This window comes from Populus trichocarpa, chromosome 3 (assembly GCF_000002775.5).
Source record: "Populus trichocarpa isolate Nisqually-1 chromosome 3, P.trichocarpa_v4.1, whole genome shotgun sequence".
Taxonomy (NCBI): domain Eukaryota; kingdom Viridiplantae; phylum Streptophyta; class Magnoliopsida; order Malpighiales; family Salicaceae; genus Populus; species Populus trichocarpa.
Window position 1 is genome coordinate 17,040,402 of NC_037287.2, and position 60,948 is coordinate 17,101,349.

At 33.4% G+C, this 60,948-nt stretch overlaps 8 protein-coding genes and 1 non-coding gene across 9 annotated transcripts; 1 reads left to right on the forward strand and 8 right to left on the reverse strand.

The window, feature by feature from the left end:
• Positions 1 to 1,699: 1,699 nt before the first annotated feature.
• LOC7497573 (uncharacterized) lies at positions 1,700 to 2,832 on the reverse strand. The gene has a single exon (XM_002304590.4). It carries the CDS (start codon positions 2,689 to 2,691, stop codon positions 2,113 to 2,115), a length of 579 nt encoding a protein of 192 aa, XP_002304626.1. The 5' UTR covers positions 2,692 to 2,832; the 3' UTR covers positions 1,700 to 2,112.
• A 3,693-nt stretch (positions 2,833 to 6,525) lies between these two features.
• LOC7496515 (protein SRC2) lies at positions 6,526 to 7,494 on the reverse strand. The gene has a single exon (XM_002304591.3). It carries the CDS (start codon positions 7,492 to 7,494, stop codon positions 6,526 to 6,528), a length of 969 nt encoding a protein of 322 aa, XP_002304627.1.
• Positions 7,495 to 10,539: 3,045 nt separating this feature from the next.
• On the reverse strand, positions 10,540 to 12,760 carry LOC7496516 (probable 3-beta-hydroxysteroid-Delta(8),Delta(7)-isomerase). Its single transcript, XM_002304592.4, has 4 exons — positions 12,515 to 12,760; positions 11,395 to 11,541; positions 11,113 to 11,221; positions 10,540 to 10,986 (listed from the first exon to the last, which is right to left on the reverse strand). Exons 1-4 carry the CDS (start codon positions 12,654 to 12,656, stop codon positions 10,722 to 10,724), a joined length of 663 nt encoding a protein of 220 aa, XP_002304628.1. The 5' UTR covers positions 12,657 to 12,760; the 3' UTR covers positions 10,540 to 10,721.
• A 6,447-nt stretch (positions 12,761 to 19,207) lies between these two features.
• LOC7496517 (probable protein S-acyltransferase 7) lies at positions 19,208 to 24,141 on the forward strand. The gene is made up of 6 exons (XM_002303703.4): positions 19,208 to 19,425; positions 19,513 to 19,759; positions 20,728 to 20,910; positions 21,703 to 21,999; positions 23,045 to 23,278; positions 23,370 to 24,141. The coding sequence occupies exons 2-6, from the start codon at positions 19,598 to 19,600 to the stop codon at positions 23,808 to 23,810; spliced, it is 1,317 nt and encodes a 438-aa protein (XP_002303739.2). The 5' UTR covers positions 19,208 to 19,425; positions 19,513 to 19,597; the 3' UTR covers positions 23,811 to 24,141.
• Positions 24,142 to 25,436: 1,295 nt separating this feature from the next.
• Positions 25,437 to 26,893, reverse strand: LOC18097100 (uncharacterized). Its single transcript, XM_024596408.2, has 4 exons — positions 26,748 to 26,893; positions 26,502 to 26,620; positions 26,032 to 26,313; positions 25,437 to 25,773 (listed from the first exon to the last, which is right to left on the reverse strand). The coding sequence occupies exons 1-4, from the start codon at positions 26,763 to 26,765 to the stop codon at positions 25,719 to 25,721; spliced, it is 474 nt and encodes a 157-aa protein (XP_024452176.1). The 5' UTR covers positions 26,766 to 26,893; the 3' UTR covers positions 25,437 to 25,718.
• A 2,952-nt stretch (positions 26,894 to 29,845) lies between these two features.
• TRNAA-UGC (transfer RNA alanine (anticodon UGC)) lies at positions 29,846 to 29,918 on the reverse strand. The gene has a single exon. It is a non-coding gene; the product is annotated as a tRNA-Ala (tRNA).
• A 4,178-nt stretch (positions 29,919 to 34,096) lies between these two features.
• On the reverse strand, positions 34,097 to 35,343 carry LOC7496520 (ethylene-responsive transcription factor LEP). Its single transcript, XM_002304596.4, has one exon. It carries the CDS (start codon positions 35,180 to 35,182, stop codon positions 34,295 to 34,297), a length of 888 nt encoding a protein of 295 aa, XP_002304632.2. The 5' UTR covers positions 35,183 to 35,343; the 3' UTR covers positions 34,097 to 34,294.
• Positions 35,344 to 51,883: 16,540 nt separating this feature from the next.
• On the reverse strand, positions 51,884 to 54,984 carry LOC7496521 (nudix hydrolase 13, mitochondrial). The gene is made up of 5 exons (XM_002304597.3): positions 54,477 to 54,984; positions 53,427 to 53,541; positions 53,214 to 53,297; positions 52,301 to 52,450; positions 51,884 to 52,212 (listed from the first exon to the last, which is right to left on the reverse strand). Exons 1-5 carry the CDS (start codon positions 54,545 to 54,547, stop codon positions 51,967 to 51,969), a joined length of 666 nt encoding a protein of 221 aa, XP_002304633.1. The 5' UTR covers positions 54,548 to 54,984; the 3' UTR covers positions 51,884 to 51,966.
• Positions 54,985 to 59,391: 4,407 nt separating this feature from the next.
• LOC7496522 (40S ribosomal protein S27-2) lies at positions 59,392 to 60,538 on the reverse strand. The gene is made up of 4 exons (XM_002304598.4): positions 60,372 to 60,538; positions 60,180 to 60,281; positions 60,065 to 60,093; positions 59,392 to 59,864 (listed from the first exon to the last, which is right to left on the reverse strand). Exons 1-4 carry the CDS (start codon positions 60,372 to 60,374, stop codon positions 59,738 to 59,740), a joined length of 261 nt encoding a protein of 86 aa, XP_002304634.3. The 5' UTR covers positions 60,375 to 60,538; the 3' UTR covers positions 59,392 to 59,737.
• Positions 60,539 to 60,948: the final 410 nt, after the last annotated feature.

A 60,948-nucleotide genomic window follows, 5' to 3' on the forward strand; every position in this document is an offset into this window, starting at 1 on the left:
TTTACATGTGTGCAAGGGATGCAAAGCAAGAAAACACCCAAGGCCTCGAAACAGGGACAACGTTGTTGGCAGATGATGCTGCCAGCGGTCATATCCAGCAGCTCGCCAAGCTCCGTAATAAGGAAACAATCAAGTAACTAGCTGGATTATTTTGAACCAATAACAAAATGGACAGAGTGAATAATTGGTGCACATAGTAAGGGGTTTCCTACTAAAGGTGCTGACGAAGATTCTGGATTTTTTTGCTAAAGATGATAATGAAGACATCTGCTATTTGATCCACTGTTGTTGAGATATGTTGGACTTTAATATCATTGTTATATTCTTTCTCACGAATAAAATGATTGTCAATCTCTACATGTTTCATTCTTGCATGGAACACCGAATTTGAAGCGAGTGTAATTGTTCTAATGCTATCGCACCTCATAGTCGATATGTTTCTTGGAAGCTCCAAGAACCCAGGTTTTGTCCCAGAAAACCCCATAGCAGCTTGTAGACCTCATGTCATTTGGATTGCTTGACCAGTCCGAATCACAGTAGGTATGTAACTGAAGAGGAGATGGTGTGTAGAGCAAACCAGAAACCTTAGTGCCCTTTAAGTAGCAAAGGACTCGTTTCATAGCTTGCCAATGTGGAGTTTTTGGTTGGTGCATATATTGACATAGCCGGTTAACAGCATAAGAAATATCCGAGAGTGTTATTGTACAATATTGGAGTGCCCTAAAGATTTGGTGAAGTTTTAGTATCATCAATGAAGCCAACTAAATTATGTCCTCGAAGAAGACTAAGGAACTGCATTTTCCGTGCTAAATAGTTGTGGGAACCTTCTAGCGTAACAGAGATAGTGGTGGTAGATAGTGGAAGGATAGGATCAGGGATGGAGGTGTTGTTAGTGCTGGCCATTTGGATTATGTGAAAGCTTTAGAAAGGATGGTATGAAAAGCATTAGTTTATAGAATGTGTGACTCTGATACCATGTAAAACTTCAAAAAACAGAAACAACATAGAGATAAAGGCAAGAGATATCTTTGAATCGGTTGACTTACTTAGCCGTGTAGTTTTTCTTTGTATTTATAAATGTACAATTAAACTGTCAAGAGTATAATAAGGAAACAAACATGAGGAAAATAAGAAAACAATCAAGTAACTAGATGGATTATCTTGAACCAGTAACAAAATGGATGGAGTGAATAATTGGTGCATGTGCTACTGGATTTTCTGCTGAAAGTGTTGATGAAGATTCTGGATTTTCTGCTGAAGATGCTGATGAAGATTATGATATTCTAACAAAGTATATAATCAGCTATCTAATACTCCAAAACAATACCGAAGTTCCTCCAGCCCCTTATCTACATCCAAGATTAAATCTGTTTCAGTTTCAGAAAACATACATTATTCTAAATATAAATCAAGAACCATTCGAGAAAGAAATGAAATTGTTTCATGAAAAGGGGTCCTTCAAAATGCCCTTGAGATAGATATATGTCCCCATAAAAATACAGTACTGTCACCAGCTGTTGTCAGATTCACTTTGATAGACCCACAAACTGGACCCGGAAGAAAAAGAGAAGAAAAACAATGCGGTGAAAAGGAAGAAAAGACGAGATTTGTACCGTGATCAATGCAAATGGCATGCATCCACATATCAGAATTTTTTCTGTTGATAAAGAATATCAGAAAGTTAAGACATCAGATCTGGTTCATAGAAGTCTAATACATCTTTATTCAAAGAAGAGAGATTGTACACTGCCAGTGACCCTGGGTTCTCTTTCTCTCCTCAATTTACAATCTGAGGGCTCATAACACCAAGCCTATAATGTATATATCACATCATTATTCTTGGGAAATTGAGCATATTCTGTAGACAATCGGATTCTCCCAACAAAATACTTGAGAACCTAGCCCATTAAACATAGTTTCACTTCATTTTATAGTTTCTACTTGACATTTTTATTGAATTCCAGCTAACGTACATATCCTTTGTTTGTGCTGAAAGAGCAACTAATTGAGCAGCAATACGGGAAAAAAGAAGAAGAAGAAGAAGAGAAAATGGCTCTTAAAACATCAAGTTAAACATCAGTAGTACTTATGAATATGATCATTCATTTTCCATTAATCACGTCTCATAAGCATCTCTTGATTCCTCTTGAATGATTCCAGCTTCTGCAAACGCATCTGCTTGTGAAACCTCATAATGAACAAGTCTGCAACATGATCAATCTCATCTTCCAAGCTGAAATCTTCTCCATCTTCCTTGGAATTCTTCACCAAATCAATGATAGAACCACCTGGATCTTCAAAGTCATCTTCATCGAATAGCGAGTGCGTAAGATCCGGGTACTTATCATCATAGCAGTAGTAATGATTGTTAGCTTGATCATCACCAGTGCCTGCCATTTGTGAACAACTCGAAAGTGACTCATTGGCCATCGCATTGCAGTAGAGAACTATGGCCCTGCTTTGGTCCTCATTGTCGTCGTCTTCGCTGTCCTTTTCAGGCTGATTAAGAATCCTATGAATCTTGTTAGAGATTGAACCCACCAAAACCCTCTTGCTCCTCATCAAAGAGAGCATAATAGCGCGCGTTTTGAGTGCGCTTGTCTTGCTCTTAATAGCCAAGGACTTGGCCTTTGTAACAGAACTCAACAACGACATTATCTTTTTCAAGAAAACAGAAGCTTTGTTCTTCATTTTCTTGATTTCTTTCAAAGTCGTCTTAAAAAGTTTGGATCTAATGATAAGCGGAAAGGACGTAGAAAAACTCAGGTGGTGCTATATTAGAGAGGATTTTTAAAAGCAGTGCTTAGCATGAAGGAATGCAAAAGAAACATGAAGTGGTTTATATAGAACACAAAAGGGAGCTGCTTTTGGTTTGCACTTTTGGGAGTGGGGTGAAGGTGGGTGATAAAATGCAGAGAAAAAGAAAGCTTCATGGGGCAGCAATCTGCTCTCACACAACCAAGTGGCATAAGGCTATTGGCTGGAGGCGTGATAAAATCCTCTTGCTATACGTGAGGTTATAGTACGTAAACCAATTATTGGAATGTGGTAATTAACAAGTCCTACAAATCAAAAGGTAGTGGAATTCCTTTCCTGATCAATGCCAAACGACTGCGTTAAAGCCATGCAAGTTTTGCAGGAGCAATGGCCAAGGGCGTCATCTTTAACCACAAAAGGAGTGAAAGGGCCTTTCGTAGGTGAAAGTCGGGGTGCTCGTGAAAAGTTGCTGACAAAGCAAGTTGAAGCACAGCAGTTCTTGTATAATTATCTCCCATGACACCATTATTGATACTCCCTTTGAAGAAAGTAACATTTCCACAAGGGACCAGCAATTATGAGAAGTTGTTGATTGATGAAGAAATTAACTTTATTCGAAACTTCTGTGAAAAATATTTAGCCTGGTACTATGCAAATTGCATACCATAAACGATCACAGAGATACATATCAGTTGAAGCCTTGATAAAGGTTGCTTTTCGTATCGTTCAATGTGGCGTGGGCTATAGAAAACTAAATGGGCATTAGACATTTTTGAATGGAAACCTTTGCTACACGAACTGCCATTGTTTTTGCCTTTGTTACACGAGAAAAGGAATTCTTGCAACTTTGCCTCACAACAAAACCAGGGGACGAGCTTGGAACAAAAAGCAAAAAACTAGGGACTTACGGATGCCTGGAACCTTTCTTAATTTAGAGGAATCATGTAAATGACAGCCTAACAAGTAATAAATTAAAGTAATATTTCCCAATTGTATTAGGTGAAAAGCAAGATTGAGACTCGGACCACATTCTAATAATAGGATATAGATGGCTAGCTACAATAAGCATGTTTAGTTTAAGAATACACACAAAAAAAAAATTAGAACAAGAATTAACTAATATTCATTTTATAAATTCATTTTGAGGAAAGATACAAATATAAAAAGAAAAAGAAAATGATATCTAGACTCGTAAAGAAATAATAAGAACATTTTCACCTAATCTCAAAAATATTTTTTTTATTATCTCTCTTACTATTTCTTTTCTTTCTTTCTTGGTGTCTATATAAAATAAATATTTCTCTAATTTTCTCTATCAATACAGATATATATGGCATAACATTTTAATCTTAATAGAACTTAACATGTTAAGTGCAAGAAAGGAAGTTAATTTTTTTAATAATTAAAAGAGAGTTAAATTAAAATCATTTTCAAGTTTGGTAATTAATATCCTATCATTTATATTATAATAGGCTAATACTCATGCATTTTCAAAAAACATATTTCAAGCGAAAAGAATAAAAATATATTCAGATCCTCTAGCTAACACAACGAAATCTTCCATGAAAGTTCTCTCAACTCCCTAAAGATAAAAGGAAGCATCGAACTTCCCAAGCAACGTGACCCCCAATATCCCCCCTCCTTTTTTTTTCCTGGTGGGTGGTGGATGTACTGTAAACGCTGCATCTGAGCAGAAGGGACCTTTTCATGTTTAGCCTGTGGTTGCTTCGTAGAAGAATTTTGAACAGAAAATAAAACAGCGAGCTTTCTGATTACTTTATTGGTAAAGGAAAAGAACCCAGAACATGAAAACTTTTCGGTTGGCACTCGCAGAAAAAGCAAGTTGAGGTTATGCTTTAGTTACTTTGTTCTTTGAAAAGTTGAAGGTGGTGAAGTGTCTAGCAAATGAATACAAAAACAAGGGAATGCAGTTGCTTTAACTACTTTTAGATGCTTTAATTTAATTTCTTTCGATTGGAACTAGCTGTTTGACATGGTTTTGGCACCTCACAACCCCATGGAAAATATGCTACTCAGCTATTTCTTTTTTTAAAGCTATCAAATCGAAAGGGTTCGAACTTGTAACTTCTGAATAGTTTTATCATTTACACAGTGTCTCAGCAATAACTCACAAATGCCTCTGACTCGTAGCAAACCAGCCATTTTTCCTTTGATGCAAGCGTTAATCAATATCTATGAGAATCTAGCTCTAAGTATAATGTACAAAACAAGGAGGTTGTCGGTGAGAAACCTTCCGTCCAGAGCTGCTTTTGGGCTGGGACTTGATCGATTAACATAAATCCTTTGATGGGACTTTTGTTAAATAGATTCGGTGAGTCCAGAAGAGTGTTTTGAGCATGTAAGCCCTTTTGTACATGGGCCTTGTGCCATGTTGTTAATGAACGTCTCTTGACATAAAATTAAATATCTTATCTTACTATTTTGCCTCTCATTAAAAAATGAATTCACGGCAATGACTGGAGTGAGGATCAAGAGTGGAACGATAAAATTTATGTTGAGAAGTCAACTGATGAAGCTGTGTCAACCACTTTAAGAGCTGCGCTGCGACCCTAGCGCTCAGCCCTTGATTCAGCATGTGTGTAATGTGATTCTAGGATAGGTACAAGATAGAAATCCAATTTGTTTGGCGTGTATAGAGGAAACAAAATCTATTTATTTCTATATTCCTTGAACAAAAACAGGTCAAATTTCTATACCCATTGTTTTGAGGGAAACAAGGGAAACGATGAACACAGAGGAGATATGATAAGAGTAGTGGTTTTTTTCCTTTTATTTCATCAAGTTGTTCTCCATGGATTTTTATATTTCAAGATTGTGCTGACTTATGTTTCTTCACCGTTGCTCTGTCTCGTCAGTGGTCATATGATGAACAACTTGGTGAAAAAAATTAATCCAGTTTTTTCATCAAGTTGTTCTCCATAAACAAGGAAACGGCAGATAACTGAAAAAAATTAAATGGGGAAAATAGAATGGAACTGCCAAAGTCCTGTTTCTAATCATGTGTAAAAGGCAAGTTAAAGCTGTCCTCTTACAGAGATACAACGCTTATGGGCATTGAGTTTTGGTCCAACAAATTGCAGTGGTTCTGCCGTCAAGTCTCAAACTAAATGCAATGATGCTTGAGATTTCCTGTCGAGGATTCTGCCGTCATATTCCCGTTGGAACCAGTCCAAGTTCTTGCAATATACATTGTATACAAGCAGTCAACAATAAGAGAGAGAACATTACACTTGAGTTGACTTCTATCTCCAAATTTTCATGGTTGATGATTAGGGGACCCTCTGATAGCCAGTAGCACCTCGGGGTCTGGTCAAATCTGAGAGTCTGTATTCATGTTTAATTAATTCAAGTCTCAAGACTTGGGCAACTTGAGTTCTCTCAATCTTGCATCAGAAGATTTGAACTAACATTTTATTTTCACAAGCTTTTCAAGCCATGGTGAAGAATCAGCAAATAAGTAGCAATCCAGGATTGTTGTTTGTGACAAGGAAGCAAATTTTAGTGCTCTGCACAAAAAGGAAATGGAGAGAAAAGAGAGCTAGCATTTACTTTGATATCAAGTACGAACTGATCAACGAGACATGAGCAGTATGTAGGTAACGGGTCTAGCGTAGCAATAATTAGAACTCATGTCCCTAACTACCTGGCAGAGTGGAATGTTTCTTACATAAATGAAATTACATCAGGCACCAGCCTGCTATTGAAGAATATCGACATCAACATTCTCTCTAACACTAACCTAACTAGCTATACATTAACATCCCTAATTGCCCAACCTCCAGTATGCCCACGAAGACCGCAACCATGCTCGGTTGTCTTTGTTGTGTAGCAATATGAACCTGGAGACTGTGTCAATGGTGATGGATATTGAAGCTGATACACTCTGTGACCCACAGGAAGCTGTAAAGGAAAGGCTGGCGGAGGCATAGTATAACATGCCTTTACTGGATAACACAACTCCGTAGAAGGAAACCCGGTTCCTGGCGAAGGAGAGCTGAAGCTGATATCATCCAGGGAAGGATATAAGCATGCTTTCCTCGACTTAACATCGACTTCCAAGGATGGATAATGGACTTTTTTAGGTGATGAGAAACGAATTCCTGGAGGCAAATCAACCCTTGCACCATCAACTTCATTCCTCTTGACCTTCCCGTTCACCTCATAGGAAAAATTCAGGACACCATTAGGCCTCCCATCGCTATTTCGGACCTGATAGCTCACAAACCTGACACTGCCGTTGAACTCCTCATTCAAATCCTTGAATGGAACACAAACTTCCCCAATAGTTTTGTTACCAAAGATGGAACCTTTGCAGCGCAATTCAAATTTGAAAAAGAGATGATCACCGTAATCAGGAAGCGAAGTGGTATTGAGATTAAACTGCATCATATGGTTCCATTTAGGGTTGCTACCTCCTTCTCTGTCCACTGGTGTCTTTTGCCGCTGCAGAAGTTGTTGCTGTTCGTTCTTCTTTTCTTCATCGTTGAAAGTATTCGGAGGTGTCTTTTGCCGCTTCAGACGTTGTTGTTGCTTCTCGTTCCTCTTCAATACACCATAAAGAAAGTCCACTGCCGTCTTTTTTCGCCGTTGTTCATTCTTCTTTGGCTCATCAATAAAAATGGAGACGGCAACAAAGACTGAGAGCTTTTGGAAGAAATTGAAGGTTTTGAGATCTCTGCAGGAAATTTCTTTCAATTCTAGAGAGATCCCCTCCATAGTATGTTCTGCTTTCTTCTTTATTGAGCTCTTGTGAACCCTTTCAAGACAACATGAAAGGAAGCTTCCTTTTAACAATAAAATAAATTAGCTTCGGGAACAAGAAGCAAAATAATACAGGTGAAAATTTCAACCAAGTCTCCAAAGTCCAAAGTGTCTATAATACACGGTATTTGATGGGTCCACTTTGACTCAACGTACAGTCAAATATATATATATATAAAAGAAGAAAAATTACATGAGAGGTTTAAAAAATTATATTTTACATTTTATAAGTTATATAATATTTTATATTTATGCAGAAAAATCAATAAAAAAATTGAAATTATTTTAATTAATAACTAAAAAAACCTTTATTACGTTAAAATATCAATATTACCACTCCTTTTTTCTTTGCTTAATCATAAAACCCTAGCCACGAATCTTCACCGTACTTTCCAAAATCTAGCCACCCGAATCCAACAAAAAGATAGATCATCATCATCATCATCATCATCTATCTATCAATTTAAGATTTTGTTCCATTGCCTATAGAAACCATAGTAAGTGGTTGTTGTTCACTTTCAAAAGTCAAGAGTCTAAAGTTAAAGTGGCACATGAATCTTCAATCAAAATCTCACCCATCGTGGGGATGCGCTGCTAACCCTGCTTTCGAGCCAATTGCTAGCCTTTTCTTCTCCGCGGTACCTTAGTGAGTCGAAGACAATGAAATTCTTGCGGAGTCATTCGGAGTGAAAGAAGTGATGATGATAACCTCTAAAATAATAGAAAAGCAAAGAGAAGAGAAGTTGCTAACACCAGTTAAGCCTTTTCATATGATAGCAGCAAACTCAACAGATTCAATGGTCGCCCATCTTTTGTCTTCAATAGTGGAAATGAGGAAATTAGAAAACCTCAATCACAGCTTATAAAAAATAAAAATTAAAAAGCTAGAACTGTTGAGTGAACTTCCCCAATGGTTTGAACCGGGAATTCACTCTAGCATCTCTGTCTCCATTTGACTTTAATCATTAACACGAGAGCAATGCAGCGAAAAAGGCGATATTAGCAGCGAGAGAAGTGACTGGAACTGCTGAATACCATGATAATAATCTTAAAAAAAAACCTAATTTGGTTAAATCGATTTGGGGTTTTTTTTTTTTTTTAGTTTAACGTGGGTGTCCGGGTCAGCTTTCGTGTACCTCGACTAATCCCACGGGTCCTGAAGTTAACGACCATGTAAGCCTCCAGTGGCCATCATATGAGCAACCACAGGGCTCGAACCTGAGACCACAGAGGGAGCAAACCTCTTGGTCCCAAGCGGTTTTTTTATTTTTGTGAAGAGAGAATGTTGTGGAGAGAGAGGGGAGTGAAAGTGAGTGTTCGGTTATTTCCTTCAATATATAATATATTATGTATACAAGAATAGCAGCGTCATTTCATATAGTTTAATTAAAAAAATTGTAGTTTGATACATTCTACAAATCAACAATCATAAGTTAATAATCTCTTCTAAAAGATAACATTCATACTATTTAAATAATAACTAAAACTAACCTAGATAATGAAATCTAAATTAAATAAGATTCTGAAATCCAATTAAAAAATAGTCCAGAAATATCTAGAAAAATAAAGAATTAAAAATTGTTTTTGTTTTTATTAGAAAGTTCGTTTTTTTTACGAGTCCAATTTATTTTTATTTTTTTTAAAAAAAAAAAAAACACCACTAGACATTTCACATCAGTAGCAGCGCATACCGCGTAGCATTTGATGAAGTTTCAACCCGTCAGGACTCGGTTTGATAAAGACGGAGAGGCTTGACCATGGACCCATCCCAACAAGGAGCTTTAAAGTTTCTAATTCTATGATGCCCATCTTCGGCCTTTCCATTATCACCAGAAAACGGGGATGCACAATCTTGCCTCATCGGACAGAGGCCACAACTTTCCAAATGGCGACCCCGTTTTCCAGCGAGCACAAGCAATCCACGCAAACTATTCTATAGTCGTAACTTTAAAGGTTGCGTGTTTTACTTTTGAATTGGCCTTGTGGTAACGACGCCTTCTCTGATATGAAATCCTAGCAGTCAAGAAGTCACTCTGTCCACAGAGAAAGTGAAGCTTACAGATTTAGACATTGCGTTTCAATGGAGTCAGATAAGTTAAAACGAACCCAGACTAACATATACAGATGGAGAACTCCTGGAAAGCAAGTTTTTACCAAGTGTTGAAAGAGAGCTAATAATCGATACAACAACATTAATTTTCTACAGCCTAGAAGAATACAAGCCCCACCAGAAAAAATCGAGCGAAAGTTGATATAATAATATAAATTATAGTTTAAAATTTTATCAAAATAAAAATATATATATATATACACACACGCGCGCGAAGCTCCCACCACTCAAAGTGTGATGGTTTCCCTTAGTATTTTTATGATATTAGAATCTGTATGACCAAACGGTTATGGGTTTAAGATTATCATACTCATTTATTTGATAAAAATTAAACACAAGGTAATATGAATCTATACAAGTTTTAAATATAAAAAACTTTCATTTGAGAAGATGTGTTAAAAAATAGTATAAATCATATCTTAGAATCTCACCTTAAATTATTAAGTTAATATGATTATTTGACAGCAATTACATTAAAGCTTCCTACCGGGGAATCCCACCAGTGGCAGTACCAAAAACCATTCGAAGGAATTCATTAAGAACGTCCATTTCTCTTGAGACCAAGCGATGATGCTATCAACCCTCTTTTAATCAAAAAGGAAAGGAGCACTTGGCGTTTTGTATAGGAGCGCAGAAAAAAGATGATTGCTACAGTCAATTGTTTTCCTATTCAGCAGAGAAATATATACTTCTCCACTTTCAAACTCCTGAAGGCATTGCACGCTAACCATACTGGTAGTAAAGTAGCAAAATAAAAAAAAAAATTGGTGCCGCAAAGCAAATCAGATAAACCTATTAAAATGCTGCATTACCACCAGCCACAGACTACAACTGAAGCTCACATCCATAAGCATGGCATAGAATAGCAGGTGATTGTGTCGGTGCAGTCATTCTCTGTGCAAACAATTATTGTTGCTTGAAATTTGGAGGTCTATGTTGCTGATTTCCATAGTTTAACTGGTTTCAAGATTACACATTTGTGTGCATAAACTAACAACAATATGAAATAAATGCGCAATAAAATCTCATCTTTATCTAACCAGGTCTTGAAATGAGATGGTCTGTATCAACCTCAACGAGTTTTGGTCCTTTTCTGGCCATGAACTTGGACTGCTGAGCAAATCTTTTTCCAACAACGCATAGCGATGAGCGAGGGAATTACAACCCAGGAGGCATTTGCACCAATATAGTATACGTAATAGTGGTACGGACTGGTAGCAAAATGATCACCTTCCAAGTAGGCAGTTAAGAAATACACAGCTGTTCCATAGAGCTGTCCCAAACAAACAGCAAACTGAAGTATGTAGCTGTACGATTTTCCTGAAGCAATAGCATACCTGCCAAGTGTCAGCAAGCAACACTGTTAAGAATTAAGAGACTGAAGGTAGATAATATGGAGTCAACGGACACTTGAACAAAATAAATGAATCTTATTCAAGATGCTGAGGAAAGTGAAATCATACACTGCCAGGAGGCTAGCTGGTCCCTCGAGAACAGCAGTCAATCCTTCAACAGTAACTGTTGCAGCATCCCTTGCTGCATATCTTGAATCACCTTTGCTATATTCTTTCCCTGCTCGAAAGATAATGAGAACTGTTATCTACCAAAGATTAAGAATTCCATTTCTCTCTCTCATGTAAAACAATTAAAGAGTTATTACAATGACCTCTCAACTGCAAATACTGCTTAATACCAGAGATGAAAAGAAAGTATATGAATAAAAGAGAAAACAAAGAGGTACTTACAAACTTCAGCCAGATAATGAGCAGTCTTGTCCTTGTAAAATTCTGGAGAGAAAGCAAAATAACCCTCGAGAATCAAGTGTGTGAGACCAGTGAAAGCCCACCAGCACATGAGCAACCTATTCATTTTTGTTATCTTACGAGACCTTCCTGGAATCGGAGAAATAGCCTATAGTAATTAATAACTCACAGAATGTTCAATTCTCTAGATGTAACTTCATTAAATTAATAAAATAGAGAGTACAGGCTAGAACACTGTAATCACAAAGGAGCAGGGTTCAAAACAAATGTTGTAATAAAATCTAGTGTGGAAATATGCTAGCAACCAAAAACTAACACGGGTCAAAGAAAATGTTGCATTTGCGAAAATTTGAAGCCGACAATGAAGCTTCAAAAGAACATCTAAACAAGAAACAGTTCACTTCCTTTCTTTGCTTGACTTGACCATATAGACCAGAATCCATATAATGACAGTCAGTTATGATCACAAGCCAGGACAATTAAGAACACTGTCAGCGGATAACGTTTTAATCCATAAAGTTGTGAGAACCTGCTTTACACTTGCAGGTCTTATTAGAAGAGGCCGCATAGCTCTATCTTGAGGAGAGAAGAAAAACACAGAGTTCAAATCCTAATCTAATTCAAATGCAATTCCAAATCCAAAGTGAGAAATAAGTTCGCCTCCTTTTTTACCTTTTATTTTTCGTTGACCTTTTTTTTTTCTTTTTAGTGCAATGTCTCTGTCAGAAGGGTAGCCCGACTAGGCAACAGCCATTAATGACTGACTAGTGAGCTCTATGCATAAAATATTTAAGTGGGAAACTGACAGAGACTTCCCTGTAAGACCATCCACAGACAGAAACAGTTTAGCTTCTGTAGCCATTTAAGAATACTCTAAAAAGATCCAGTATCTAATCGAAGGTTGAAATTAAAGTGGGCCATACAAGATTGTTTGCGCTTCAAAATCTATATTTACTGCAACTGCTATATAAATCAAAACTCGAACCAGCAAGATTCAAGGGAATATATGAATTTTCAATTCATTATAGTTAATGAAAACCCACTATCAGTCTTGGAAAAAAGAAAGGCTTGATGAAATAAAAACAGTGGAAAGGGGGCAAACCAGAGAGGATCCAGATGAGAGAGACGACAAGAAGGGAGGTGAGTAAATAGACGCCGACAATGGTGGATTGAGTGAGGAAATTAGGTACATAGCCAGGCAGTTTCAGATCTCTTGGTGCGTATGGATGCGGCTGCCCCTCCATTTTCGCTTCTTTGCCTCAGCCTCTCTTACAGTTTAGTTTGGTGAAGCTGAAGTCTTCTTTGTCGCTCCTAAGTCTCCTGTGGTTTTGGAACTTCTACGAGTGGGTAACTTGTTTTTCGAATTTCTATTGGGTCGGATTGGATCGGATCCGAATCAGACGTCATGACGTGTCCAACATGGAATCTTAGGAGTGGGCGGGCAGGCTGTACTCCTGTTCCACTCTTTTTAACGTTTTCTCCATCCTGTATTCTCTGTTTTTCTTTTAAGCAAATGCTATGCTTGCACTTCTACTTTTAAAGAGTTTCTGTCTAACGTTATGTTATAAAACTTTTTTATGATACATATGTTGTAGAATCACTAATAATTTGAATAATAGAATCTAATATCAATTCATATTGTTTTTTCTAGTTTAATTATAAGAAAATTGTATGTAAAATACTATAATGATACGATCAAATTAAAAATCCAAGACACATCTAGTATGCTTGAATAACAACCGCATAAATCATATTTAAACTATATTATTAAGAATACTTAGAATTGAAACACTTAGAATCTGGTTAGATAAAGTTACGTTGTTGTTAAAAATTAATTTTTTATCCTTAAAGTTTTATTACTCATCTCTTAGTGTAAACAAAATAATTACAATCAGCATTATGAGATTTTAACACAACATTGATTAGATGTGTTACTAAAAAAGATCCACAAACTCTAAAAAATATGATTCAAAATATCCCTACAATATAATAGAATTTAAACTCTAGAGTAGAAGAAAAAACCAGAGCATGAATTTAAGAAAAGTAATCTAAAAAATTAAGGTGAAGAAGAGTCCATAAAATTTATGTATCACACTTTTCCTTCGCTCCTTTCTTATAATGGGTTTTGAAGTTAAAATTGATGTAGAAGTAATTGTGGTAATTACCACAATTAATTTCCACCATTTATTAGTCTTAATTATCTACCGTAAAGTAAAATTAACATAATAGTTTTTGGTTTTAAAATCTAACTTTCTTGCTTGAATTAAAAAAATTTATGTTGTTGTCTAGGTATTTATTCAAATCATACAATGACTTGATAAGTTTCCAAACTTTTTTTTTATTTTTTAATAACAAATCTCTCAGGATGTTTCATATATACCTCTACGTAATTTATTAGTCTTAATTATCTACCGTAAAGTAAAATTAACATGATAGTTTTTGGTTTTAAAATCTAACTTTCTTGCTTGAATAAAAAAAATTTATGTTGTTGTCTAGGTATTTATTCAAATCATACAATGACTTGATAAGTTTCCAAACTTTTTTTATTATTTTTTAATAACAAATCTCTCAGGATGTTTCATATATACCTCTTCGTAAAGGTCGCCATTTAAAAAAGTTTTTTTAAATTTTTTTTGATGTATTGCAATCTTGTTAATAGTTGTGGTAGCTATTAATGTTTGTATAAAATTTAATTTTCTTTTGCCAAAATTAATACATGCTCTTTTAAAAATAAATTTCTATATATAGTTCATACTAGATAGGAGGTCACGTCATGCTACAGGTTGGCTCAAATTTTTCCCAACGTTAAAAAAAAAAAAAGCCAAGGCAACACAGGTATTAAAAAAAAACAAAAAGAATCTAAGACTTTGATTATTATCTTAATTGGGTTTAATAACCTCGGCTATATATATATATATATATATATATATATATATATATATATATATATTAAAGAGTAGATGATGCGTTATTTGTATCTCAAGAATTTAGAGGCTAGAGCATTGCTGGAAAATCAGGGTATAGGTAATTTATGCTTAAAAAAATTCTTTTTCAACTTATTTTGACTAAAAAAACACATTGAAAATACTCTAGAGATCTTGATAAACACATTTATGGTCTCAAATAACCCTAAAATTGTTCCAAAATCACAAACCAAACCGAATTAAAAAAAAACTTCATGAACTCAGATATACCATGTCATGTTATAGAAAGTTCAAAGAACAGTACAATGAAACTTTTCTTATTGAATGAAACATTTTGATACCAAGATCGACCTATTTTGTAGCCAAAATTAGTGTCAACTAAGATTTGTTTTTCTTTTCAACTAGAATCTGGTGACCTATTCTTTCCTCTCTTAAATCAAATACTAAGAAATAAAGAAAGTAAAGTTTTTTTTTATATCAGAAATCAAAATTTCAAAATTACAGAGACCAAAAATTTATCAATTGGAAGGTAGGGGACCAAAGTGAACTTTTCACGCCAATTTCAAAACTGCCACAAATATTTTTTCCATTTCCATTTTGATCCTTTATCTTTGAATTTTGTTATTTCTTAACAAATTCACTTAAATCGCCCATCAATTTGGTCATATAAGGGAAAAGTAAAAAAAAAAAATTGAGAAAGAGAAGAAGCATTGTGGCAATCCATAATGCTATATGTTTTAATACACAGTGATACTAAAATAAATATCTAATGCTTTTTAGTTTTTTCTATAATTGATAAAACAAAACATATGTTAATATATAAACATAAAATAAATATCTAATGCCTTTTAGCTCACACACATACCTTTATTTTTCTTCAAAATAATTTTTATGTTTTTAAATTGTTTTAATGTACTGATATCAAAAATAATTTTTAAAATTTTTTAAAAGAATATTATTTTGATGCATTTTCGAGCGAAAAACACTTTAAAAAGTAACCACTCTCAAACACCCTCTAACAAGAACTCTAAATCATGTGAGAAAACCATTGTGCGTGTCCACTGTAGACCAATACATAGTTTACTATGGACTTGCACCATGGATTTTCTCATTTCTAAAGACTTGGTGTGAGGATATTTTTATCTTTTCACAAGAAAATAAAATTATCATTTTATCCTTTGATGTAGAGATATTTTGATCTTTTTATATGCTCATTGGTAATTAAAAGATTGAATGAGAATATATTAATTTTTTTTAGTTTAACTGTATAGTAAAAAAACTATTACACCTCTAAGATCAACAAAAATCAGACTTGTCGATCAGAATATTTTTTAAAAATTTCACAAATTCTTGAATATTAAAAATACAACTTTTATGCGGTCTCGTGCATATATCTTATTTTTTCGCTAATATCTCTCACAAATGTGAGATTTTTATTCATCAATATTTCTATCGATAACAATATTAAAATACTAGAATATCAATATTTTCACCGATAAGCTATAACACTATTTTCAATATGAGCTACGGTAAACAACATTTATAAATATCTTTATAACTAGATCAATTAGATGGACAAGTTCCCACATTTTGTTTATCAATTCTCTTACACATTGTTCCTCCCCTGCCTAACTAATTTAAGCATGGATCGTCTCCTAACCATGCAAGATGCTTGTTTTGCAGGAGAAGAATAACCCAAATTATCCCCGTCCAATCTTAAGCCCAAACTCCAGCCCCAAACCTCTTTTAGTGTAGCCCATGAAAAGCCCAGATTTCTCAACTTCATCAATGGGGATGTCTTGGATATATTTTTGTTAATGAATGGAAGCTTAAATAACATTAATGTTCTTTTTTTAAGAAGAGGCGCTGTAAAGTTTCTTATTTTATTTTAAAAGGTTTCGAGTTCGATTTTTTTTAAATAATCTTGAATATACTTAAAGTAATTAAAATATATGCTTATAACATATATATATATATATATATATATATATATATATATATCTAAGATATTTATAAATTTCATGAGGTCACAATCAGAGATAATGAAAAGAATAAATAAATATTTTTTATATACAAACTACTTTACATATTATAATATTAATTATGAAATGAAACATAAAAAAAAAGAATCAATGCTAAAATTCTTACAACCAATTAAAAATTCGAACTAGCTTTGCTATCAGTATTTACATATTTGAGGGGTAGAAGAAAGCGAAATCATTTTCAATCGGGCCCATGGGCCATGGCAGTTCAGCTTGATAAAGACAACACACACACACACACATATACTAGCTTTGATACCCGCACGATGCCGCGAGTTTTTTTTTGTATAAAAAATATTAAAAAAATAAAAATTTAAAAATATTGGGTTTTTCTGCAAAGTTATACCCAAAAATCTTGGGTTTGGCTGCAACGCCTGACCTAAGAGTAATATTTATAATATTAATAATAAAATTAAACTTGCATGACCCAAGTTTAAGTGAGTCTGGCTGTAACACCGGACCCAAGAATACTGGATATGGGTCTGACTATAAGGTCGTGTCATAAAAGTGTGATAATTAAATAGATTAATTAAAAAAACAAAGAAAAAAAATCAACAGGAAGGAAAAAACTAATGAAGAAAAAGAAAAAAAAACATTGAATTAATCTGGTCAACCTTTTAAACCAGGTTATCCCGTAAAACCTGGGATTTGCGTCATGAAAGTTTGATAACTAAATAGAAAAAGAAATGACGGGTTTACCTAGAATTAACCGGGTTAACCCATCAAACTAAGTTAACCCGTCAAGCTCAGGATACGTGTCATGAAAGCATGAAAGTCTGATAATTAAATAGAAAGAAAATTAACTTTAACAAACTAAACTAAATGAAAAAAATAACTCGTCAAATCAGGTTAATCCATCAAACCCGAGATTCGTATCATGAAAATCTGATAACTAAATAAAAAAAATTTAACATTAACAAACTAAATCAAACAAAAAAATTCATTAAAAAAATAAAAAGAAAAAACAAAAGAAAAAAACAGTTATATAATATAATACAATATAATAATTATAATTGTAATTATAATGAAAAAACGTGGGGAAAATTTAAAAAAATGTGGGGAAAGCTAAAGCTAAAGCTAAATTCTCAAACAACTCAATATTGAAAAAATAAATTTAACAAAGATAATTTTAAAGAAAAAACATGTGGGGGAAACACTGTAGCCAAACAAAAACTATGTAAGGGAAACACTGTAGTAATCCATAGTATTTTGTTTTTTAAAAAAGCTACAAAGCTAATCTCTCAACCAGCTCAATATATAAAAAAAAACCGACAAAGGCTATCTAAAAAAAAAAAAGTCAATTTTGGGTAAAAGAAATGAAAAAAAATGTACAAAAAAGAAAACAAAAGTGAAAAAAAAACACGTGGGGAAAGCTACAGTGTTTTAAAGAAAAAGACAAAAAAACTAAATTTTCAACCAGCTTAATAGTAAAAAAATAAAATCAACAAAAATAATTCTGAAAAAAAAAAAAAAATATGTAAAAAATAACAATTTTGGAAAAAAAGAAAAATTAAAAAAATTAAAAAAAACATATTGGGGAAAGCTAAAGCTAGATTATCAGCCAGCTCAATATTGAAAAAATAAATTCGATAAAGATAATTTTTTTAAAAAATATATGGGGAAACACTGCAGCAAAACAAAAACTATGTAGGGGAAACACTGTAGCAATCCATATTATTATTTTTTTAAAAAAAACTATAAAGCTAAATTCTCAACCAACTTAATATAAAAAAATAAAATCTACAAAGACCATTTTGAGAAAAAAAGAATAAAGAAATCATAAAAAAAAACAATGTATGAGAATATTATATCAATCCACAATGTTTTAAAGAAAAAAACTACATAGTTAAATTTTCAACCAGCTCAATATTTAAAAAAATTAGCAAAGATAATTCTGAAATAATTTTTTTTTTTAAAAAAAGAAACAAAAAAAAAGAAGAAATCAATTTTGGATAAAAAAAAACAAAAAAAAACATGAATAAAAAAAAACCTGTTACAGTGAAAATCCTACGTGTTTTAGAGTTCTTTAATATATATATATATATATATTTTTTTTGTGTGTCTGTGGAAAGGCAGGTGCCCTCCATAGAAAAAGAAACACAGCTGGTAATAAAAAAAATTTAACAGCGGCCAAAGACAGGGAAACGAAAGATGAAAAGAACGTGCTGCTTTTGGAGCCAAAGATTCTCCAAAGACACGTCGGGAGCTGCAATTGCATCGCTGTCGTGTAGTTTACCTTTTGACTCCCTTTTCCCAGAGCTGTTCCCATGCCCACGGCAGTCATAATCCCTCCTGTTATTCTTTTATTTCTGGGCTACGAAACAAAAATCCAAGGACTATAAAAATGATTTTTTTATTTAAATTTTCTAAAGAAACACGATTCCATTTTGCATAATTGTGGTTTTAGCAGAAGCAGTGGTAGCTGCAATGTGAAATTTATTTAGTTTGGCTAAATGTAGCATTGAAGAAAAAGAAAAGGAAAAAACCAAGATGAGCCTTATCTCATGATACAGCCACGTACTGTATTCGGAAAGAGATGAACAGGAGAGTGCATGGACAGAGTGGATGTCCTGTGATGCTGTTAAGTGGATCATGCAGATTGCATATTTTTAGCTGTAGATTACATAAGACGAAGCTTCTGCAGGGTAGAATGCAGCTTGGGGCACGTTATTAGCTATTTTTTTTTTGTTTTTCGGTTTGAAGATTTAAACCCAAGTTGAGGAAACAACCAGAGCTTAATTTGATAATTGTTGGGGTAACCACGAGTAGAGAGGTAGCAGTACCACAAAGGTAGAGCTGGATTATTATTATTATTATTATTATTGTTATTATTTTTATTATACTCCATCGTTAAAACCGTCGATCCAAAAAGTTGTTCCTATTTTTTCTTTAAAGAAAAAATAGGCAATAAGGAATTGCCACGGAAGCAAAGACACGGCTGTTCTTCTTCTCTCAGCTCTGTCTTTCCCTGTTTTTGCCTTTTCCTTCCCCTCCGTCGCCCTCTCTTTCACCTCCGATCGAGAGATTCTCTCCTCACCTCCTTCCAGGTAAAATAAGAGATTTCTTTTCCAACGTTTACCTTGCCTCCCTTCTTTTGCATTTTGTCCTTGACATTTCGGTTTTTTTTCCTGCAGGTTTGGGAAGTGGCGATAAATCCTTAGATCTCCTTGTCCTTTGTAAATGAGGAGATCCGAGGGTGAGTGAAAAAGAAATATTTAGATGGGGGGTGGTGAGAAAATGCGAGGAGGTGAAAAGATGTACAACACGTCAACTCCAATGCCTACGCACCAACTTTCCGATTCTAATCGCGGAATTATGGGTAACCATAACGATAATAATGCCCGTAACCTTCGAGTCTATCAAACCTGGAAAGGCAGCAATGTAATACTTTCTTTTCAACTTGTTTCCCTTTCCCTTAAATTTTCCTTTTTATTTTCTTCTCTGTGTGTGTCTTTATGTGTTTGTTATTATCAGGTTTTATGTTGTCCTCTTTTGTTTTTGTTTTTGGCTCTTACCCAGCTTCCTTTCTTAGCTTCTTTCAAACTAATTTTTACTTTTCTGCCAACAGAATCAGTGAAAATAATTGGCCCCAAGGTTTTTTTTTTTTCCCTTTTCACATTGTTGTCTTCACCCCCCACCCCCCCAATTTAGTCTTACTGCAGCCTGATGAATCTTTATGTAATCTAAACCCCATTCTAGTATTTAAATGTTGAGATTAATGTTTCATACTAGAGGTCAAAATTGGGTTATGATATCTTGTATTACTAATTATACTTCCTTTGAACTAATAGATTCATGGAAAACATCAATGCCAAGAATATTGGAAGTCATATAGCATGTAAAATTTACTAATGTTTGTCAGCAACTTCATAGGAAAGACTTAATATCCAACTATCCAAGTAAATTATCAATGCTCTAGTTATTAGGAGTGCTATGCTTGCTCTTTCTGTTTTGTTGTCCTTCGTCAATATTGCGCTTCCAAAAAGAAGAAATTTTAATTAATATATAATTGGTGTTGATCTACCGGCAAAAGCATTTTCCCGCAGCTTCTGTTATTTGTCGTTCTGTGGATTTGTAGGACAACAGAATTACTAGAATGATCATTGTATTTGTTACATTTTGCACATAACATCTTCTGTTTCATCAGTTGAATCTTTCACAGTATGTATAATTATGGATCCTTCAATTTGTACTCTCTTTTTTGCATGGAGCGGTGTGTCATTTAATTCATGACTAGTTATGCCTACAAAATGTGCTGCTTCATGTGTACGGCTATGGAGCGTGTGAAATGTATAGATCATGGAATAAGCTAACCAAGCAACTGACTCGATCATCTAATTCTTTTGCAGATATTCTGCTTTGGGGGTAGGCTTGTATTTGGTCCAGATGTCAGGTCGCTGTTCCTTACAATCTTTCTAATCATGATTCCAGTAATCTTATTCTGTGCTTTTGTTTCTCAAAGGCTCATTAACGACTTCCAACACCAGCTAGGCTATTATGTTGTAGTTATATGTGTCATCCTGACAGCAAATGTGAGTTCCTCTTTTACTGATCTTCAATCAGAGATTTTTCAAGATATATTACCATCACTTCCTAGCGTTGACAAATTTATTTTGAACAAAATGAACCTAAATTCACCAATAAATATATAAAGAAAAAAAACATCATTTTTGATGTCCTAATAGTTCCCTGTTTCTCCAAATGTATTCTGAAAGATTATGGTGAAAAGTGAAGCAGATTAGAGTAAAACTTACACTGAAAAGAACTGTGGAGCTTATCCGAATTAATTTTTTGGAATTAGTTATAGTTAAATTTGTTTATAGCTATTCTTGCCCCCCCCAGCCAAAATCTTTTGAGTCTCAAGTTCTGAGAAAATGGTGGAAAAGGAGTTTGGAACTGCATTGTGAAATCGAAGCCTTCTCAACTTGGCTAAATGGCTGTACGAATTTTAATTGATTTATGCTTCTCATTTCTCGGAGACTGATATACATGCTATACAACTGTCTCAATCATATGCTAACTTGGCTAAGGTCTGAATTTTGACGCTAGACAAGAAAAATGAAGTTATTTTGATTCAAAGGCAGAGAGAAGCTTGTCTTGCATTTCCTTCCTCCGAGTTTCGATATGGCAGAATAATGATTATCAACCAAACATGAAACATATGATATTTCTACTTCTTTTGCTGCTCATGCTGTGAGCATTTTGTGAGCTAAGAAAAATACAAAAATCATTGCTGACTGACCTTTTCACTTATAAGCTCTTGCATATTCCAGTGAATTTACTTGGCAATTTGGTTTTTGTCACTGGGTTGTCAACCTCTTCAGGTTATTATTCTTCTCTTCCTTACTTCCGCAAGAGATCCAGGCATTATTCCTCGTAATCTCCACCCTCCAGAAGATGAAGGCTCAAGCATATCTGTTGATTGGCCAGGAAGTCAGGTTGCTGGCCCAAGTTTACCTCCAACGAAAGATGTAATGGTGAATGGGATGGTAGTCAAGGTCAAATACTGCCAAACATGCTTGCTGTACCGACCACCACGATGCTCTCATTGCTCTATATGCAACAACTGCGTTGAGCGTTTTGATCATCATTGCCCGTGGGTGGGGCAATGTATTGGCAAGGTATGTTCCAGTTTAACAGTGTTTCTATCATGCATATTTTGATTTAATTATGGATTCGGTTCTTTTTTTTTGAATTATTTTCTAGTGGATTCACATTCTGGTTGAATGCATTGTTCCTACAATTTTAAACCTTTTGGCTTGGTTTGTGCCAATGTGATGGCCTTCAACTCTCTCATTTGTTAGTGCATCCTCCACCACATATATCGGATAAATGGTTTGAAATGCTTCTGTGGTATACACCCAAAGACAACAGAATATACTGTCATTAGGCATGTCATGTGGTAGTTCATGGTGAGTGCATTCATAGTTACGCTCTTATTAAGCGTGACAGATACAGAATCCCCTGGCTTTCCTTGGGTGTTTCATTTTTGAATGCTTGATTTTCTTTTTAAAAATGCAGATACTTGTTCTTGGATTTTGGCATAGATTTCCTTAGAATTTCCCAACCAGATTATTTGAGGGGGGGGGGGGGGGGGTGGTGTTGATTAGCAGTGATATGTCAAATCAATAACCTGTTAAATTATAATATTCACGTGAGTAGTTTGACCCTAGGTCATTTGGCATGAGCCTTTACATTCCAAACTGCAACATTTGGTAAGTATTCCAAGATTTGCTCATTTTCTTATTCTAGAATTTGTTTTATTTTGGAGAAGATTTTTTCATCATACAACTGCACAGGTATGTTTTACCAGCATAGCTAAATAAGCATTTTTGAGAGCTTTCCAAATCACAGATTTCCCGGTTGACTTTGTGGAGTGTTTGAGATACAAGGCATGGGTTAAAGAGGCGAAACATCCTGTAATTGGGATTGACTGACTAATGATGATGATTACACTCAAGATGATTCTTCAGTGTATTCAGTTATTTTTTGTGAAAACTTGGTTTCAAATTGCTCATAGTACTATTGATATCCTGATCGTCCTGTATGCAAATTATATATAGTTCTGACATCTTAAGATTTTTCTGATTATACTATACTGGTTTTTGATATTAAATTGCTGTCTTACCTTCATAGACCTAACCTGTTAGAGTGTTCTGTTGACAGAGGAATTACAGATTCTTTTTCATGTTTGTGTCTTCCACAACGATGTTATGCCTCTATGTTCTTGCATTCTGCTGGGTCAACATCAGGAAGATAATGGATACATATCATTGCAATATGTGGACGGCCTTTCTGAAGTCTCCTGTTTCAGGAATCCTGATACTGTACACATTCATATGTGCTTGGTTTGTAGGCGGCCTCACTGCATTTCATCTGTACTTGATTTTCACCAATCAGGTTGCGATTTTCTCCTCACCCTCATTTCTCTGTTGTTCTGAATCCTTTACCCCTCATTATGCAGCTTGCAAGTTATTTTATTTTTTTGCAGACAACATATGAGAACTTCCGGTATAGATATGATGGAAAGATGAATCCTTACAACCTTGGTTGCATTCGTAATGTTCTGGAAGTTTTCTTCTCAAAAATCCCAAAATCAAAGAACAAATTCCGGGCAAAGGTCAGGGTCAATTCATCTTCTAGCTATGCCAGTTCAATGCCATTGGGCGATTCCTTGAGCCCAGAGGTGCCCAAAAGGAGCTTTAATATAGAAGTGGGAAAACGACAAGCTGTTGCTGATGAGGATTTTGAAGATATACAAAGTCAGATTGACAGTGTTGGTGGATTGGAGAGGTGTGGAACCCAGCCAAGACACACAAATTGGGATCATAAAGCCAACTGGGAGATAACACCAGATATACATGTGTTAGCTGCTGAGTTTGGAATGGAATCTGGTTTAGCAAACAGGCAGAAAATTTCTAGAGATCATTGAAGTTTGTTTCATGAAGTATATTCTAGCGAGTCGAAAGTGCTCTCTGATCTCAAAGTCATCATGACATCTCTAACGGGGGCTGATTGAAAATGGTCACTGACATTGCATTCAACTCGAAGTGCCTGTCGAAAAGATGTTATATGCTTCACGTATGGAAGGAGAGAATGCTTTTGTTTGTTTAGGTATGAAATGGTACATGCTGTAAATTAACCTTCATTGATAGTTATTTGGATTGTTGTTGTGCAATTACTTGCTCATTTTTCTGGAAATTTGTTGAGTGTTGATATTTATCAATTGACTGGTAATATTAGAGAGAACCATTAGCCTCTTACACGAGCTCTGATTCAGTCATTGGTGGTAGAATACAAGGGATACTTTATAGGATTGGGGAAACCCCCCACTCCCTGTTTTCAGAAGGTGTAATTGAAAAGGACTTTTCTTTTCCATTCTTTCTTACATTGTTGTGCCAGGGAAATAATTTGCTCAAGTGCAATGTGTTTGTTTCCAGGGAAAATTGAAAATATTTGGTTTATCAGTGAACAAATCTGCCGACTGCCGAAAATTGCTTGTTGACAACGACTCAATAAGCCTTCGGTGTCCAAGTGAGGCTCCCAAGTTTCTCTCCTCTGCACACATGTGATATATTGACTCGTGACATTGACATCATTGAGAGAAGCTAGTTTGGGAATTTGGCCTTGAAAAATTTCTACTGTCACAACCCGAAAATCTCCTCCTTTTTCCCCCTTTCAAATAAATACATTTTGTAGGCAAATTAAATATTGTCAGTGTTCGCTATTTCTTTAACTTGAATCTCCCTTGTGGTCATAGTATCATGATTAATTATGATTTCTTTTAATTATTTAACATTAAAATCCGCGTAAATCAAGAAGACATGAGGCATTAAAGAAATATATTGGACATTAAACATCATAACAATTTCTATTTACATAATATAAAAGAGTGATGTGAACATAATATAAAATATATAATAAAAAAAATATGTATTTTGAAGTAAATTCTTTTTGTCGAAAAATGTGAAATAGCTTATCTACCTTTCTATTTTTTTTATATATAAAAAGGGAGCATATTCAATTACAAGCAAACAACTTTCTAAGATTAAGGTATTGTTTAATGGTAGAAATTTGTTTTCGAAAATTTTTATTTGTTTTTATATTTTTTAATTATTTTGATGTGTTGATGTTAAAAATAAATTTAAAAAATAAAAAAATTATTTTTATGTATTTTTAAATGAAAAGAATTTTGAAAATCAATCATTACTATAATTCTAAACATTATTTATATATTTGTTTTTGGGACAGAAACTATGTTTTTAAAAATACTGAATTTGTTTTTGCTTGAATTGTTTTTGGATAATAAACAACCAGCAAATATGAGATCTAAATCCACGCACAAAAAAACTAATATAATCTAAAACTATGAAGGAGGGGGGAGGGGATTTTTTTTTTCTTTTTTTCATTGTCACAGTTCAGACCATGCTTATCATTTTCTGGCCAACATATTTCCTCTTGTCACAATTCAACCATCACAAATCAAATAGTTTATTGCACATCCTCAGTGTGAGCTCCAAGCTGTTTCGTCGCTAATCGGATAAAAGAGTGGCCGGAATACCGCAAAGTTGGTCACGGAGGTGTCTTTATTATTAGCAGAACTAATCAACAGACATATTTAAAGATGGGAGCCTCTGTCCTGACCTGAGTAAGGAAGGGCTCGCATTACATTTTGAAAAGAAAAGAAAAAAAAAAGAATGGCCCACAATATAGCACGAAATTCTATTTACATTACGACACCATAGTAATTGGGACTAATAAACAGAAGGGGCAAGAGAACATTAGGAGGCATTTGATGGATAAGAATCAGCAGCGATGGTTGAGGCCTGTGATTGTTTAATCAGTGGTGGCGAGGAAGGACTCCGACAGTTTTTAGTGTCTCTGCATCATGAGGCCTGCAATGCACGTACCACTATTCATCAGCATTATTGAATAAAGGATTGTTGCAATCTGATATCAACTGTCATGTGTTTAGGAAAGAATTGATCATTTGAGTTTGTTTTGCCAGGCTCAATCATATATGTTACAATAGCACAACAGGTGAGATCATTTATTCCTGAATTCGGGATATGCAATGAGATGCACAATTAACAATTTATTCAAGTATTAAATTGACTGAGATGAATGAGATAAGGGGAAAAAAGTAAAGGTACTTGGTGATGGCATTAGCGCGGGTTGGATCAGGCAGGGTGGGATTATGTTCCTGGATGTGAGCAACCTTCCTGAGGAATGATTTTTTGAGAAATTTACTAGCATCAGCAACTACTGTATCAGGGTCGTCTACCTCAGCAATGGATTCTCTCCTTTTCTTGTTTATGCTAACTCCTGGGCTATGCACCAGCTGCTGCTTCATGGTGTGGAAGGCCATCGCAACTGCTACAGTCATCATTCCCGCCATCACATAGAATGGTGCATACTCCCCCGTCGCTGCGTGCCTGAAATTGTGAGTGTTCATCAATACCCACACGATCATACCGTGGCTCTCTTATTTTGTAATAATGCTAATATATATATATATATATATATATATATATATATATGTGTGTGTGTGTGTGTGTGTGTGTGTGTGTGTGTAGTAATGGGCTACGGCTAAGAACATGAATCGTTTCATTCTTAATAAAACCTGCTGTTAGGCACATGATGGGCAGCATTGTGAGACATTGTTGCAAACTTGGGAGCGGTGGAGGATGCAAAAGGTCGACTCTGTCCCAATCGAGACAGCAGTACTGCTCTCCACTGGCTCTGCCACCCATAGGACAAACGTAAATACCAGTATATGAATACAATTATCCTCCTGTATGAAACTAATCACCCCCCCATGTATCTCAATCCATAAAGAAAAAGAAACCGATAATAAACAGTAACTTACAGTTGCCCTGAAAGCCATTATTTCCGACCAAGAAAGAAAGAATGAAGAAGAAAGTTTATTGGCTCTTGCTGATGAATGCGGTTAATGGATATCGACTCTGTTTCCTTGCTTTAAATAACATTGTATGGAAGACTTTTGAAACCTCTGAATCTCTCGTGATTGAGAGGCGACACGTTGCCGGCATGCACTTTTTGTAGGAGAGGATATCTGAAAGTTGATTTCTTTGTGGTGACTGGTGAGGGTCCCATCTTCTTAAAACTTTAGAGGGCCATCGTCCATTCATAGCTCAAAGGGTAGTTACGAACTTCGAATACTTCCGCCTCACTAGCATGGCCGTCGTCCATTCATAGCAAGATTTGTATCGATATGATAATTAGGGTGTTTGCAATAAGCAAAGTCTTTTAAACCAAGCATTTCAAAATTTCTACGACGTCATCTTACCGTAAATGAATTTTTAAATAAAGTTTTTGAACTAACTTAATTATATTTCAATAAAATGAACATAAATTCTATATTCAAAAGAAAAAAATAAAATATATAAAAAAACATTGAAATAAGAAGAGAAAGAGTATATAAAATTTTGAAAACAATACCCCTCTTTTTATTGTGAATTTTAAAAGTTAAAAAATTAAAAAATTAATTTTGATAATAATTATAATTGACTCCCATCATCAATAATTAAACTTGAACATAGTGATCATAAATCTGATTTTTTAAGATGAAAAAAACAGTTTAGGTTTTGCAGAAAATATTCCTATAATAGATTGTTAACATTCATGGGTTGAAAAAAATAATTCTTCATGAACCAGATCTAAATCAAAATTTTATTTAACAAAAAATAATCTTTTGAAGTCTAAAATATTATTTTGCAATAAGCGCTTGAGCTTCCAAAATCCAAGTCCAGGGTGTGTGAGTTCAAGCGCAAAGCCCAAAACCTCTCTCATGGCGTTATTTGAACTAAATTTTAATTTTATAAATACTAAGAAAAATTTGTTTTTTTTCTATGTGGAATAAAGTTTGTGCAATGCTGCATCTGTGAGAATATTTTAATCTATTTATCAAATTTAGAGGAACTCCTTTTCAAAATATTTTAATTTTTTCTATTAATTTTTTGTGATATTTTATTTAATTTATTTGGTACTTGTATTTAATATTTAAGGTTGTTGGTTGATTGTTTTTTCTTGTTTTTTTTTTATTTTCTTATGCAATTTCATGAATCTTTACCTTTTGGCCACAACAAATTAATTAAAGCACTTAATTTAATAAATAAGGATATACGAGTTACTTCAAAATAGTTAATTTGAACACTCAACCTGATGCTCGATCAAAGCTATTCTCTTGTAATACATGGTTAACGTGTAATGTTCTTGATATCTAGAACATGATAATCGAAATAAAATTTGAAAAGATATATTTTCAGATTTTTATTTTTTACGCTTTGATTCTTTAAATGTAAATTCTTTTCACTAATTTGAACCCAAACTCTTTTAGTATTGCAATCTAATACTTGAATTCAGTTTTAATTTCCTTATACCTTGAATTCAACAGGAATACCATACCCTAAATTCCTAACCAGCATAAAAAAACCATGTCTTCTCATAGAGATACGAGAGTTCTCATGGATTACCCCATAAAAAACCAATGTATGAAAAAGAAGGGTCCGAGTCACAAGAGAATTAAATACCATAATCCATGCATGCAGATAGAAAGATGACAAAAGCTTCTTGGATCGATCATCCCTCGGAAGAAAGAGATCTTGATATATCCTTGTCCATCACAACAAGCAAAGAGCTGGGAAAGAAAGAAAGAAAACCCTGAAACTGCCATGTTTTTCCACAGCTTTCTTGAACTTCCTAGAGCCTAGAGGTGCTGCTAGCTATACATATAACTTAAGAAGTTCAAGAAAGCCGTGGAATAGCATGACCAGGTGTTGCAAGAAAATACCACCTCCAATTCTTCTCAGATCCGACGACTCTATGTTTCTTTTCTCATGAACTGAAAAAATAGTGATATAAAGAGATTTATATGGAGCATTATGTCCATACAAAACCTCATACATGGACCACTAGAACATATAATTTCGCTACGCACCAGCTTTATAGAGGACAGTAGGGTTCCTGGCTCACAAGAGTGCATTTTCCTCACCAAAGTCCCACTTTTCTAGTCAGTGCCAGCGCAGGGGGACATATGCAAACAATTACATGCGAAGTAATATTTTTAGAGATTTTTTTTTCCTTTTTTTCCTTAGAGCTTCGTGACATTTTAAATTCGAGGAATTATAAACTTGATTATCAACCCAATCAAATTAATTATTTTGAATTTGATGATGCACTAAAATCATCTAATTAATTAAGTAGTTTAAAAACAAAAATTATATATATATATATATATATATATATATATATATAATTGATTAATCTCTTAATTCAAATAATTTTTTCCTCTCTTTCTAGCCAAGGCACCCGGTAGGCCAAGATAGTTGTGATTGGTATCTCAGAATGATTATTTTTGATGAATTCAGGGATTCTCTGATGTTTAAGTAAGTATATTTTTAAAAAGAAAGTGCAATAATATTTTAAAGAGAAATGCTCTCAAAATATATATACAGTACAGAATAAAAATTATGAACTTGAATTTTTTAAAAGAATCATTTGACCTTTATAATCCATGAACGCTGTTCTTTTATGAAAAGAAGAAACTAGAATATTATTTTATTTTGATAGCATTTATTTAAAAATAAATAAAAACTCATTACTTATCATTAATTAACTTTTCAACAGATTTACCAAGGAATATATACAATATAAAATAAAAATTATGAATCTGAGCTTTTTAAAAGAATTATTTGATCATTATAATCTATGAATGTTGTTTTTTTATGAAAAAAAGAAACTGGAATATTATCTTATTTTGATAGCATTTATTTAAAAGAAATAAAACTTATCATCAATTAACTTTTCAACAGATTTACCAAGGAATTGGAGGATAGAATTTCAAAAGCGACACAAAAAATAATCATAGATTATTAGAACAGGAAATAAGAGGGTTTGTTTGTCTGGGAGTGAAAATATAAAATTATGAGGGAGAAATAAACGAAATGGAGATGCAGGGGATCGAACCCTGTACCTCTCGCATGCAAAGCGAGCGCTCTACCATTTGAGCTACATCCCCTTTCGATAAATGTACGCCAATGACTTAAATGTATTGAATGAGATTGGGACATGGCATGTCTGGTTCGCCAGTTTAGTGAGACCCCTGTAATGATAGAGACATTGTTTTGTTCAAGCATTCAGCAGTGGATGTGGAAATCATGGTAGTGTTTTTTTTTTTTTTTTAAGATATTAATATTGACACCGACGTCAAGCTTGTCTGTTGATTACTACCGGCATTACATCCCAATAGAGGATGTCTATTCCCTGTAATTTACTATATTCATAGACTCGTTCGTTCTCGATGGCACTGTTTCTTCAATAATGTTTTTTTTTTTTTTATTATTAATTTTTTTTTAATTTTATCATTTCAAATTATATTTTTTTATACATTCACTTACATATAGTATCTTTGAAAATCCCTAAACTGAATTTTATTTTTATATATATATATCGTGAAAACAAAATAAAAAAAAAGAGAAAAAAGTTAAATTACGTGAAAACAAAAAAATTCAGTTTAACCCCTAAAGTTTTAGCTTAAGCATTTATTTGGTCTTAGTAGTTTTTTAATTTTACATTTCAATCTTAATTTTTTTTTTCAAGTTTCAGTTCCCGGATGTTGTTAGAAGAGAGAGAAAATCACAAAAAAAAAAAAAAAAAAGAAGAGGAGAGAAAAAGGGGTGATTATCAAATGCTCGGATTGCCTCACATTCCTCTTCTGTGCAAATCACCTCACGGATGGCTTTTAATGCTTCTGATTTCTTCAGTAATTCATCAATAATGATATCATCCTTGGGAAGCTGGCTGATGATTGCAGCAGCAATGGACCTTTCTTCGATATCCAGTGAACAAGTGAGAATGTCTACAAAGGTGTTGATGGCAGTTTCTTTAGAAGGAGATGGCGGGAGCGGAGCTCCATCAGGATGATTATCAGAAATACAGCTTATGAGTTTCAATACCCATCTTTTCACCTCACGCTGATCACCAACCAGCGAATCGAATAGGTGGGCAACTGCATACCTATCCGATCGGATTAGATTTTGAGCTGTCTGAGATTTAGAGCTGAGTTCAACTAGCAGGTGCAAGAACTGAATCTTAGTTTCAGGATCAGAAATGTTGACAAACTGCAGAAAGAGACTTACGTTGTGCTCTGATTGCTGCTCCTTCCGGCCCTGATGTATCTCGAATTCAGGATGGTGGCAGGCTCCAACCAATTGAGCAAAAATCTCACCAGCTTCTTGTTTCAAGTGTGTATCAGATCGTACAAATGAGATGAGGCCTAGCAGAAGCTGTATCACCACAGAGTCTGATAGAAGCTGCTTTACAATCTGAGGGTATAACAGTACCTTCTTAATGAATTTGAGGCATGCTGATTTGTATGCTGGAGAATTTGAATTGAGCATCCGTTTCAGACTTTGTATAAATTGTCCATCCTCCAACTCCTTAATGTTATTTTCTTTATGTTATATCTTTATCAAATCAGCAGCCATCCATGCTCTGCTTTCTTGTGGTCCTCCATGGAAATGTTAGTTGATTGGCTCTTGGAAATATAATTTATATTTTAATTTTTCACTTAACAATTTAAGTTTTTGAGTTGATATGATTCTTTAATATGATATTAAAATCTTGTTAACTAAGTGATTATGAGTTTAAATTCCACCATCTTCATTCTAATTAATAAAAATTAAGCATTAGATAGTACAAACATGTATAAGTTTCAAGTCCAAAAAATTAAAAATGAAATATTAGATAGTGTGGACCATCCCTACTCTAATTAATAAAAATTAAGCACTAATTAGTATGGATATGTACAAGTTTCGAGTTTAAAGAACTAAAAATTAAACATTAAATAGTGTATACCACACTCATTCTAATTAATAAAAATTAAACACTACGTAGTGTGAGTATGTGCAAGTTTTAAGCCCAAAATACTTGAGGGATTGTGTTAGAGAATAATATAAATCAAATTATATCTCTTTTAGGTGCTTAGGGTGTGTGTTAGAGAATAATATAAATCATATTATAAGGCATCACCTAACAGCTTAAGTTTAAGAGTTTTTACTTGAGAGTGTATATTAGAGAATAATATAAATCAAATCATATCTCTTTTAGGATGAGATGATTCTTTGATATAGTATCCTAAAAGATTTTCACTTGAGAGAGGATATGTTAAAAAATAATATAAACCGTTTAAGCTTTTGGGTTGAAAATATCCTTTTATCAACATGTCTCTTTAAAAAAAAAGATAGCAAAAAGAAAAAAACTTGGATGAAACAAGCAACAAATGGTTGAAAATGTCTATCTTTAACCATTTTAATTACATGGATGTTTGAGAATATAATAGTGATTGCTTTTTAAATTGTTTTTCACTCGAAAATATATTAAAATAATTTTTTTAATTTATTTTTAATATTAGCACATTAAAACAATACAAAAAAAAAAAAATAATAATTTAAAGTTTTAATTTTTTTTTAATTTTGAAGGATGTGTTGGAAGAAAGATTCTTCAAATGCGTTGGGCTTTCTGCGAGACATCTGGGTTGTCATTATGGAGCAAAGAAACCAAAAGAGGAATGCAATCTTTGGTTTTCCCTATTTCCTCTCTAAGAGCTTCTGTTTTGGACAACCGCAACAAAACTGCCATAGCATCTGGTCCTTTTTCACCTCTGCAAATCAGCTTAACAATGCGCCGAACCGCACCTGCTTTTACTATAGCTTCCTTCAATTCCACATAACAAGAGTTTACAAAGATACTCAACAGGTCAAAGTTGAAACGAAAGATAGTCAGTGTTGAAGCTTTGCGTACCTTGTGATTATCACAGTGCTTAGCTAGGTAGTAAAGACATTTCAGAGTTGCCGAGGTGTTCAGTCTCTTTCACTTAAAATTCCACTAATTTTGGAATGTGTCCACCCTCTGCAAATTTGACACCATAATGGGGAATTTCCATCAGAAGTTTCATGTTCTCTAAGGTCATTCTTACTGATTCCTGAGACTGCAGCTTGAAATTTTAAGTCCATCTCTCTTTGCTTCCACTCATCTATAGACCTTCGAAGGTTAACATTTGGAATCAGCTCGAAAAATGGGAGCTCCTCTCCACAGGTTGGACATTTCCTCTCCCCTCCTTTGAAGCGGTCCTGAATTGCCTTTCTCTGCTGTGGCTGTAGAAAAAAAAAATATGAGAAAAAATTATTTTAATAAGTTTCGAGTAAAAATGTTTTTGAATTGCATTACAATACAAAGCATTTTTATTTTAGAAAATCAATACTTATATATCTACTCGTATATTATATATCATTTTGTCAATTCAAATAGGAAATAATTATGTGGTGTATGTGTCAATGTTAATTTTAATGAAATTAATGGATATAGAAAAAACATTATAATTGATTGATTCTTTGATTAAAAAAGAAGTTGTGATTGGTAAATGGTGTAAATATATAAGAATTTACCATTCAATTACTAACATTATTTATGGTATCCATGTCACCATAATAACACTTGTGCTCCATTTGGGTTTGCTAAGTTATGTTACGTTGAGATTTGGTACAATTTCCATTTTAGAACCTTAGTTTTTCTGTAGATTCAAGTGGGAAATGGATCGAGCTCGAGCTAATAGAATATGGAAAAAGCAACTGTTTATTAAGATTGGAGGAACAGTTTATCCTATACAGCCAAAGCTGTAGGATATCGGATTCTTGTAATTCACATAAAGATTCACATGTTTGGAATATAATGTAGCCACTACACCGCCTATAGTAGGAAAAATCCCTACGCTGCCTGTAGGGAGCTGTGACTTCGCTTTAATCCTTGTCCGTACTGTGTGACAGAGAGATTTGTACACATGCTTATGGAGCTTATAGGACCCTGAGCTACATAGATAGCCCAGATTGTAGAATAAAATACACAAAAGTTCGGGATGTTCAAAATCTTCTATTAATTAGTCTCCCTATCTCTTGTGTGCAGGTGGTTGACTTCATCTACTTCACAGACTCGTCTTGCATACAATGGCTGACCCTTGCTTCCCTTTTTCTCTTAAATTATCCAGTAATCGTTATCATTGATTCAAAACAAATTAGAAGAAGGTTATGTGGAGCAACAGAAGTGCAATGGACTTTATATGAAGCAAATTGTTGTACATTTACAATCCGGAAAAATGGCATACGCATTGATCAAAAGCAATGCTCAATGGATGCGACGGGCTTCAAAACAAACGGTTGCATCTCAATCTTTTCATGACATATCTAAAAACCATTGCATTTCCCACGCAAGATTACAGACAAGAAACCTTAAATAAATAATAATAATAAAAAACACCATCATCATCCCCCATAACAACCCAAAACATTGATTAATTTTATGATAGGTAGGTTTATAAATATGTGTGCGCTAGCGTAGTAGTTAAAAGTAGAGGGTGGATGATGATCCCAAATCAAGCTCGTCTGTGACCGTGTCCGATACCGATGGCATAATCTCAAATAACGAGCCATGCTGCCCAAAGTCATTTGAATCAAAACCCAAGCTTGATCCACTAATCTCAAGCCCATTACCGTTATTTTTCTGTTCCTCTTGAAACCCAAAAAACCCTGCATCGTTCCAGAATCCATGATCCATATCAGACCCATAGCAGCTGGAGTTGACATCAGGAGGCAAAGGTGGGAGCTCAATATTGTCCTTGTTAGAGAAATAGATGGGCTCAGTAGCGACACCAAAACTGCCAGCATTATTGGGCTCATAAGACCCTCCAGGGCCATCTGCAGCACCAGCTCCACATCCTTGAACCCAACCTTCTCCACCTGTTAACAAGTTGCTATTACTGTTACCATAAGCATAAGCATTGAAGGGGTACTGATCCTGAGAGAAGTAGAGCTTTTGGCAGTTGGTGTCATTTTGATGAGCATGGTTTTGTGGAGGAGGAGCAAAGAGGGCTGAGATGTCATGTTGGGATTCGTCTGGTGAGATAATGGAAGTGACGGAGGAGGCAGGAGGCATGTCCGAGTAGACAAAGTTGGTGCGGGCTTTGGAGCCTCGCATGGACCTGGCTGCACGGTCATAAGCCAGGGCAGCCTCCTCAGCGGTGTCAAAAGTACCAAGCCAATGCCTCTCTTTTGTTGAAGGGTCTCTTATCTCTGCAGCGTATCTGCCCCATGGCCTTCTCCTTACCCCCAAAAACCTTACCTCATGTTGTTCTTGTTGGTTCTGGTTTTTCTGCTGCTGCTGCTGCTGCTTTCTTTTGTTCTTCGAAGGAGAGGGTGTAGAGTTGGTTTTTGTTGACTGAGTAAAATCCATGATAAAAGAAAAAAGATATATAAGTTGGTTTTAGATAAGATTTTATGCTAAAATTAAAGAGAGATTCTGTGTCTAGAGAGAGAGAGAGAGAGAGTAGCGCTTCTCTTCTTGTGCAAGATTATATAGAAATGACGGGGAGAATAATGAATAAACTGCAGGGCTTGTTTATGGGGCGTTGCATGTTGGCAGTATAAATAAGGATTTAGGAGAGACTGTTCTTGTGCTTGGGATATGCTACTATCCTTTTTTTCTTTTTCTTTTTCTTTTTTAATGTAATTACCACAGATGCCCCTCGATACATACATACAAACATACATACATCATGTATACTAGTGGTATCAACAACATATCTTCTGTTACCAAATGATGATAATAATTGATGACTTCAATTCATGCTCGAGAGTGGGCCCGCTTATGCTTAATTGATGCATGGAATTCCTGTGATTTAATGAATCTCACCCTATCCTTGTCATCATTAATTAATTATTAATCACTTAGTAAGCTAATCGTTTTCGATTTATCACTGGCTGTTATCGCTCATAATCGACGGACGCTTGCCTTGTGAGCTAGTTATTTTGAAATTAAGATCAACAGAAGTTTCGTGTGGAAACCCAGATCGATTTTCTTTCCATTTAACATCTCGATTTTCAATTACCAAACTGTATTTATAGTGGTTAATTATTGTCTATTTGCTCTCATATTGTAATAATTAACATGATTTAATTTTTCTTTTGAAGTACTCAGCAGGGTTATTTGTGATCTATTTCATGAGATTAAATATAAACTCGACTAATTAATAATTGATTCAGGCATGGTCCATTTTATATACTTCTAACTCCTTAGTTAATGCAAAGCAAGCATGAAAATGGGTGTTAACTGGCTAGATTGCTGAGATGTGGCGCCCATTGATCAAGAAGGATGTTTTTTTTCCTTAAATCCGCTGTCGATCCCTACCCAGTGAAGCATGTAATAATGGGCATGGCTTCATGACAATCATTGGCTCTCACATTGAACAAGTACTTTTCTTGCAAGTTCATCTCCTCCTAAAGTTCCATCTGATTATTGGATTTGATTTATTTCCTTATATCATGAGTTATAATTAGCATATCTAAATAAAAGTTCGTCATACGAGGACTTCTGAGTGAGTGAGATTAAGGGTCTTGCTTAATTAAATCACTGGTTCAGGGACTAATCATGGATGGTAATCCCAAATGACTTGTATTATTATTATTATTAAGAGCATTCATGCCTTTGAAGATCGAAGTACTTTATTCAAAACCCAAAAAGGTTCCGATAAAGACCAAACCTGCACCATATGATTGCTCCATTCATGGAAGCAAATCAAACTATCATTCCCTTCATCATTCGATCGGTTGTGAGTGCTCATCATCCCAGCACAATTAGATTTTGTTTTTTTTTTTTCTCTCTTTCGTAATTTATTACCGACTATATATAATAATTTTTTCTGTTCTGAATGATTTCATGAAGTGTTAAAAAGGGATGATGGTGTTGTCTTCTTGAACCTCGTGACATTAATTCTCCACACATGAGCTAGTAAAAAAAAATATATATATACACCTATTAAGAAACTAGACTTCTAATTATTAGGGTTGGATAGTAATATAAATATTTCAAAGGTTTCGTCAGCTTAGATAATCACAAGTTGAATCTCACTATCAAAATTTTTAATTTTGAGTTAAATTAATAAAACGACTATATATATATATGTGTACCGAGATTTTAAACTTAAATTCTTTTTATTTAAGAGTATATATATGTTAGAAAGATATAAAATCATCTTAAAAGCCTCGTATTGAGATAATTCTTCTGACAATTAAGTATTTAAACACATGAATTCTACTGTAAGTATTGTGCAACAGGTTTAATACATGAATTCTACTGTAAGTATTGTGCAACAGGTTTAATTGCAGTGACAAGAACCTCCCACAGCTTCTCCTTCGGGTATGCCATGTTTATAATTTATACAAAGCTAGATAATGCACGCTGGGATAAAAGGTCATGTTACCCTATACTCTATAGTAATGCATATGGAGCCTTTTACGTGGAACACAAAGGGAATATGATTGTCTCAGCCATGTGCATCCAAATATAATGATACCGCGTTCCATAATCCTTCTCCCACGCAGCTTTTCAAAGCTAATGACTTTGCTTTAATATCTTTTTCATAATTTTATAATTTTGTGAAGGATATTGGAGGATTGGTAAATATGAACTCTCTCGGAGGCCTCCAAACGAGGGGAAGGCATGTTGGGTTGCATGTGATGAGAGGACATATAGATTGGCTTGCTTTTTCGACCAAAACAATCACTAGGAAGACCTACTTACTATATATTAATATAGTATAGAAGAACAAGAATTTAGCATGACTCGGCCTCATGGAATTCAAAGTTTGTATGATATTTGATTAAGAAACTCCTCGATATCAATTGTAATTGGTGCTCTTCTTGTTATAGGATTCAGTTTCTTGAAGTCAAATATTTGAGAGACCTATCTAGCTAGCACCAAAAACTAAAAAAGGACAAAAAAAAAAGAGACAGACCTAGTCATCCGAACATCTATTTTTATATTTAAAGCATATTTAATATTGTAATGATAGGTATTTTTTAAAATATTTTTACTTGAAAATAGAATGAAATAATATTTTTTTATTTTTTAAAATTATATCAATTCATTAAAACGATACGAAAACATAAAAAAATAATATAAAATGAAAAAAATAATTAAATTTTTCAAAAATACTATTAAAACATAAACACAAACACACAAATGAACGGTCTCGCATGCAGCAGCTATCAGTAGTTTTTCCCGTTTTTAAGGTAAGTCTTGGTCAAAACTGGAACATGAATGATCACTGAGGTGTATGGTCGTCAGATGGCATCTTTGAAAACTAGAGGCTCCGTTTCAAAGTTTTTCAAACAAAATAGAAACTTCAGCATCCCAAGTTTAAGAGATGTGATGAACTTTAAGTCTAATCGCCACACTAAAAAAAACTCATACAATACAACTGCTAGGTTGGCAAGATTTGTTTCCGACTTGTTATCGAGGTCACAATAGGTCAAAAATGGACAATGACTTTTGAGGATGGACGGAATACTTATATTGCAATCGGGCACAAAAATTTATATAAAGTTGTATCAAGTGACCGCTACTGCATGGGGATTTGGATTGGAAAGGATTCACACCCATTGCTATGTAAATAAGCATTTTTTTTTCTTTCTTTCTTTGCATTTTATTGTTACTATCTGATCTCTTTATAATTTAGTTACTGTCTCTTTATGATTTTGTTAACGTTACTCTAGGAAGTGATAACACTGACAAAAACCGAGGATAATTTATCTGGTCAAGAATATTAAGTCATAACTCAACTGTGAGATATCGAACAATAAACTATCCAGTTAATGTGATTGGGTCTAAACTCAACCCAATTTAGAATAAATCTTTAAAAGAAAATTAATTAAGAAAAATTATAGGGATATATGTACCTTATTTAAAATATACTAATCAATTGTAATTCATGATTTTAGTCCGAGAATTAATATATAGTATCCTAGAGATACTACCTTGTAATATATGTATTATCCTACTATATCAATGAATATGATTAAGGCTTCACATGATATTTTCTCATGGAGGAGTCTTAATTTGTTTCAAATTTGTTTCAAATTGAATAGTACTAATTATGAACATCACACTGTCTAAATTTGTTTCAAATTGAATAGTACTAATTATGTCCTATGATCCCAAACTATTGAGATGTATATTCATAGCAAAGACAAACTAAGATATGCAAATATTGAGGATTTTTCACAACCTAAATCAACAAAATAAAGGAATGAAAATTTCTTTGTAAAAGTATGGCTAATCAACTTAATAGAACCTAATTTGATTAGCAATTTTATTTGATTTCCTATAGTAAAAGCAGTATGTGATATAGTTGTCATAATATACATCGATGGAATTGACACTTCTTGGGTGTATAAATTGAAAAAATAAGTGAATCAATTGAGATATGATGGTGAATCCCTAAAATTACTATAATAGTTTGTAAAGGTAATAGAGGGAAATTGATTTTTGAAGACCTAATTCTAGGATAAGTAATCAAAATATTAAAAAAAATCAATTCAATTTAACAAGAGGACAAGGTTTATACCTTTTTAGATGGTTTGGATGATCGAATAGATAAAATCGAAGCTAATGTTCTCCAATTACAACCACTTTCCATGGTGGAAAAACCGTATACACTGGCTTAGAAAGAGGACTCTCGATAGTTGTGATGTTGAGAAGTTATAACTAAAGGAGAAAGATATAAAACCCAATCACAACAACCATGATGCTTATACAATGAATGACTATTACAATTCCTTATAATAAGTTTTTGGGTGATTTTTATTTAAATAAGAAGGAAAGAGATAAGTGGTTATATTTTTTTTTCTCAAATGGGTTATCTTCACATGAGCCCAAATATATATTTGACCTATATACTTTACTTAATCAAGATGGCTATATTTAAGTAGAAAAGAAGCACTCAAGATCTCTAATGATAAAAATATATATATTAGTTGTCTCCCTTAGCTTGTATAATAAAAAATAGGTGCACACACTGTGAAAATCCCAAACATACTCAGGAGATATGTTTCATATTACTTATGCATTTGGATTGGTAGGGGGTTTAAGAACATAAAACAAAATGTGAAAATTGATGGATTTGGTTGAGCTGTTTTTATGAATATAAAACCTAATCACTTAGGATAAAAACTATCTTTCATGCCTATAGAAAATTCTTTAACTTTATTAATTGAGGATCCCACTACTTTTAATGATTGTTGTAATTGTGGTTCAGTTCTCCTTGTTACTAATCACAAAGACGTGCAATGATTGGATAATTGATTCAGGAGCCATCAACCACATAAGTGATGCAGCAATGTTGATGCCAGACCTATCCCATTATTGAAGTTGAAACAATCATCATCTCTATCATTATTAAATACTTTATTTATTTCACCACTCTTAAACAAATTAATGTTTATTGGATATGTTATCAACGAGATACTATATTGTGTACTGATATATTTAAACTTTTGTATTTTTTAAGATATTCTCACTAAGAAGATCATCGTTCATGGTACTAAAAGAGAGGGATTGTGCTAAATAGATGACCTTTGTATCGATAAGAAACTAATATGCAAAACCCATCACATGTCAGGTAAAGACAAATCTGGTTATGGTATTTTTTTTTTTGTTAGAGCATCCATCATTTAGCTATTTAAAACATTTATCTCCTAGTTTGTTCTCAAATTTAAATAATTAGATTTTAAATGTGACACATGTTTCTTAGCAAAAAATCATCAAGTACCATATCTTATAAGCTTTCATAGAAGTAACATATTGTTTGCTTTGATTCACTTGGATGTCTGGGAACCATTACCAATCATAGTCTATCCAATATTCATTGGTTTGTCACCTTTATGGATGGTTGCACTTGCATGACTATGACTCTATTTAATGATAAACAAAAATGAGGTATTTAGTCTTAAAGATGTTTCATGTTAGGTCTCACATTAGTTTGTATTTAATATTTAAATTTTCAGCATTAATAATGGCAGAGAATATCATAATCATGAATTTTGCAAACACTTCTAAACATATAATCTTCTTCATGAAATATCATTTATTAAAAGACAAAGTTGAAAATAAAAATATTCAGTTAAAAAAAGGTTAAAAAAAACCATGAGTGAACCCAAGTCAACTTATTAAATTCGTAATCATGTAATGCATCCTATGCATCCCATTGGATTTAATAATTTCTTATCTTTTAGATTATTTTTTATTTGATCACACAACAACCAGGTGTGACATTCTTTTCATATCAAATTAAAAAATAAAAAGAACAAATATGACAAGCGCACAGAACTAAAAAAAAAGTCATGTTTTTTTTTAAGTTAGATAACAAAACAAGTTTTTTTTTAATTCAAATAACAAAAACAGACCATTAAATAACAAATGATGATTTTAAAAAAAAACTTTTAAAGGATGAAAATGCATGAAAAAGAAACATTTAAAACAAATTAACGTTCACACTAGGCATGTGGGCGGTGGGCCTATTTAGGTGCCTAACCCATAAAAAGATGAATATTCAATTAAAACAAGGTAAAAAAAAAAAACCTTGAGTGAACCCAAGTTAACTTATTAAACGTACGATCATGTCATGCATCCCATTGAATTTAATAATTTCTTATCTCTTAGATTATTTTTTATGTTATCACACAACAACCAGGTGTGACACTCTTTTTATATCAAATAAAAAAAATAAAAATAACAAATAGGACAGGCGCACAAGACTGAAAAAAAGTCCTATTTTTTTTTAAGTTAGATAACAAAACAAGTTTTTTTTAAAATTCAAATAACAAAAATAAACCATTAAATAACAAATGATGATTTTTTTAAATTTTTTTAAGAGGATGAAAATGCATGAAAAAGAAACATTTAAAACAAATCATTGTACAAACTAGGCATGTGGGCCTACTTAGGTGCCTAACCCATAAAAAGATGAATATTCAATTAAAATAAGATTAAAAAAAAAAGCATGGGTGAACCCAAGTCAACTTATTAAACCTACAATCATGTCATGCATCCCATTGGATTTAATAATTTCTTATCTCTTAGATTATTTTTCATTTGATCACACAACAACCAAGTGTGATACTCTTTTTATATCAAATAAAAAAATAAAAAGAACAAATAGGACATTTTTTTAAGTTAGATAACAAAACAAGTTTTTTTTTAATTCAAATAACAAAAATAGACCATTAAATAACAAATGATGATTTTTAAAAAATACTTTAAAAGGATGAAAATACATGAAAATGAAACATTTAAAACAAAAAAAACGTTCAAACAAGGCATATGGGCCTACTTAAGTACCTAAGCCATAAAAAGATGCTTGGTCCATGCACATTACCTTTTTTTTTCCTAAATATTAGTTGTTCATCCTCAATTATTTTTATTTAAATGATGTGGTCGACATCTTCTGAATCTAGTGACTAGAGAGTCGTTGGAAAAATCAAAGTAAAGATATTTTATGTCCTAAAATTCATTTTCAAGTCATTTTTCTAATTTAAAATACTTAGAAAATACCACAGAGACATTGATAAACTCGTTTATAGCCTCAAAAAAACCCAAAAACCTATCCAAAATCAATCTAAATTCAAAAAACTTCTTGAGTTCAGATTAAACCTCTCATGCGAGGGCAAAGGCCAAAGTATAAATCAATGAATCTCCTCTCTTCAAATGAAACTTATTGACATCAACCTTTTTCATGGTTAAAATCAATATTAACCAATATTTTCTCACTTTACCACTAGAATTTGATGACTTTCTCTCTTATCTCTCATACCAGGACTAAAAAAATAAAGAAAAGTGAAGTTTTGGATTAAAATTAGTTTTTTCAAAACTCTAAGGACTGAAAACTTATCATTTGAAAAGTATGACGACCAAAGTTATTTTTTTTTGTCAATTTTGAAATAACAACCTATATTCCCTACCTTTTTTTTTTATTTTTAAACTTTGGTTCATCTTTTAATCTTGCTCCTTGTTAACAACTATGAAGCAATTAGCCATCAATTTGGCTAGAAAAGGACCCAATCAAAGATAAAAAAAAGTTTGTGTATCAAAATAAATAAATAAATATTATTGCTACAATCCATTGTGTGAGAAGTTACTAGAATGGCACATAAAAGTATACATCGAGGTGATGGATGGATCCCCTGTAAATGCCCGGTGACTGGATTCATAGTAAAAAGAAATTGTCGAATGGAGAGACAGAGATCAATAAAGGGAGACCAAGAGTGGTCAAAGTCACTTCTAAGCGTGATAATTAATTGAGGTGATTGTAGAGGTTAAAACACGCAAGATCATGATGGTGTATGCCGGCCGGCTCTCCACTAGAGGATTTAAACCCCTTGCATTTAGCCATTTACCACCGTGTTTCCAGCAAAAAGCAGCTCCCTCTTTAACACAGATATGGAGAGTGGAAAATTCGACAGATGCATCTCACTCGCGACAAAACAAGACAGTTAAAAAAAGCTCAAATTTCTAATTATAGCCCAACTACTAATACAATACTCGTAGTGAAAAACCAAGGGTACGATATCAATTGTCCCTTCTCGATACCTAACCTAGCTCGAAAACTGGGAGGCTATGGAGATTGGCAGACAGAGCTTTCCTTGTAATTCTTGACAATATTTTTCTTATAAAGATTCTATTAACAATAATTAAAAGATGGGGCATGCACTTGAACGATATTCCCTTAAGCAAAGCTCTCTCTTTTTTTAACGAGGTTGCATTTGACTGGGGATTTTTATCCATTGACTCACTAGGATACTGTCTAGATTTTCTTTTTCCCTATGAGAGTGAGAGCAATCCATATGAAAGAGTTGGTAGTGCACTTGGAAACAATCCATGAAGTTGTTTAGTTAACAAAATCTCTTGATGGAACTCACCCCAATAATGGAGCAATCCATATGTTTCCTTGGGATTTTTTTTTTTTAAAAAAAAGCTAAAAAATTAAAAACCCTATATTACCAAATACTTTTCAACATCATCTTGTTTATTTTTCGGGGTTTTTTGCTTGCAATAGCTGCAGTGTAGAAACCAGCCGCAATACTCAGCACATCCTCGGTCTGTATTCTTCCCCTTCCCTTTAGATTTGAGTTTCAAGTTCTCCAGGGAATCCTATTTACCAAGAAGAAAAAGGGAAAGAGAAAGATAATCAAGGCCCTAATAAACTTCAAAGAAAGAAGGCACTTTTGTGTAATGAAACGAAAAGGTGATATAGCTCCATAATCATGATTCTATAGTCTCGCAATCACGAGCTGCACACTTCCACCATAGCTGGCCCACGAATGCCATAAAATGTAGGTGAGGAACCAGGCATGACTTGAAAGCGGCGTGTCACTCCCAAAGTTATCAAATATTTTAATTTAAACCTTGTTTAAAGACTTTTCCATAAAGTTCATTTGACCCATTAATATAATTGTTTTGTTTTAACTTATTTTCAGATTTTTTTTTATGCTTTTATATTGATAATATTAATTATGAAACTTAGTTTCTTCCCTATAAAAATTAAAAAAGAAAAAAAGAATTATTCTTAACATCGCAAATGATTCCTCATTTAATGTAAATATGGAAAGCAACATTCTTGTATAAAACAAGCATATGTTACATTGAATATTAGGATTCTTGACAAAAATTTCACCTCTTAAAAAATGGCTATTTTAGAGTCTTTCTAGTGCAATTTATTCTCAATCCTTTTTTCTTTAATTTGATCATTTCAAAATTACTTAAAACATGAAAAAGAAAAGAATAGATAATAAATGAAGTTATAGACATGTTTGTATAAGAAAATGAAAGTTTAAGAGTTTGTTTATTTTTACATTTCAAAAGTATTTTTAAAAAAAATAAAAAAATAATTATTTTGATGTATTTTCAAGTAAAAAATACTTTAAAAAACAACTATTATCACAATATCAAATCAGCTTAAAAAAGAAAAGGATTGTAGACTTTTCAATTTGTATCACATGATAATATAAAAGGAGATTAAAGAAACGTAAAGGGAACTATAAGAGATTGCAAAATAAAGTAAAAGAGCTGAAACGAAAAGCTTGATTTGAAAAGAGAGATATCAGTTGATGTTCCTTCCATTACTTGCTGGTTAGTCCCTGGTGTTATAATTCATCTTTAATTCTATAAAAGAATTCTTTACAATACTTGAAATCCGAGTCAGAAAATTGACGAAACCTTCCATTTTGTACAGCATGATATCGACAAATTACCAGATCATTTAAGGTTAAAATAACCTGGAACTGAAAAAATCATTTTAACATTTTTTAAGAAGACTAAATTTAGTTTTCATTAGAAAAAAAAAATCAAGCTCAAGCATTGCTAGCCTATAATACTTCTAGCCTATAATACAATCAAGAAAAGGTAACAAAAGGATGAACGAGCGTCTTCCATATGCCTTCATCCTTAGTTGCAACTAGATTGTCTCACTATCTCAAACATGAGTATTGGTTCATGCTAGTCATTTAAGTTGTATTTTATTGCAAGTCAAATAATTTTTTTTAAATAGATAGTATTTTCTATGTGCTTTTAACATAAAAAGATTTCAATTATAAATTAAAAAGTTCATGTATACGTACATTTAATTAAATAAATAAAAACTATTTATGTAACCAAAAGAAATTATAAAGCTCGATGTCTAACCAATCAAAGTTAATCAATCAAACTCGTGATTCAGGTCATGGATTCAATTGTGCTAAACAAATTTTTTTCAATTTTTTTTAATATAAAATAAACACCTATAAAATTAAAAACCAATCAAATATCGAAGCAATTGAAAAAATATCAAACCGAAACAAATTACGTTGTCAAATTAATAATCAATAAATTATTAAATGATGAAATTGGAAAACAAAAATGAAAAAAATCAATAAAGATCAATTCTAATGGGTAAATTTTTTTTGTGGGGGGAGAAAAAAAAAAGAAAAATGCCTTTATGTTCGGGCCTGGTTGGCCCGAAGTGCATGAACCTTAAGAAAAAGATGGACGACTTGTCATCCAGCGACCTGTGGCCATTGAAATTTCAAGTTGTAATGTTTCAGACAAAAAAACAACCATTTTCAACAATATTTCTAAAAAAGAAAACCCTAAACACCTTGTATAACATATACATTGCCTCAAACAACCAAAACAATGACCCAAAAACCAATAATTAACCCAAAACCAAAATTATTTCCAGGCTCCTATATAAGGCAAGTTCAAGGAAAATAAAACACCCAGGGTAAACTCTCTTCATTAAAAGAAACTCACTGACACCAAAAACATCTTTTTTATGGCTAGAATTGGTGTAAATGATAATTTTCTCTCTCTATCACGAGAATCCAACTATTTTCTTTCTCCTCTCTCAAACTAGGAACCAAAAAATAATGAAAATGAAGTTTGGGATCAAAATTAAAATTTTTCTTAAATTCTGAAAATTGAAGGGACCAATTACTTATAATTGAGAAAGTTTGGGGACTATAATGAATATTTCGCCCAAACTTTGTTAAACCCACCAATTTCCCCTGTTTTTTCCACTTTGATCAATTGTATTTTAACCTCACCATTCCTTAACAAATCAACCTAAATCAGCTTCTAATTTGGCAATTTAAGGGTGAAATTAAAAAAAATTATTTTGAAAGTCTACCATGAATTGTGAGAGGGTCTACAGTACGTAAGGGAATATTATTTCCCCCACGCCTTTTAAAGTATTTGTTAGTGCAGTAACCTTGACAAAAAAAGACACCAATTATTTTTCCTTTAATGCATCAGACTCCATTGTTTTGCTTAACATAATTGTTAAAGGTGAGACTCCATTGTTTTGCCTCACATAATTGTTAAAGGTGATTGTTGATTGGCATTGGAATATTGAATTGGACTAATAAACATAAGCTTAAAAAGTCAACCTTAAAGATAATGAGCAATTTATGTTTTAAAGTCCTTTTTATTTATTTGAGTATATGTTTTCAAACTCATAAGAAGTCAATGAAAAACTAATTCAATATTCGATAGCATCATACTACAAGAAACACTTTTGACATCACAATTAGCTTCCATGCATTTTTGTTAAACATGATATTATAAGAAACATTAAGTTGTTCAACTTCAAGATCAAAACTAACAGTTAAACAAGGCGCAATTTAAATTAAAAACATCTTAACCACATGTGAAAAGATTTCTTTAAAATCAACACCTTTCTTCTGACCAAAACATTTCGCAACCAATCTTGTCTTGTACCTTAGTTGTGAGTAATTTTCTTCAATTTTTAACTTGAACACCCATTTGTTTTTTAGTGCTCTCTTGTCTTTAGAAATCTCCATTAACTCAAAAGTGTGGTTCTCATTAAAGAATTTTATCTCTTCTTATATGGCTTCCAACCACTCATTTTTCTTCTCATATAGCATGGCTTTATCAAAGATTTTTTACTCTCCTCTTTTAGTAACCAACACATACTCGTGAGAAAAAATATTTCATGAAAGCCTTGTGAGGTCTAATAGACCTCCTTGATTGTGGCTCATCTAGAGCTTCTTGAATAATGTATTCAGATATAACAAAATCATCTTTAGCTTACTTAGAATCATCAATTAATGGCTCAAAAGGAAAACTATTATTATCATCATTTTAAAAATCTTCTTCATGATTAAAAGGCATTAAAGTTAACTATGGAGTCGGTCTTGGATCTGAATTAATGAGAATTAAAGAAGTAGACTCTATTATTTCTTTCTATTGAAAGACTTTAATGGTTTGATCTTCAAAGAAAATAACATCTCTACTTCTAATAACTTTTTTTTCTCTTTTATATCTTATAACCTATCACCAAACTCATCATTTTCATAACCTATGAAAACACATTGTTTTGTCTTGTTGTCAAACTTAGACTTTCATCTCTAAAAATATGAATAAAAGCCTTATAACCAAACACTTTTAAGCTTACATAAGAAACATGATTTCCTTTCTATACTCTCTCTAAATCATTAAAGTCAAGAGGAATTGGTGAGAAAAGGTTGATTATAAAAATAAACAAAATGCAAAGGGATGAAATAAATAGAAAAGATTCAAAACAAATAAAGAACAATAAAAAAAATAAGGGCTATAATTGAAATAAGAAGAAAATGGAGGACACCTTTTAATTTTGGCAGGAATGGCATGTTTTTTTAGTTGAAGAGAGAGAAAAGAACAAGGAGAAAAGCATCGTGAGACGCCTCATATATGCCACCCACGTGGATGTACCTCTATGTGCACCACTGGCAAAAACATCGGTAACATGTTTTTGGCTATAATAAGGCACCACACACACTGTTTAAAGGGTGTGGGCGCCTCTCACACGCTAGCCAACAACTTTTCTCTTTTTTTTTTTATTTAATTTATAAAAAGATCTAAGTGTCCCTAAACCCATATTATATTAACGAAAAAATCATAACAACAAGACCAAAAAGCCCTTTGACCTAAGCTATGTATTTTTTGCTTTTAAAGGTACCTTAGTAATTAGATTGTGCTAAGAAAGTAAAAAACTAAAAATGCCTAATGTAGCCAATGTAGCGTGGCTTGTAGAAATGAAAGGTTCGAAGTATTTAGGTGAGGATCTGACACTACTACATGGGGATCTATCCCAGATATACTATTGGATGGCATAATAGATGTTTTTATGAATTAATATGATAAATTTAGTCATAAGAAAAGATCTGGGATGACTAGGCATGGTTAACACCTTAAAACTATAATAACAAGAGATTTGACCGTTGAATCAGGCTTAATTTTTTCTAGGTGATTATAATGACATTGTAAACCTCTTTAGAAGACAACTTTGATCATATTATTGTTTAAGAAATAAAATAAGGTTTTTAGGTCTCATGTGTTTGAATATGAATTCAGCTTGTTTTCTATCTTTCTATGATTGTTGTTGTTTATTTATGGTTCCACCTGCATGAATACCTTTACCCAAATAGTTAAGAAAATTTAAATTTTAAATGTATTTTAGATGTTACACTGTACAAATAAAAAGTAAAAATATAATTACACCTCTATTCAATCTTATAATAACAAATGAGTTCGTTAAAAAAAATAATGTTGCTCTTAAAAACAAGTTATAATGATAATTATACATGAGTGTATGTATGTATAATATATTCGTCGTCTTTTTAGCTTTTGTTTTAATTAACAACTCATTAACGCCCACAGATCAGAAAACTAGAACTCGCTAGATCTATTACAAAAGAGACAATTTCAATCAAGAATCTAACCTAGGCTTCACCTAATCAACGTCCTTTTCCTTCACACCACCAAATGTCGCCTAGACTTGAAAGACCTCCGACAAACTTCTCCCTCCGCTACCACCATTCCTTCACAAATAACATGAACAAATCCTTCCCTACTCACCTAGCTAGTACCAGCTGAAATACCCTTACAATTGGTGTCTCCATTAATACCACAAGGAGGAGGTCATTAACCTAAAGAAAACCTCCATCTCCTGATTTATTTATTGGAATTGACATCTTTTACGATGTTAAACTATTAATAGATCTTTCTTTTTTGTTTGGATTAGCGTCCATTGTTTTTTTTTTCTTTTGATGTTAATACATGTTAGTTTATTTATAAAAGTTACTTTGATCTAAACACATCCAAAATTTTATACACACACACTCCACTCACAAACAAAAAAAAATTATTTCACGCTTTAATGCAACAAGACAATTTGTTCATGCATGTGACTTAACTGCAATGAATTTATGCGGATGGTGGGTATTACCAGCTAGAATACTGGAGTTCCTTTTCCGAGGATTTACAGCTTCGCGTAAAAAAGAAGACGTGCTTAGGATTTCGATGGCAAGCTTTCAAATTAATCTTGGAATACAGATAAAAGTAGCAACTAAGAGCCAAAACTGGAAAGGACCAAGGAACATGTTGGGTCCTTTTTAAATCCCATGAATCTTCACTTCCCATGTATAAATAAAACAGATCATTTGACAAAAGGTGTGTAGAAAGGAAAGAGTCAAAGGGAACCCCCTGGTTACATGGAACAAAAGGTAAAGAAGTTTGATAAAAAGTGGAAACCCATCTAGACAAAGCCGAGTTTTTTGCCCCGTTTGCCTTTGTTTTGCTCTTTTACATTTGGCTTCTCTAGAACCATATTGCAAAAAGATTGCTGTAGCTAGAAACACATTTTGGCAAAAAAGGGAGCCCAAAGTTGAAAGGTTCCACCCCTTCCCAACCTTCAAAGCCAAGCAATTATTAGTAAATGGTAGCATTTCTTTCCGGTTTAATGTCGTGCTATTAATAATTGAAGAAAGTCTTTCGAGGGAGCGTGGCAGTAATGAAGGTCGAAGATCATGCTCAGAATTTGAGGCTGGTTGCTCTGCTTTTCCTAAGTTTGTCATCATGGTGACAAATGGAGAGTGCGAACACTGTTGCTACACATGGTGCTAATGATAAATTAAGCGGTAGTCTTCCCTCTTAAATTCAAGTGATTTGACCTATTTCTTGGACCTAAATGGCGGTGAGAAAGGGACACCTGCCGCCATGAGTATAATTGTATAAGTCGTTAGATTTATTATTATTATTATTTGTAATTTGTCAAAATATTAATTACAAATACTTGGTTCTAGGGATGGCGACGTGCGGGACTGTGGGTGTATGGCCCATTAACCATTTACCTTCCTTTTTTGCTATGAAAAGCTTCGGTCCGCCAAGAAATTATTCTTCAAACATGTACCCAAGACAGACACGGCCCATACCCATTCATTCCCGCTTGAATATTGTTTTTCACCATTTTCTTTTTAGTCTTTCTTGGAAAAATTCATCTTGCTCCTTATATTTAGTGTTTTCTTGCATGTAAGTTCTCGTATTGAAAGTTTTTAATCTTCGTTTTTATTGGAAAAAATATTCTAGTCCCTATGTTTTAAGTTATTTCAATTAGATTCCTATATGTTCAATTTTTTTTTTAATTTAGCTATAAAGTGCATGTTTATACTCAAAATCATATTATATAATATTTCTTTCCTGCTAAAAAAATTATTTTAATGTATTTTAAATCAAAAATTATTTTGAAAAGTACAATGCATTATAATTTTAAACACCCATTTCATCTTAAATAACTTAAAAATATTTGTTTCATATTAACACAGTATATTTAGAAAAATAAATTCTTGTATTTGTTAGTCTCAACATTTGAATTTAAAAAATAAAACACTTTAAAAGCAATAGCAATCGTTTTCACAATGATAAAATGATTCTTAACCAAGTATCATCCAGTAAAATCTTGACAGATGAGCATATTATTTTTCTGTCACTCAGTGAACTTGGTTCGTTGGTGTTCTTGCAAAACAAGAGAGGTTAAGATTTAAGTTCCTCCTCTAACTTTGACAGTCCATAATCCAAGCAAAGAAAACATACATATTATATAGATCATTCTACTTCCTTTTGTCCCATTTTAATACACATAAAACCAACTCGAAAAACAATGCGGTCCTATAGAAATGTCACGTATTTTCACAAGTGCATTCCTAGCTTTGCAGCCATGCTGCTTTATCCAGACAGAATTGGTGGGAGCCATTATGTAAAAGAGATAGTTGTATGCTAAAAGTTCTTCCTTTCTAGTTTTTGAACAGCTGCTGTATGCATGTTATGCTGATCCAGAATAGACAAGGACCTTTCGTCGCAGATATAGCTCTTAAACTTTTACTTATGGCGCAGCCTTCTGTTTCTTTTCATCAATATTCAACAACAAAAAAAAGGTTCCTTCAAAATTCTAATTCTATGCATGGAAAAGTCTTTAATATGTATTCAGAAGTGGAAAGAACTGGTATTCCTTCCACTAAAGGACAGACAGGTTACTTTGTTTTGGATATGTTATAAATCACTTTCTCATATAGGACATCATCTCCTCAAGTAACCTGACCAAGAAGAGAGCATTTCAGTAACTTTGGAAATTCAGTTCACACAGGTCAGTAACGTGACTGGGTGTTTGAACTCGTATATGCCTGATTTCCATTGCGTCTGACAAGAGCTCTTGTGCCTTACTTTTCTTCCTTGTCTTTTTATATAGTTTGGCTGTTAACTTACGTATGCCTTTCGAAAACGAGAAGTGAATGGATGCATATCAGATGATTTATTCATTCAGTTTGAGCAATATGAAATCTGTACAATTGGAAACGGCAATCTTATAGGACTCGTTAAACCTGCACAACACAATTACTAGAGGACTCCTCAAGGTGCTGGACCCCAGATGGTCTTACCAAGTTGTTTGGTGACATCATTGCACTCTCCTCCTCGTTATCAGAAACTGGAATCATATGAATCTTTGCCAGATCTGCTCTTCTACCAAGGTCCTTGCTTCTCAGAAGAGAAGTCAGAAAATGTTTCAGAGCATCTCTCATCCAATCGTACCGGCAGTGTTCAAATGCTTCGTGTAGTGTCAGCTTTAGCAGATGAAAACAAATGTGCTTATAAATAAGATACCATGATAATTTCTCATATTTCCATTATAGGTAAACAAGAAGCACTAACCCATTTCCTGTTGTAACTAGCCTGTCCTGGCCAGTGGTCAAGCTCTTCAGTCACCTGCAGCGCAAACATATAGCCTCGACAACCTCCTGCAAGGCTGCAGCTATTCTGGCTGCTCTTGCTTCGAAACTCCCAGACTCCCAATGGATTTTCCTGTGATGAGCAGAAACACTTTCATTTTGATGCATACTTAAGAGTTATAACCTCCTGGATGCATATATACCAGTCAGGAGTGAGATTTCCATTTCAAACTTCTCTACTATCTAAATAAATAGATATCGATCATTTATTTCTACATGATTCCAGAAAACCATACGTGATCGATTATCTGGTCTAATCTTATCCAAAAAATAACAAAGTTTAGAACATAAAACAACCTCATTCAGGTCTTTTGAATTCAAGTTTTAAGCTGAAATCTAGTAGTTTAAGCAAGGAGTAATGCCTCTTTCAGGTTGATACACTTCTGCCTAGGTAATACAGTACGAAATTTATATGCAGCACTTGGGTCATTTCATGTACAAGATAATTTGATTTAAAAAAAGAGAAATCAAGGAAAATCTTCTCCCTGAAATTCATTTGTTTTGTCTTTAAATTAACAGCAAGTTGTTCTTTTTACCCAAATAAGCTCGTGTCTCAGATGAAACTGAATTGTTCAACGCCAGCTGGTGGGAAAGTAAGTTCTATTCTACCTGATCCCATCCATCCAAGATAAGGCTAAAGGCAACATGGAATTAGGACTTAATCTTAATGGTAATAAATCTCACGATTTAGTTCTCGTTGAAAATGCTAGAAGCAACTAGATAGAAATATGTTTAAACCACCCCATTTAGAAAATCAAGCGAATATTGTTCGTTATTGATAGCAAAGCATTTGAAACAGGAGTTTTGCCTCTCCCAAGTAAGGAAAAGAGACCTACATCAAGTATCCCTTTCACTCCAGCTTCCTCGATCGCTTCACGACATGCAGCTTCATCAAGGGTCTCATCATTCTCCCATCCACCCTGGTAATCAAAAGATGAGATCAGTATTGATGACTTTGAAGGTTATATTGACAATACTGTTCATGCCTATTACAAAAGTAAAAAATTTCTATCTCAGTTGTCGAACATGGAAAGGAAGAAGATAAATACTTTTGGGAACACAAGATCATCACGTTTTGGTGTTGAAATCATGAGAACAAGAACCCTATCCTCCACATTGCAGCCTTGATCCTCAACATTCTTTTCAAGTTTGAAGGGAATGCACCTGGTTTTCACATAGCAATCAGAATAGTGCAATTCAATAAAAATATCAGTAGAAACAAAAATTGAGAATTAACATTTGCGTAAAAAGCAGATTAACACAAGAATCACGCTCCATGTGTCAAGTAATCCACCAAGACAATTCTCAATATCATGTCAACAACATTACAGCAAAGTTACTATAGTTTCCAAATTGTTCAGGTCCCGTGAAGTTCATAATTGAAGGATGAATCTGTCACCATGCTTAAGAATGTCGCAAAAGCATATCGAAGCTGTCCCAGAAAGATAGTTTTCCCTTAAAAATGGCAATTAATTCAACTTGTTGAAAAAACAAAACTTTATTTTTCTATGTTGAAATTCATTCTTCGCAATCAAATTAGCAGCAGCATTCATATCAAGTAATATAGCTATTAAAATTTGTGTCGTATACAAAGACAAAAAAGCTATTGAACAATTTTCTCAGCATAGTAGAATGATATGGACGGCCATCTGAGCAATTTTCTCAGCATAGATCCTGTCTGTACTCTGTACACTGTACAAGAGTCACGCCATTTTGGATGAAGAAGATGGACACGTAATGACTATCCATATTCCATAATAATGAATGTTCCTTATCCATAAACTTGTATAACAGCAGAGTAAACAGAGAGTCAATGCTTGGGGTCCAGGTCTATAAATATGTTTATCACCAACAAATTTACGTAAAACGAAACATATCTGCTTAATTACACCTTAATAATAGCACTACATCGCTTCTAAGAAACGACAAAATTCAACACAGAGAAGCCCCAGAAGGGAACTTGCTGACATACGCAGTGAAGCTTTCATTAATTTCCCATTTGTGGACTTATTATGGATTATGCAATAAACCTTAAGAAAACAAAACGGGAATTAGGAAAATTAACACCGAACAGAATTTAAATCAAAAGTTTTGCGTACCCGGCCACAAGCCTAAATTGATCCACGTAACGTTGTCTGTGTCTTCCTGTTCTTGCTAACAAAGCAGACATGATGATGTATCCTTGGTTTACTAACAGTAGAAAATATAGAAACAAAGAAAATGACAAAAATCTAGCAGGAGTAACAAGTTCAAGCACTGCATAAAATGCTTGCCTTGCCCTTTCCCTTTAGTGATGGAAGAACTATCTGTGGGTAGCAAGCAAAAATAGATAAAAAAGATTGAGGTTGACACCAACGACGATGTATAAGAGAAGTAAGCTAAACGAAAGAGAGGTGTTTAAAAAGGGAAAGTGCGTAACCGTGCGGTCAATAATGGCAACTGAAGAACTGAATGACTCGAAGTATCAGACAAGTTGCAAAACATGGAATTCCTGGCTATGCTCCTTCAGGGAAATAGCGGTTTCTGAATTCTCATTAGACTTGAACTACAATAGGGATAGGAATCAGGGGAAGAAATCAACTCTGCCTGCTATCCCCTGTTCACTACTAGTAAATTGCTAGATGATGCTGTTGTTTGGTACCTATCTGACTAGGACTTGGAAAAGGACAGCAGCTTCTTTAATCATATGATTTTGACATTTCCTTTCATTTACCCGGTCATAGAAAACAAAAGGATTAAAATTATTTTATGGAATCATCTTTCTCGTTAAGGATTGTTGGCAAATTATGTTGTCTGCCGATACTGCAAATAAAAGAGAAGGTTTGTTATGTTAATTTTTTTTTTTTTTTGTGTTTTAGGTGTTTTTGTATTGTATTTTATTTTTTTTCTTATAAAAAAAATAAGAATCATAATATTTTATTTATAAGAAAACTTAAAAACCCTATTAATATCAAAATACTAATTTTCCCCTTAAATAATATCATATATATTATTTTAAAATAATTTTAGAAATTTTTTTAACCAAATCCTTACTTGATTTTTCTATGTCTAGAATTGTAATACATGTATTAATTACATTTAGGTCTTCAATTTCTAAAACTTATTTATAATCAAGTCACACTTTGATTAATCATTCCATTTTAATTTTTAACAAAAATTCTTATATGTATGGCCCATTAGATTCCCTAATAAGTTGTCCAGGATATAAATCATAATTCTAAATAAAATAAGATTAAATAAAGTAAACAATTTAATTTATTAACAATTCAAAAATTAATTGATTTGTATTTGAAGATCAAATACAATGTTTAGCAACTTGTCATGATCCTCAAAATATTAGAAAAGTCATAAGTGGTTTGACTTAACCTTTCAGTGACTAGTTTGTTTCTCAGTGTAATTGTTATCCCTTCATCAAGAATGTTTCGATTTAGATATTTTAACATAGAATATGTCTGCTTTGTTAAATCATTTTAGTTCTAAGCATTATAGCCCTTAATTCTTTGAATAAGATTTGAAACTCTTTTTAAATTTCATTATACTTTGGCTAAGGATTTTACAATCAATATTATTTGAGAACAAATAGAATATTTTTTCTAATCCACCTAGAGTGATGAATCCTCTATTGATTACTTAAATATCTTCATATAGTTTATGTTATAGCCAATATTTTCCTGTTTCTTTGAACATTACAACTAGAATCCTTAACATGTCCTCGCAAGATTGACTCACCATTAATAATGCCAATCTTGAATCTAAATGCTTTAAAATGAGATCGAGGGTGAGATTTTATCATTAAATTAGCCATTTGATCATGTGATGAAACATGATGAACATCCGGTAGCCCTTTTGCAACAAAATATAAGTCAATGGCAATAAGTTTCATCTGATAATAATGAAATGGATTGAGACTCAACTGATTTGCTCCAATGTTATCACATAAAATGAGAGGCAATTGTTCAATGGGAATATGAAGTTCCTTAAAAAAAAGATAACCACCCAATCTCAAAAGATGTGGTAGCTAAAGCATGATACTCTGCTTCAGTTGAAGAATGAGAAACAACATGTTGCTTTCTTGTGCTTCGGGATATTAGGTTAAACCTTAAAAAGACCATGTAAGCATTGTGGAGGTTCTGCCATCCATATTTCAAGCCCATTCAGCATTAAAATATGCAATAACAATCATTAATGAAACACATCAATGATGAAGCCACAATAAAGAGTCCCTTCGAGATAGTGAAGTAGTCTACTGATTTTAGGTCAATGAGTGTGAGAGGGCTTATGCATAAACTAAGGCAAATGTATGGTTGAGTTAGTAACAAATATTGTAAGACACCAAGAACACTTATATACAATGTGGGATCAGCAGCAGTAGTTCCATCATGTAAGCTAAGTGCCTATGTTATGGAAAGAGATGTGTGGACTGATTTAGCTCTTTCCAAGTTATATAGTGATAATATGTCGTGAATGTACTAATGATGACTTATAAAAAAAAATTATGACATAGTATGAACCACCTCAACTCCTAGAAAAATATGCAAACTCTCAAGATCCTTTAGATTAAATTGTTAGCTTAATAAAGAAATGAACCTGACAATAAAAGGATTAAAGTTTTCTATAATGATTAAATCATCTATATGAACCAAGTAGCATGCAATATGATTTGTATTATGATAAAGGAATAAAGAAGGATCTACTTAAGATTGTTGAAAGCCCAATGAAGTCAAACCATGACTAAGAGTTTGATACCAGGCACAACGAGTCTGTTTAAGACCATAAAGAGACTGTCTGAGTTAACAAATATGAGATGGATGATCTGTGTCAATAAATTTTGTTGGTTGCTTCATGTAAACAGCTTCAGTGAGCTTACCATAAAGAAATGCATTATTCATGTCTAGTTGACACGGAGATTAATTATGAGTAATGGTAAGTGATATAACAGTCTATATTATTGCTAGTTTAATAACATGTGAAAATGTTTCTGTGTAGTTAAGATCATTAGTGAAATTCTTTTGTAACAAGACGAGCTTTGTATTTTTTAATTGTGTTATATACACGGCATCAATATCATCATATTCAGAGTAAATGGAAAGGTTCAAGAGATCAGAAGTGATGTTATGTGATGCCCCAGAGTTAATTAGCCATTTAAGTCCCTTAACAAGCATCTTATCAGCATAATTTGTAGTCATGGATTGTAGCTTTGGACATGTACGTGTGACCAATAGTGTTACAATATTGGCACTTTGGCTTTCTGTAAAAATGATTGTTTCGAAAATTATTGCTGCCATATGGTGAAACTCCTGTGCGGTTATATCTTTTGAAATAGGATTTACAGCGCAAAAGTGCGGTACAATCCAACCCAAAGGACTCGTGTTAATCTTATTTTAACTGCTCATTTTTCAGTCAAATCGGAAATCTTAAACGTGCTAAGTTAAGGTCTAATATTGCATCTTCAGATCAGAAGGGAAAAAAGAATCAAGTAGAGGCTGGGATCAGTGTAAAGTTTCTACCTTTTATTTCTGTCCTTTTGATTCATCGCCAGGGAACCATGGCCATAAAGAGCGATAATACTCACATTTACAAGCACGAGATAATCACATTCTCAGTCAGAAGAAGTTGCACAAAGCCCGCAGCATTAAGGATTGCATTCGGGAAGCATCGGCGCAAACATTGTTTTATAAATCAATGATTAATTTTAATTTTATATAAAATTCAAGAATCAAACAGTTTAGACTTGAATGATGGCTACAAATAACTGGATAGAATACTTAAAAAGTTTTTTTAAAATCTAATTAAGGCTATTGTTCAAAATCATGGCTACAGAACCCTGAGCAGTCAGCTACGAATTGTTCAAGATGACATCCACTCATCTTTTCATAAGACTATTTCATGCTTCGAATCATAGTTGTGTCAATTTTTTGAACAATTTACACTGATCTTTATACTTCTACCACTTTCATAAGGTCAGTCACACTTCAAACTCATAGAGTACAAAAGCCCTCAAGGTTCCTACCAAGATGAAAAACAGGAATCCATTACAGAACATGGCTCAGTTTGAGTTCCAAAATAGTTGGGAGATCCATTGGCAAGAAGGGAAACGCAAGCGCTGATGGCCTCTTTGATATAGTTAAGGTGAGCCCACTCCAGTCACCATTAATGACATCTTCATTATAGTTTAATTTGCTAATTAAAATCCTTCTAGTAGACCCGATGATATCATAAACGTAACTTCCATGTACCTTCAAGTCTCTTTTTTTCTTCGACGTGAACCAAACTTACCAAACTGTTATTTTGCTAAAAAAGACATAGATCCATGTAAGCATTACAAAACAAAGGCCTATTTTAAAGCGTTGTCTCCTTCACAGTAAATTTAACCCATAACCGTACAAATTTACCAGCTACAAAACATCGCGTGAAATCGCGTGGAAGCCATTTCAATACAATAGAACATTGTACCAAAATCAAACATATAACAGCAATGTTTACTATGTTTTCAGACTAAGACTTAGAAATGTAAGTAATCAATGATGGTGTCAAACTTTTAAATATGCAAGTGGATTTTATAAGAATGAGGATGTGTGATTGATGTGTATGCCATGTCAATTCTTCCTTGCCTAAATTACCAAACTACCGCATTCACCTAGTAATCTCAAATCAATACAAGCATTCTCAAAGCTAAACACAAGTCCAGTATAACACCTTACCGATGGCAGGAAATTCGCTTCACCCAAAAATGGGAAATCCATTCAAAATGCAAAAGATGTCATAAAAAAGCATGAAAACTAGAGAAATCAAAACACTTTCTAATGGCTGGAATAGAAGACAGTACATAGTCGTTTTGTCTAGGTGCTTTGACTATCATTATACATAAAACTCAAAACCCATTCTCCAAAATCAAGAAATACTCGGACAAGATCATTATGAACTCCATTGCTCTCATCAAAGCTGGTGGCAGAAAAAACTATGAGCCTAGCTATTGCTAGCATAGTAGGGGAAAATTAAATAACATTCCTAATGTACCATCAACCAATTTCCATAAATTATAAGATAAAAGCTTGACAAGCATAATGCAGCATTATGTAGAAACATGAAGCCTCAAAAAAGGCATAGACCATAATCAACAGAAACATAATGAAAGGCAGCAACATCATTCAAAATCTAAATAATAGACCTAAATTGATATTGAGAACATTTCTCAGTGCATCAAATCCAAAATCATATAGTCATAGAGGACCTAAGACGATTAAACATCAAAATCAAAACCCCTGTTTTCAATTCATCATCATCATGCCTGAGAAACAACTCCAAAAATTTTACCGAACAGGGCAGGAAGAAATAAAGAGGCAGTAAATTATCATTGTCTTCACTCGCTCTTCTTCCTGAACGAGCATCCCTCTGTAAGCTTGGCACGACCCCCAGTTGGTTGGCACAACACTGTCTGGCAGTTCCCACACACCACAACTGTTTGGGAGTGGCTAAACACTGTTGTTCTGCACATATACGTATTCATTTAAATAAATAAAAAACAAATACTACCCATTTTCAATCCAAACAGATACAAGCTTAAATCTTGTTATTATGAAAAATTCATCAAGAAAAATATTTCAATCCAAACAGATAAAAGCTTAAATCTTGTTATTATGAAAAAAATTATCAAGAAAAAATAAACAAAGGTCATGACAGGACTTACATGTTGAAGCAACCCTGGCACTTCACATCCTGCAAGTTTTTACATGAAAATATTATCATAAACTAACGATATAATCAGAAAAAAATAAACAGAAGAAAAAATTATTTATAATTACCATGAAAAAGGAATTGGGGGACTGAACAAGACGCTTGAGCTTGTGCTTCCTCTTCTCAAGCTCTGCTGGTGGGTTAAGCAAATCGATATCGTTTTGGAGAACCTTTCATTAACAACAGTCAAAAAACAGATCAGTTAAAAGACAAAGCAGATCATGGCAAAGAAAGAACGAAATTATTACAGAGTGACACACCATTTTGATCCTTGAAACGAGTTTCTCTTTTGCAGGAATACGAAACCCTGGACGAAAAACCTCAGAGAGCACGAGAAAGAAAGGAGATGGCGAAGCGGCTGGTTGAGATAAATATAAAGGGCTGAATGAGGCTTATAAGCCGTTGGATTTCGACCTATGACATCTCGGCCTTTCATGTCGAAGGGTCTAGGGCAACATGAACACCAGGGGCATAACCGTCTATGTAGTGATATCTTCTATTTTTCTTCACCTTTGTCCGATTAGCGACAATATATTTGGTACTTGAACTCTTTGAGATTTCCTAATGTGGTCTGTATTTTTATTTTGTCTTACATTCATCCCTGCAATCTTTTTTTTTTTCATCAAGTCTATGTCAATTAAAACCAAGAAATGGAGGTAAAATATTTATACACGTGTATTACAAATAAAAAGCTAGTTTTACAGTAAACAGATAGAAAGTAGAAATCAAATTGGCATATCCATCTATAAGAAATAATATTAATAAACGAAAGAAAAAGGTGAATATGGAAGAACATGAAACAATTTTAATGTAAAAAACATTAATAAAAACCACATC

What these genes read in the sequence shown, in the direction of transcription:
- LOC7496520 (XM_002304596.4), bottom strand. Translation starts at nt 35,182, where the DNA reads ATGGATTTTACTCAGTCAACAAAAACCAACTCTACACCCTCTCCTTCG.
- LOC7496522 (XM_002304598.4), bottom strand. An exon ending in CCCCCAATTCCTTTTTCATG is followed by an intron (nt 60,094 to 60,179) that starts GTAATTATAAAT and finishes AAAAACTTGCAG; the next exon opens with GATGTGAAGTGCCAGGGTTG. An exon ending in TGCCAGGGTTGCTTCAACAT is followed by an intron (nt 59,865 to 60,064) that starts GTAAGTCCTGTC and finishes GTATATGTGCAG; the next exon opens with AACAACAGTGTTTAGCCACT.
- LOC7496515 (XM_002304591.3), bottom strand. Translation starts at nt 7,494, where the DNA reads ATGGAGGGGATCTCTCTAGAATTGAAAGAAATTTCCTGCAGAGATCTC.
- LOC7496517 (XM_002303703.4), top strand. Translation starts at nt 19,598, where the DNA reads ATGGGGGGTGGTGAGAAAATGCGAGGAGGTGAAAAGATGTACAACACG. An exon ending in GTGTCATCCTGACAGCAAAT is followed by an intron (nt 20,911 to 21,702) that starts GTGAGTTCCTCT and finishes CAACCTCTTCAG; the next exon opens with GTTATTATTCTTCTCTTCCT. An exon ending in ACTTGATTTTCACCAATCAG is followed by an intron (nt 23,279 to 23,369) that starts GTTGCGATTTTC and finishes ATTTTTTTGCAG; the next exon opens with ACAACATATGAGAACTTCCG.
- LOC7496521 (XM_002304597.3), bottom strand. Translation starts at nt 54,547, where the DNA reads ATGTCTGCTTTGTTAGCAAGAACAGGAAGACACAGACAACGTTACGTG. An exon ending in CAATTTAGGCTTGTGGCCGG is followed by an intron (nt 53,542 to 54,476) that starts GTACGCAAAACT and finishes TGTGAAAACCAG; the next exon opens with GTGCATTCCCTTCAAACTTG. An exon ending in ATGATCTTGTGTTCCCAAAA is followed by an intron (nt 53,298 to 53,426) that starts GTATTTATCTTC and finishes TTTGATTACCAG; the next exon opens with GGTGGATGGGAGAATGATGA.
- LOC7496516 (XM_002304592.4), bottom strand. Translation starts at nt 12,656, where the DNA reads ATGGAGGGGCAGCCGCATCCATACGCACCAAGAGATCTGAAACTGCCT. An exon ending in TCTCATCTGGATCCTCTCTG is followed by an intron (nt 11,542 to 12,514) that starts GTTTGCCCCCTT and finishes CTCCGATTCCAG; the next exon opens with GAAGGTCTCGTAAGATAACA. An exon ending in TCATTATCTGGCTGAAGTTT is followed by an intron (nt 11,222 to 11,394) that starts GTAAGTACCTCT and finishes TCTTTCGAGCAG; the next exon opens with GGAAAGAATATAGCAAAGGT.
- LOC18097100 (XM_024596408.2), bottom strand. An exon ending in CATCATGTGCCTAACAGCAG is followed by an intron (nt 26,314 to 26,501) that starts GTTTTATTAAGA and finishes TCACAATTTCAG; the next exon opens with GCACGCAGCGACGGGGGAGT. An exon ending in CGCGCTAATGCCATCACCAA is followed by an intron (nt 25,774 to 26,031) that starts GTACCTTTACTT and finishes CGTGCATTGCAG; the next exon opens with GCCTCATGATGCAGAGACAC.
- LOC7497573 (XM_002304590.4), bottom strand. Translation starts at nt 2,691, where the DNA reads ATGAAGAACAAAGCTTCTGTTTTCTTGAAAAAGATAATGTCGTTGTTG.